Source organism: Papaver somniferum, chromosome 5, assembly GCF_003573695.1.
Source record: "Papaver somniferum cultivar HN1 chromosome 5, ASM357369v1, whole genome shotgun sequence".
In the NCBI taxonomy this organism is placed as follows: Eukaryota; Viridiplantae; Streptophyta; class Magnoliopsida; order Ranunculales; family Papaveraceae; genus Papaver; species Papaver somniferum.
Genome location: NC_039362.1, coordinates 13,758,366 through 13,830,454, shown reverse-complemented (window position 1 = coordinate 13,830,454; position 72,089 = coordinate 13,758,366). Strand labels below are relative to the sequence as shown.

General features: G+C 37.4%; 3 protein-coding genes and 1 long non-coding RNA gene across 5 annotated transcripts; all 4 read right to left on the bottom strand.

Annotated features, from left to right (window-relative positions):
- Positions 1–45,862: 45,862 nt before the first annotated feature.
- LOC113277282 lies at positions 45,863–46,990 on the bottom strand. Its single transcript, XR_003324835.1, has 3 exons — positions 46,893–46,990; positions 46,730–46,794; positions 45,863–45,939 (listed from the first exon to the last, which is right to left on the bottom strand). It is a non-coding gene; the product is annotated as an uncharacterized LOC113277282 (long non-coding RNA).
- Positions 46,991–54,649: 7,659 nt separating this feature from the next.
- LOC113281015 lies at positions 54,650–55,690 on the bottom strand. Its single transcript, XM_026529645.1, has one exon. The coding sequence runs from the start codon at positions 55,641–55,643 to the stop codon at positions 54,825–54,827; it is 819 nt and encodes a 272-aa protein (XP_026385430.1). The 5' UTR covers positions 55,644–55,690; the 3' UTR covers positions 54,650–54,824.
- Positions 55,691–56,660: 970 nt separating this feature from the next.
- LOC113281014 (uncharacterized acetyltransferase At3g50280-like) lies at positions 56,661–60,328 on the bottom strand. 2 transcript variants are annotated; one of them, XM_026529644.1, is made up of 3 exons: positions 60,175–60,328; positions 58,024–58,571; positions 56,661–57,906 (listed from the first exon to the last, which is right to left on the bottom strand). In XM_026529644.1, the coding sequence occupies exons 2-3, from the start codon at positions 58,393–58,395 to the stop codon at positions 57,010–57,012; spliced, it is 1,269 nt and encodes a 422-aa protein (XP_026385429.1). In that variant the 5' UTR covers positions 58,396–58,571; positions 60,175–60,328; the 3' UTR covers positions 56,661–57,009. The 2 variants fall into 2 exon arrangements, with proteins under 2 accessions (XP_026385429.1, XP_026385428.1); XM_026529643.1 differs by having other exon boundaries at positions 56,661–58,571.
- A 6,304-nt stretch (positions 60,329–66,632) lies between these two features.
- LOC113277281 lies at positions 66,633–68,195 on the bottom strand. The gene is made up of 2 exons (XM_026526415.1): positions 67,407–68,195; positions 66,633–67,056 (listed from the first exon to the last, which is right to left on the bottom strand). Exons 1-2 carry the CDS (start codon positions 68,061–68,063, stop codon positions 66,832–66,834), a joined length of 882 nt encoding a protein of 293 aa, XP_026382200.1. The 5' UTR covers positions 68,064–68,195; the 3' UTR covers positions 66,633–66,831.
- Positions 68,196–72,089: the final 3,894 nt, after the last annotated feature.

The window sequence follows — 72,089 nt, the reverse complement described above, 5'->3', positions numbered from 1 at the left end:
ACTGATGAATGCGAAAAAGCTTTTCAATGGATCAAAGAACATCTTATGAATATAACTATTTTACAAAAGGCAGAATCAGGAGAAGAATTATTGATCTATCTTGCGACGACGTAGCTTGCATTAAGTGCTGTGTTATTGCGAATAGACGCAGGAGTGGAGAAACCCATCTATTACATTAGCAAAACTTTTAATACTGTCGAGAAGAATTACTCAAAGATTGAGAAGCTAATCTTAGCATTAGTTTATGCATCATTTAAGCTCCGCACATATTTTCAAGCGCACAAGATAAAGGTATTAACAAAAGTACCAATTGAATCAGTGATGAAGAATTCTAAAAGATCGAAGAGTGGAGAGATGGAATGCACAAGTAGGCCACTTTGATATTAAATATGAAATTTTGTCTTCACCAAAATCACAAGTTGTTGCAGATTTCTTGGCAGAATTTCCTTTAGAAGAAGATGAATCGGTAGAAGAAATGATGGATATAGAAGAAGAACACGGAGATCCAAAAGATTTATTAACAGAACCAAATAGATGGGAGATATTGGTAGATGGATCATCAAATGGAGAAGGAAATGGAGTTGGAATTGTTTTAATTTCTCCAGAAGGAGTGAAGATGGTTTTTTCATTCAGATTGGAATTCGCATCCACTAATAACGAAACGGAATATGAAGCTGTGATACATGCCTTAAAATTCGCAATAGAAATGAAACTAGAAAATGCCAGGATCACTAGTGATTCGCAACTAGTTATTCGCCAAATAAAGGGAGAGTACACTACAAATGAACCATCATTGAAGAAATACAAGAAGCTCGTTGAAGAATTGTCAGCGAAAATCCCAAAAATAAAGTGGAGGCACATTTCAAGGAAGGATAACAGACTCGCAGACGCTTTTGCTTTCATCTCAAGCATGATGACAGATCCAACCGCGAGATGCATAAAAATACAAACACTTCTGTCACCATCAATCAAAGAATAAGAAGAAGAAGAAGAAGTGAACGTGATGATAATAGGCGGTGAAGAAGAAGAACAAACGAACAATATCGCAGATTGGAGAACAGAACTTTATGCATATTTGGCGAAAGGAGAAACACCAAGAAATAGATTGGAAACTCACAAGTTAAAAATTCGCGCAACGAATTATGAGTTAAGAGATGGGCTGCTATACCGAAAATCCTTTAATGGACCATCACTCAGATGTTTGACACGAGAGGAAGGAGAAAAAGTGCTAAAAATGTTACATAGTGGGGATGCTGGCAATCATAGCGGAGGAAGATCTTTGGCACATATAGCAAAAATGCAAGGCTATTACTGGCCATACATGCACGAAGATGCAAAACAAATATCAAGACGTTGCGAAGATTGTCAACGACATGGAAAGAAAATACATGCACCTGGAGCACCATTGTCATCTTCAACCAGTGTGTGGCCTTTTGGAAAGTGGGGCTTAGATATTGTGGGGCCATTTTTACCAGGTTCTGGACAAAGAAGATACTTAATAGTCGCAACAGATTATTTCACAAAATGGACAGAAGTGAAGGCAGTACATCATATTCACGACAAAGATATCGTTACATTTATGTTCGAAAATATCATTTGCTTTAATATTACAATCCCACAATTAAAAATTGGAAGCCCACAATTGGCTTTAATATTACAATCCCAAAAATTGCTTTAATATTACAATCCCAAAAATTGGCTTTAATATTACAATCCCACAATTAAAAATTGGAAGCCCACAATTCGGGTTCTCTTAAATGGGTTACCTTTTAAGCACAGCCCAGCTGCTCTGATATTGTTGCAAAAACCCAGTTGGACTTTGGTTCTTTTCCTTGGTGGCGTCCCAGCAGAGGAAAAACTGGTTCAGAACAGCAGGTCCAACAACAAATGAAGTGAAGCAGATGCAGATGCAAATGCTATGCAGTGAAATGCAAAAATAGCTAATAAAACTACAAGAAAAACACAGCACCAGTCCCCGGAAGCGGCGCCAAAAACTTGGTAGGCCTCAAAGATATTATATTTAAATGCAAAATGGTCCCCGGCAGCGACGCCAAAAACTTGGTGGGCCCGGGAAAGCGTATAAAATTGAAGCGAAATGAAAACGGACCTACAGTAATACCGCAAGTGCACGGTCGTCGGTTGTAGCTCGTGCAAGTACGGGTCGATCCACAGAGACTGGGTGTGTTTTGGAGTTTTCTAGCTATTTTGGGCTCTAGTTGGCTATTGGGCTTTGGTAACTTCTAGGCACAGTGGGCTTGGCTTTGGTTTTGAAGTGCACTGGGCTCTTGATTGAGTTTGTGCTTTGGCCTTATTCTATAAGAATGAACTGGGCTTTGGGCCTTTGGACTACAGATGGACTGAACTGAGCCTTGGGCACCCTAACAGTGATATGGGCTTTTGCTTCACCCTAGCAATGAGCTGGAGAAACAGCAGACAGCAGGAGTGGAAGCAGACAGCTGCAGTAGCAAAGCTGGTTGAGGTAGCAGCAGCAGCAGCATCAGTGGAAGGGAAGCAATGCAGCTGTCAGACCAAGATAAGGCTCTAGGCCATGATACTGGCCAAGGCAGACTAGCACAAAGGCTAAGTCAAGATAGCTAGCTCTAGGACCAAGCTGAGACAGGGCAAAACAGGGTCAAGGTAGTGCAACAATGCAGTGAGTTAACATGGGAGAATAAGGCACCAAGCCAAGACAATGACATAAAGAAACCATGAAGCATAGGGCAAGGCTGCAGTGCTTATGTACAAAGTGAGGTTACAGTGACAGTGGCAATGGTGTTGCATATTTACAATGTGGTAATGGCAATGACAGTAGAGAAGTGACAATGCAGCTGGAGTATTTACAAAGGCCAAAAACAATTATGAAACTAAGGTGGCATTTACAATGAATGGTGACATAGTGCTAATGTGATAGTGCAAGCCAAGTAATAACAAAACAGAGATAGTTGCAAACCAAGGCTACAAGCCAAGGGCAGTGGGAGAACAAGGCACAAAGGCAGCTAGCCTAAGGCAAAGAGTGAAGAAAGAACAAGATACAAAAAAATGAAAGGCAAAGTTGGGAGCCTAGGCATACTACTAGAGTGGGAAGAGAACCAGCTTGCTCACAGTCACTAGTGAGCACTAGTTTCTCCCCACTGCTCAATCAATCCAATGCTTCACAGGCTTTAGCCTAACATTCACACAAAACAGTAAACAACAATGGAGATAAACAGTGAAGCAAAGACAATAAAATGACAGTGTAATAAACCAAGGCCTAAGCCAAGGGCAATGGCAGTGAGCAAATAAGAATAACAGAACAGAGAAACAACACAACTGGGTTATGAATCCACCCTGTGACCTAGCCAGATAGTATAGTTCTAGGTTGAATCCTTAATGGAACTAAGTGACAGTTAAGGCCAACTTAAGATCCTAAGCATACAAAAAGGGAATAGCAAGATAAACAGCTTGCTCAACTGATGTGCTCCTAGTATTGACTGTCTTTTGACAGTACAATCAATCACAAGCACTAGTGAGCACTGAATTCTCCCATTGCTCAATCAAATCAGTGCACTAAGGCTTCTAACCTAACATTCCACTACCTAACAGTCCACTAAAGCTTCATCTGAGCCTCAGCTAATGAGAACATGAGAGAACAGATGGAACAACACATGATTAACAGGAACAACACAAAAACATCACATTAACAACAACAACAACAGGATATTAAAACAGGGAACATTACACAAAAACAGGGAACATCACATTAACAACAGGGAACATTACACAAAACAGAACATGAATATATGCAGAACATCAAAGTTCTGGACACTGGCTATTCCAGCATAAGTTTTACAACATACACACAAGGCTATTTATACCCAAATCCCTAAATTATACAATTAGGGTTTCTACCCAAAAAATCCCCAAATTGAAAACAGTACAATTAGGGTTTGGTTTTACCTAATTCACCTAATTCTACCATACCCATATCCCTACTCTAGCTTCCCTATGCTCTCCCTAACAGAAATTAGGGTTTTCTATAAAAATCCCAAAAATTGAGAAATTAGGGTTTCGTAAAATCTTACTTTGATGGCGCAATTTCTTCAATCAATCGCTGACCCATCCTTCCTCTGACTTCACTGCTCCTTCCCATGCCTTTTCTAGCTTCGATTGATAACATGCAATCATTCTCATCAATTCCACACGTCACTGAAATCGTGTGATGTTGATGAAGTTGATTGAAAGTTACCATGTGCGGTAGGTGGTGTGGTTGTGGCAGAGTTGGTGGTGGAGGACATGGTGGTACGGTGGAGCGGCAGTGGAGTTGGTGGTGGAGCGGTACGGCAACAGGGAGGAGGAAGAAGAACGGAAGAGAAGAAGGGAATGAGAGAAAAAACTCTCGATGGTTTTTAGGGTATAGGAATTTTCACTGTGGAGCATGTACATCGGAGATGATGATCAGAAACGTTGAGCGTTGGATGCAAATATGGTTGGTAGATCTAACGGTAATATAAGAGATGAATCACGTCGACCGTCGGATTGTGAAATACAACGAAGTCAACGGTGTTTGATGAGTGCCAAATATTGTATATATTTATCCCTTTTTGTTGGCATTTAACTCATCTTTTATGCATTAATTCTACATTTTATCCCATATTCTGTATTTTCATTGTTTTCAAGAATAAATATTTTTATTAATTGATTTTGCTTTTTTAGGTAATAAATAAAGTCTGGATGACTTGCGGAGCAGAAAAGAGCAGAAAAGTAGTGAAAAGCCGGGAGAAATCACGCAAGGAAGCCGCGAAGAATGGTGCGCACAACCTCATTTTCTACACACAAAAACGCCTCCGTTCTCAGCCATCAGATCAGTTCTCAGAAGCATCCGACGGTCGCTCCTTCATAGAGCATCAAAATCTGAAGTCTCTGCCAAGCACCACAGCGCTGAAATTCCAAGCCTTCAGATTAGATGGTAGTTGAATCCAACGGTTGCTCCCTTTCTGTTCATCAAAGTTTGATATCCCCGCCTTACACTACAGCACCTAACCTAATCTAGCACCGTTTGTTTCGTTGTATCCCTTCATCCGACGGTCGCTCCTCGCTTGCCTCCGCATCACCGTCCGTATATATTTATCCCTTTTTGTTGGCATTTAACTCATCTTTTATGCATTAATTCTACATTTTATCCCATATTCTGTATTTTCATTGTTTTCAAGAATAAATATTTTTATTAATTAATTTTGCTTTTTTAGGTAATAAATAAAGTCTGGATGACTTGCGGAGCAGAAAAGAGCAGAAAAGTAGTGAAAAGCCGGGAGAAATCACGCAAGGAAGCCGCGAAGAATGGTGCGCACAACCTCATTTTCCACACACAAAAACGCCTCCGTTCTCAGCCATCAGATCAGTTCTCAGAAGCATCCGACGGTCGCTCCTTCATAGAGCATCAAAATCTGAAGTCTCTGCCAAGCACCACAGCGCTGAAATTCCAAGCCTTCAGATTAGATGGTAGTTGAATCCAACGGTTGCTCCCTTGCTGTTCATCAAAGTTTGATATCCCCACCTTACACTACAACACCTAACCTAATCTAGCACCGTTCGTTTCGTTGTATCCCTTCATCCGACGGTCGCTCCTCGCTTGCCTCCGCATCACCGTCCGATCTACCTACCAGCTCCACATCCCACGGCTCATCCTCGCTGTGCATCCAATTTGATGAATCCGCCTAACACCCTAGCAACCGAACCTTACCACCTAACCAAACACCCCCCTTCTTCCCAAAACAGTCGAGCCCCTCTCCTCCATCACCTCCCTGTTTGCAGAGCCTTCCCCTTCCACCGTACACCACCACCTTCTCCACCTCTGTCACCACCTGCTCCGCCACCAACTCTCTGTCACCAAGTCCATCAAAGTAACCAATACCATCAGTTTCCCTTCTCCTTAGCCACCTATTTTCTCAATTTCTGAACGTTCTCTATCAGAAACCCTAGCGTGCAAAAATTGGTAAATTAGGTCGAAAGTGAGGAGCAATTGAAGACATGGAGAGGTAGAGGAGGACAAATAGAGGAATGGGTCGAGTTTAATTTGATGTTGCTACATCAAATTAGGTAAAGAAATCAAACCCTAGTCTACTGTTAATTTGGAAATCTTTTTGGTAGAACCCTAATTGTGTTGTGGACTATAAATAGCCTTGTGGGTGTGATGTAAAGACTATGCTTGGATTAGCCGGCATCCAGGACTTTCATGTCCTGTTAATTTTCAATTTCAGCTCAAACTATTTCTGTTCATGTGTATTAGTTTTAATTTCATTTATTTTCATATCCTGTTTAAGTTCCTGTTAATGTGCTTGGTTTCATATCCTGTTAATTTGTTATGTTCTTGTTGATGTTGTGTAATGTTAATGTTTAGTTCACTGCTGTTAGTTTGATGGAATGCTAAGCTAGTTACCTTTGAAGCATTGAACTGATTGTGCAATGGAAGAAATCAGTGCTCATAGCAAGCTGATCTTGCCATTCCTTTTGTATGCTTAGGTTGCACTGATGATTGATTGAGTAGTGGGGAGAAACTAGTGCTCACTAGTGACAATGAGCAAGCTAGTTCTCTTCCCACTCTAGAAGAATGCCTTAGTTTTGCTCCATTTCAGTTTCACTATCATCCCTGCCCTTGGCTTAGGCCTTGGTTCATCTTGCATTGTTCTTTGCTTTGCCCTGTTGTTGCTCTCTTCACTGATTGCATTGCTGCTGCTTCTTTACTTTGTGTTGCTGCATTGTTTTTCTTCCTTGCTTGTGCTACTGCTGCTGTTGCTGCAGCTGCCTTTTCCTCCCTATTGCTGTTGTTGTGCTGCTCCACTGCTGCTGCTGTTGCTGTTGTCTGCTGCTGCACCACTGCTACATTGCTTTCTTCCCTGCCTTGCAAACTGCTGTGCACTTGCCTAAGCCCTACTGCTGCTACTGCTTCCTCTCCTAGGCCCAGCCACAGTTTAGGTTAAGGCAAGCCCAAAGGCCTAGCTAAACCAAGCCCAGTTTCTAAGACCAAAAGCCCATCAGTCCACTGAACTTAACCAAAGCCCAGTTCATTAAGGCTCCAAGCCCAAGTTCATTATTAAAGCTCACTTCAACACTGAGCCCAAGTTCAGTTTACTGAAACCAAGCCCAGTTCACAAGTGAACTGTTAAGCCCAGTCCACAGTTCTCTCCAAAAGCCTAGTGTACTGATAGGCCAAGGCCTAAAGCACTTCATCATTACAAACAAACCAACTAAGCCCAATAGCAATTTTAGAGCCCAATAGCAATTTAGAGCCCAAATAGCTATAAACACTCCAAAACACACCCGATCTCTGTGGATCGACCCGTACTTGCACGAGCTACAACTGACGACCGTGCACTTGCGGTATTACTGTAGGCCCGTTTTCATTTCGCTTAAATTTCACACCTTCCCGGGCCCACCATGTTTTTGGCGTCGCTGCCGGGGATTGGTGCTGTGTTTTTCTTGTTGTTTTATTAGCTATTTTTGCATTTCACTGCATAGCATTTGCATCTGCATCTGTTTCACTTCATTTGCTGTTGGACCTGCTGTTCTGAACCTGTTTTTCCTCTGCTGGGACGCCACCAAGGAAAAGAACCAAAGCCCAACTGGGTTTTTGCAACAATATCAGAGCAGCTGGGCTGTGCTTAAAAGGTAACCCATTTAAGAGAACCCGAATTGTGGGCTTCCAATTTTTTAATTGTGGGCTGTAATATTAAAGCCAATTTTTGGGCTTCTCTTATTTTCTGTTGGGTTTGTAATAATTTATTTGTGGCTTGTTTTTTTTTTTTTAATTGTGGGCTTGTTTAAATTCTTTCATTGGACTTGTATTTTGGACTCGGGTTTTAAACCCAGCTGAGCTTGTAACCGATTGTGGGCTTGTTTCCACTCAAGAGTGGACCTCGAAACCAAAGTTTTAAAACAAACGTCGGGCCTTAACCAACTGGGCCAAATTAAACTTTCAAAATTAAAACTTAGTGTTTCGTGGGCTGCAGCCTTCCTTCCATTCCATTAGAGGACAACAATGGGCTGCTCCCAATTCAAAAACCAAATTTTATTTTCTTTTTCTAAAAAAAAAAAAAAAAAAAAAAAAAAGATTTCTTCTACTCCCATTCAAAAACCAAATTTATTCTTTGTTAAAAAAAAAAAATTCTCTCATTTCAGTCCAATTTTAGTGTTTTGAAACTTTCTATGTCTTTACACTTCTTCTGGGTGATCCTCAACTCTTTAGATTGTTAGTGATGGTGAATTTTTTGTATATAATCCAGTAGATAAAATCTTTAAAAACCCTTTTGTTCCTTTGTATATTGCTAATCCATTATGATCTCGGCTGAAATATGTTGGATTTTTGCCTTGAATAACGGAGTTTTAATTCTGCTTTCGCCGAAATCGGGTATTTCTCTCTCCTTTTATACTCTACTCAGCATGTCCCTTTCCATATGTTTCATTTTAATTCTTTCCATATTTTGAAACATTGAGGACAATGTTTAGTTTAGGTTTGGGGGTATAGAGTAGATACCACGATAATATGCTATAACTGAAAACGAACTCCTTCTTCTTTTTGAAAAAAATTGAAAAATTCCAAAAAAAATTGAAAAATCAAAATTCTAAAAAAATTAAAAAATTAGAAAAATCATAAAAATGGAGCTCATTTACCTTGAAATGTTGACTCTTGTGCAAATATGTATTTTTATTAGGAGTCTTAGTCTAGATATTTAGGCACCCTGATTCTAGCACAATTCACATAGTGATAAGAAATTTGCACGCGCACGATCTACCAATACATGTATGGCCTCGATCTTCAAGGTGTTTGATAGGAAGTTACGATTGCCAATCACTTTAGAATACTGAACGAAACTTGACTAGCTTGTTCTTTGGTTGGTTGGGATAGAAGGTGGAGGTTACATTAAGAAAGACAACCATCGAATTTAACTGGGTGCATCAAAAAGGGCTACCTCTTGCAAAGTGTCATGTAATTTTTGTTTCCTTTTGTATATGTATCAAAAGTGTTTCCTTGAGTAAAAAAAAAAAAAAAAAAATCAGAAAAATACAAAAATCAATCAAGTATTTATCAATTCCATCCTCTCTTGTTCCAAAAATAAAAGAGAATAGTCAATGTAAATAAGAGTCATGTAAATAGTCATTTTGTTGTTTTATTGTAATAAGCAAGGAGGGTGTATGCCATTGATGTACAACGCGAGTAATTGTGAAATACCTCCAACTCATTCACAATTCTCGTAAAGTCCGGACAGCTAGCTAGATTTCGACCTCAGTTCTTAGCCTGAGAAACTATCTCTTGGTGATTAGTAGTCATAACTTCAGATCTTTCTTTACACATGTGTAGATACACTTTACACTCTTATCACATGTCTTTTTTTGTTATCAGTGCTAGGATTGTGCCTTCGATAGCTAGATTGACATCTCCATTTTGCTGTGAGCTTAAACTGTTTTGCACATGTCACATTTGATGGAATCTGAGCTTATATTTTGACCTAGAACTTTGTAGGTACGTTCTAAGCAAACCTTCACGAGACTTCAACTCGTCCACTAGGGACACTTAGTGGTTTAAAAGGCTTAGTGCATACGCTAAATGCATTCGAGAGACCAGCGACAGTGGTATAGTTAGGATTTCCTTAGTTTTGTTTTACTTGAGGACAAGTAAAATTCAGGTTTGGGGGTATTTGATGAGTGCCAAATATTGTATATATTTATCCCTTTTTGTTGGCATTTAACTCATCTTTTATGCATTAATTCTACATTTTATCCCATATTCTGTATTTTCATTGTTTTCAAGAATAAATATTTTTATTAATTAATTTTGCTTTTTTAGGTAATAAATAAAGTATGGATGACTTGCGGAGCAGAAAAGAGCAGAAAAGTAGTGAAAAGCCGGGAGAAATCACGCAAGGAAGCCCCGAAGAATGGTGCGCACAACCTCATTTTCTACACACAAAAACGCCTCCGTTCTCAGCCATCAGATCAGTTCTCAGAAGCATCCGACGGTCGCTCCTTCATAGAGCATCAAAATCTGAAGTCTCTGCCAAGCACCACAGCGCTGAAATTCCAAGCCTTCAGATTCGATGGTAGTTGAATCCAACGGTTGCTCCCTTGCTGTTCATCAAAGTTTGATATCCCCGCCTTACACTACAGCACCTAACCTAATCTAGCACCGTTCGTTTCGTTGTATCCCTTCATCCGACGGTCGCTCCTCGCTTGCCTCCGCATCACCGTCCGATCTACCTACCAGCTCCACATCCCACGGCTCATCCTCGCTGTGCATCCAATTTGATGAAGCCGCCTAACACCCTAGCAACCGAACCTTACCACCTAACCAAACACCCCCCTTCTTCCCAAAACAGTCGAGCCCCTCTCCTCCACCACCTCCCTGTTTGCAGAGCCTTCCCCTTCCACCGTACACCACCACCTTCTCCACCTCTGTCACCACCTGCTCCGCCACCAACTCTCTGTCACCACGTCCATCAAAGTAACCAATACCATCAGTTTCCCTTCTCCTTAGCCACCTATTTTCTCAATTTCTGCACGTTCTCTATCAGAAACCCTAGCGTGCAAAAATTGGTAAATTAGGTCGAAAGTGAGGAGCAATTGAAGACATGGAGAGGTAGAGGAGGACAAATAGAGGAATGGGTCGAGTTTAATTTGATGTTGCTACATCAAATTAGGTAAAGAAATCAAACCCTAGTCTACTGTTAATTTGGAAATCTTTTTGGTAGAACCCTAATTGTGTTGTGGACTATAAATAGCCTTGTGGGTGTGATGTAAAGACTATGCTTGGATTAGCCGGCATCCAGGACTTTCATGTCCTGTTAATTTTCAATTTCAGCTCAAACTCATTTCTGTTCATGTGTATTAGTTTTAATTTCATTTATTTTCATATCCTGTTTAAGTTCCTGTTAATGTGCTTGGTTTCATATCCTGTTAATTTGTTATGTTCTTGTTGATGTTTGTGTAATGTTAATGTTTAGTTCACTGCTGTTAGTTTGATGGAATGCTAAGCTAGTTACCTTTGAAGCATTGAACTGATTGTGCAATGGAAGAAATCAGTGCTCATAGCAAGCTGATTATCTTGCCATTCCTTTTGTATGCTTAGGTTGCACTGATTTGATTGAGTAGTGGGGAGAAACTAGTGCTCACTAGTGACAATGAGCAAGCTAGTTCTCTTCCCACTCTAGAAGAATGCCTTAGTTTTGCTCCATTTCAGTTTCACTATCATCCCTGCCCTTGGCTTAGGCCTTGGTTCATCTTGCATTGTTCTTTGCTTTTGCCCTGTTGTTGCCTCTCTTGCACTTGCTTTGCACTGCTGCTGCTTTCTTTACTTTGTGTTGCTGCATTGTTTTTCTTCCTTGCTTGTGCTACTGCTGCTGTTGCTGCAGCTGCCTTTTCCTCCCTATTGCTGTTGTTGTGCTGCTCCACTGCTGCTGCTGTTGCTGTTGTCTGCTGCTGCACCACTGCTACATTGCTTTCTTCCCCTGCCTTGCAAACTGCTGTGCACTTGCCTAAGCCCTACTGCTGCTACTGCTTCCTCTCCTAGGCCCAGCCACAGTTTAGGTTAAGGCAAGCCCAAAGGCCTAGCTAAACCAAGCCCAGTTTCTAAGACCAAAATCCCATCAGTCCACTGAACTTAACCAAAGCCCAGTTCATTAAGGCTCCAAGCCCAAGTTCATTATTAAAGCTCACTTCAACACTGAGCCCAAGTTCAGTTTACTGAAACCAATCCCAGTTCACAAGTGAACTGTTAAGCCCAGTCCACAGTTCTCTCCAAAAGCCTAGTGTACTGATAGGCCAAGGCCTAAAGCACTTCATCATTACAAACAAACCAACTAAGCCCAATAGCAATTTTAGAGCCCAATAGCAATTTAGAGCCCAAATAGCTATAAACACTCCAAAACACACCCGATCTCTGTGGATCGACCCGTACTTGCACGAGCTACAACTGACGACCGTGCACTTGCGGTATTACTGTAGGCTCGTTTTCATTTCGCTTAAATTTCACACCTTCCCGGGCCCACCAGTGTTAGATGATGTTAGGTACTGTAGTGTAAAGCGGGAGTATTTAATTTTGATGCACAGGCATAGGATCGACCGTTGGATTCAACTACAATCTAATCTGAACGTTTGGAATTTAGGCACTATGGTGTTTTGCAGAGACTTCAGATTTTGATGCTCTACGAAGGATCGACCATTGGATGATGAGATGGATCCGATCTAACGGTTGAGAATGGAGGCGAGTATGGATATAGAAAATGGGTTTGGGTAAGGGTTTTGGGCCTTGGGTATGCCAAGCCCATATCTTCTTTAAGAACAATTCTTCCTTCTTGAGCCCATTCCTAGCTTTTTGGACGTGCGCTCCATTTTTTGCGGCTTCCTTGCGTAATTTCTTCCGGCTTTTCACTACTCTTCAGCTCTTTTCTGCTCCGCAAGTCATCCAGACTTTATTTATTACCTAAAAATGCAAAATTAAGTAAGAAAAATATTTATTCTTGAAAACAATGAAAATGCAGAATATGGGATAAAATGTAGAATTAATGCACAAAAGATGAGTTAAATGCCAACAAAAAGGGATAAATATATACAATATTTGGCACTCATCACTATACCGAAAATCCTTTAATGGACCATCACTCAGATGTTTGACACGAGAGGAAGGAGAAAAAGTGCTAAAAATGTTACATAGTGGGGATGCTGGCAATCATAGCGGAGGAAGATCTTTGGCACATAGAGCAAAAATGCAAGGCTATTACTGGCCATACATGCACGAAGATGCAAAACAAATATCAAGACGTTGCGAAGATTGTCAGCGACATGGAAAGAAAATACATGCACCTGGAGCACCATTGTCATCTTCAACCAGTGTGTGGCCTTTTGGAAAGTGGGGCTTAGATATTGTGGGGCCATTTTTACCAGGTTCTGGACAAAGAAGATACTTAATAGTCGCAACAGATTATTTCACAAAATGGACAGAAGTGAAGGCAGTACATCATATTCACGACAAAGATATCGTTACATTTATGTTCGAAAATATCATTTGCAGATTCGGAATTCCTGCGCAGTTGGTATCTGATAATGGGAAACAGTTTGAAGGACATAACATAGAAATGTTACTTAATGCATTTAAGATAAAATGTGGAAAGTCTACTCCTTTGTATCCACAAGCTAATGGGCAGGTAGAAGCAACAAACAAAACAATTGCAGATATATTAAAGAAGAAATTGGAAGGACATCACAGAGCATGGTGTGAACAAGTACATAATGCAGTATGGGCTTATAATACAACTAGAAGAGAAGCTACTGGAATGTCACCTTTTTGTTTAACATACGGAGTTGAAGCGGTGTTACCAACAGAAGTTGTTATTCCAACAACAAAGAGAGAATCTTGGGAGAAAAATATTAATGCGGGTTTGATCTTAAACAAACTTGATGAATTAGAAGAAAAAAGAGAAAGATATTTACAACATATGGAGAATTATTAGCGAAGATTAGCCCGAGAATATAATAAACGTGTCAAAGTACGCGAATTCCAACCAGGAGATTTAGTTCTGCGAGAGACACCAATATATCAACGAGAAAATGGTGGAAAATTAGCGAAAAAATGGGATGGACCTTACATCATTAAGGAGATAGTTGGAACATGAGCTTATAAATTAATGGATCCAGAAGGTAGAGATGTTGGTCATAGACTTGACAGACCATGGAACAGGTTTTACTTAAAAAGATATTATCCGTAAGAAGCTTTGAGAAGTTATGGATTCTGAAATAATAATTGCGATATTATTCATATCAAAAGAAGATCATGATGTGCGAAACTTTCGCAGAGATAATCATAGAACAATGACATAAAAGAAAGGGGCGAACCTTTATGGCGTACACCCTAGTTCGCGAATAAAATTTCGCAAGAGGCAAATGTAAGACCTAAAGTACGTCATATAAGAGGGTACCTGTTGCATGTCTCAGGGAAAGGCTACACCGCCACCGGAACCTGAGTCATGGAGATTTGTGGTCAATAAAGCCCATCCGGGAGAGGCACCTTAGATTCTCAGCTTAAGCATATAACTTACGTTGGGCGACTAAGGTAATAAGGACTCTCCCAAGGAGTGCAAAATCTGATCAAGGCGCCGAGGTACATGGTTGAGTCAAGAGTGCCTGGGGCGTTTGAAGCGTACCTTGCCATTCTTGACAAGTCTTGGCTTATACTGCACTCGGCCCGAAGAAAACCTCACTTAGGGTGCAGTCTCGTAACCATAAGACCTATAGGTAAAAGGGATAAGAGGCTGCGAAAACAACTGGTTGTTGTTAAGACTGGATGGGAGGAGCTAACCTTGTATGGTAGAAGTACGCCTCCTTGAAGGGGCAACCAGGGGGGAGATAAGGGCGGCACCCTCCATTAGGGAGCTGATAAGTGTCTTAAGACGCAAATTTCATGAGGCTTTTTACTCGCAAGGGTATTAAGGCTTGTCATATTTGTGCAACAATCCTGAAGAGACAATAATACAAAAGAAAAAAGATAAGACGAGATCAATGGGTTTTCGCATGAAAGTGCGAAGACGTCCTGCGATTTCGTCGCAAGACGGCAATGTCATGGGGCTTTATTTTCGCAAGAATATTTAGGCCTGTCATATTGTCACAACATTCTTGAAGAGGCCATAATACAAAAGAAAAAGTTAAGGAAAGATCAATGGGTTCTTACATGAAAGTGCAAGAACGTCCTGCGATTTTGTCGCAATGACAAGAGGTGGCATAATAAGACCTTTAATTAGGAAGGCAAAATAAGACCACATGACAAAACAAAATATTTATAAGTATTCATAACAGATAAATTTTTGAAAGAAAGATAATGAGAGGAAAGTATGGGAATCAATAAACAAGAGGCATTATCTTTCTCACCAGCAAAATACTAAAAGGGAAAATTGATTCCAAAGTTGGTTGAAGAATATTATTCGCAAAAATTAATAAAGATGAGAAAGTTCAAGAAGATTGAATTATATAAGAAGCTCATGCTTCCGTATTAATTCCAGTAGAAGGAGATAATAGACGTTCTTCGCCAATGTTCTCATTATCGCCAGCCTCTCCTTCATTTCGATTCTGATCTTCGCCTTGATTAGCACCTTGATTATCGCCAGCAATTACTTCTTCAGAAGAGATTTCTTTTTCATTTTCATTAACACCAGCAGTTGCTTCCTTAGAAGGAATCTCTTCTCCATCTTCTAAAAAACTATCCTCTGCACCACTTTCATAATCATAATCACTGTCAGCAGGACGAGGAACTTCATCATCATCTACTTCCAAAGTTTCGATTTATGTAGGAGGAAGAGATTTAGACAATAAAATATCATTTACAAGGACTTCATCCTGGAGATGAACTTGACGAAGAAGTGCTCTCTGATGATTCATATCTTGAATATCCTTAAAGTAAGCAAGATAATCAAGTCTTCTTTCTGCTCGGTCGCGAGAACCAGTAAGGACAGAGACAAGTAATGCATTTTCTTTGCGAATTTTGGCATATTTAGCCTCCAAAACAGAAATGGAGGAATGAAGATTTTTCTCAGACTCTGCGAAAGGTAGAATACAAAATTTCAATAAGATGAAGAACTCAAAAAGATATGACAAAGAAAAGATAGTTAAGGCAGTCAAACTATTATGACTACCTTCCTTTTGCGAATTAAGGTGTTGAATCAAAGTCAGACAACTATTCTCCCAACGGTCCATTGCGTCATCAAATTTATCTCCAACTAAACCTTTAAGTCGAAACTGAAGATTTTTCTCTTTAGAAATAAGAAAAGGCATTTTTCTTCGCAAGAGAAGAATAAGATTCCTCTAATTTGGAATATTGTTCTTTAAGTTGATTCGCCTTTACACTTAAAGCTATTATACCTTGAATGAGTGTATCTCTTTCAGCGATAGATGACTCTGTTACTTCTTTAAGTTCATTTCTCAGAGAGCGAAGAGATTGTTCTTGGTCATCACATACTTTCTGAAGAATGCTAAGTTGTTGAGAAGATATCGCCATCTTGTTTAAACAAGTTCGCTTCTCTTGAGATAAGGTTTTATTCTCATCTGATAAAGTTTCCATCCCTAAATTAGCTTTAGTTAAAGAGTAAGAAAGGCGAGATATTTCATTACTTAATAAGTCTTGCCTCTGAACTAATTGGGTATTTTCATTGGTAAGATTATTTATATGATCAACAGAATATGAATAGAGGTTATCTAATTGGTTATATTGATCCATCAAAATCTCTTTATCAACACGGGCTTCTTAAACAACAGATTCAAATTGATACAGATAAGGAAATCATACCTCTCAATTCATCATTCTTCTTGCGAAGATTGTCACGATCCAGCAAAACATTCTGAAGTTTTTGATTTTCGAGACGAAGAGCATTACACTCTTTTTCCAAAGCTGTTTGCGAAGCAGCTCTGTCAGAACCGAAATACTTACTCAAAATTTCGCAAATACCAGACTTGACAGGATCAATGGGAGACTTCTTGCCATCATCCAGGACTTCAGACAAAACTTTGAAAGAAATATCTATTCCTTCCACAGTTTCTTTCGAAAAGGGAAGAGGCTCAGGTAGAGAACTGACAATGATAGAATGTTGAGAAACATTATCAATAGGGAGAGAAGAAGTTTCATTCACAGAAGGATCAATAATGGGGTTTTCAATCATTGAAAGGTCAGTTGAAGAAATGAAGTCTGGGGCATCTTTTTCACGAATTGGAGATACTGGTTTAACTTGCGAAGATGTCGCAGGAGATTTAGAAGAGATAAGTAAGTGGAATGGAACATAGGTTTCAACAGTTTTAGGGTGGCGAGATTTCTTGAGAGGTCTATTGACATCCTTATCACCCTGCGAATTACAATCCAGATAAGAAACAGAGGCAACAATATTGTTATTAGAAAATAATAATGTTTCTTATTACCTTCTGATTCGCAGACTTTCTTTTGTGTACAATAATCTTATGCTGCGGTTTGGGAATATTAGGGTTCTGAACCGTAAATTTAGTGTTGGATGCGCTTTTGCTGAAATAACAAGAGTATTGGAATCACATAAACAACATCAAATAAGGCAGTAAACAAGATTAATTTCAGCAAAACCCATAAGGAAGAAAAAAGAAAACTAACCTTGATGAATCCATGGAAAACACTAGCAGGAAGATTATTTCGAAGACAATTACAAATGATGAAGATCTACAGAGGGAACAGTATGGAGATGAAGAAGAACTTAAAAAAAAAAAGATTGAAAGAAGAAGAAAGAAGAAAGAAGAAAAGTTGCAATAATGGAATTTGCAGAAGGATGATGAAGTTGCAGAGAAAATAAAAAGAGAGAAAAAGAGAGTGAGAAAGAGTATATATAGAGGAAATTTTTTCTAAGGAAGATAAATACGATTAATGCGGAAAGATGTAAGCGGTTAAAAAGCAGCAGTTACAAAAGACGTGTCTAGAAACAGATGGGGAAAAGGATACGTGTGATAAATGCAAAATATGAAATGATGGATAACTGCGGTAATTCTCACATCATCATGTACTTCGCAGAGAATATATGAGAAGAGGCAAGATGTAGGATCATAATCTCGCAGCAATAATGTCTCAGCGAAATTATCAAACAACACAACACAACAGCGTCGCAAAACAATTTCAGAAATGATATAATAAACGACGTCAGCTAAAATCATGAGAAAGATGTGATAGTCCTGCGAAAATTAGAGAGTTTGCGAGATTAACATCTGTAAGGTTGCGAGAATGTCGGAAGCCATATCCGAATATAAAGGACAGATTAGCTGTCATCCACTATGTATTTCCCTATAAATAGTCGTTCAGTTGTAAAGGAAGGGAGAGATCATTTTTTTGAGTAAGAAACAAGTAAATAGGAGAGAGAAAATATAGAGCAGTGGTTATTCTCAATTCCTTTATCTTTTCTTGTAAGATTGTTCAAAGATTCATCAATAAAATTAAGATTGTTAATCTAAAATGAGTTGAATGTTAATGAAATCAGATGAGGGGTGTAGTGTAGGATTTCCTGCAACTACAAAAAAGAAAACAACTTTTAGGTTTATCTGTGGGAGACAGATTTATCTATCCTTGTAGACTTTTCTGTGTGATACAGATTTGTTTATTAAAGTCTTCGACTTTGGGTCTTAGGAACTCTTGGTTGTGGGTGAGATCAGCTAAGGGAATCAAGTGCGTAGTATCCTGCTGGGATTAGAGACTAAGGAGCGCAACTATACCTTGAATCAGTGTGAGATTGATTAGGGTTCAACTACAGTCCAGACCGAAGTTAGTTTGTAGTAGGCTAGTGTCTGTAGCGGCTCACTACAATATGGTGTTCAATCTGGACTAGGTCCCGGGGTTTGTCTGCATTTGCGGTTTCCTCGTTAACAAAATTTCTGGTGTCTGTGTTATTTCTATTCCACATTATATTTTATTATATAATTGAAATATCACAGGTTGTGCGTTTATATCGATTAATTGTGAAATCCAACCTTTGGTTGTTGATTGGAAATTGATTGATCCTTGGATATTGGTCTTTGGTATCATCCAAGTTTATTATCCTTGTATTTGATAAAGACTCGCAGATTTCTATTTGCTTGAGTAAAATCGAATCAAGAGAGATATATTAACTCCTAGATATACTTTTCTCTAGATTGAGTATGACTGTCTAGTTGATTCTATAGAAAGTATTGGAGTTAGTCCATACAGATTGCTAATCGAAATATTGGGCGTGGTTGTTAGACCCCCACATTTTCAGTTGTATTGTCTCGATCTCGTATCCATAAACAATCACACGAAGTGTGAACCAATCAGGTTCATTATCTCGACTCCGTCCATAGACAATCACTTTCGGAGAAAGGACTTATAGGTAGGAAAAGTTTTAGCTTGAGGTATATTTGGGTACCCTCGCCTTTTCACATTGTTTGCAATAAGGACATGTTCGGTTGAGAAGGGGTTCAGGAACACTTTTGATTTCAGCTGAGAGATATACTTAGGATATTCCTTAAACATCAATAACGGGTTTTTCATGAGAAAGAGAAAAATATATTATACCCTCAAAATATATGGACGAGGGATCTTCAAACATCTTGTCAAGATTGATGTAATTATCACTACTATCATTAGGATTAGATGTTATTAGCAGTGTTATGCTTGAACAATCTTCTTTTTCTGAATCATAATGGTCAGTAGTTTTATCAAGAATTACATCAAGACCATGGTTACCAGTGTATTTCCTTCTATTTGGATACTCATTAGAAAAGTGACCAAAACCTCTACACTTGAAGCATTGTGGAATATCCTCATCATCACTTCGACATCCACCTTTTTAGAGGGAACACAATCATTTTGTTTGGTTGATGATGACGGATGTTCTCTTGAGAATCGTTTATTTCTCTTCTTGAGAAGATTTCTAAACTATCTTGTAATAAAATAAACCGAATTTTCAAGATCTTCATCTGATAATTCGTGAACGAGATCTTTCTTAAAATTGCCAACACTATCACTTTTCTCAAGTACATCAGTGTTTTTAAGTGCTTTGAATGCGATAATTTTATCATCTTTAGCTTGCTTTTCATGGTCAAAGAACTTTTAACTTTTCAACAAGGATGCTTTTGGAAAAATTTTGTTAAAGGGAGAGCCATAAGTGATCCGAGGTGTGCGAAAATCGCAGTCAACTCGGCATTCATGACCCATCCAACATATTTTTCTAAACCGGACAAAAACATCATACTAACTACACCCGCTAATTGCACAATATTTACCCCATCTCTTGAACAACCATCAAAAACAAAAGACTACCGGCGACGTCAAGCCAAATCCTGCACCACCATCTACTAATAACCACAAAGCATCAAAAAAAGGTACCAAACCCTAATACTCAAAAAGATATTAGCAAATATTTTCACAATTCAAAAAAAACCCATTTCTTACTTGCTGAGATTCAATTGCAGTTAGAGTTTTATCTGAATAAAAATCATTTTATTGCTTCTCCAATAGCTTAACATACTCTGAGAGTTCCTCATCAACATCTATATCAATATCTGAATCACCTTCATCAGAAAGTTCATCCAACTGTTCTTCTAGGCGTGTTTCCCAGACTTCAACATGTTCTACATTAAAAGAATGTTTGGATACTAACCTAGATGTGACAGTTCTCTCAGGCGAATCCAATCTTTGAAAAGCATTTGGTAATTTACAAACAGGTACGTTACTAGAGATAGACTCGTCCATAAAAATCAGATTGCTTCAAACACAGACTTATGAGGTATTAGCGTGTTTTCCTGCTCTGATACCAATTGAAAAGGCGGGGGTCTAACAACTACACCCAATAATTCGCTTAGAAATATGTATGGACTAACTCCAATATACTTTCAATAGAATCAACTAGACAGTCAGACTCAATCTTAAGAAAAGTATACCAAAGAATTGTATCTCAATTTCTCAATTCAATCTGCAATTAAAAAAATAGGAATTTGCGAGACCGATTGAATATAAGAAATAACTTGGACGGTATCAAAAACCAATATGCAAGTGTCAATCAATTTAATCAACAACCAAAGGTTGGATTCAAAATTGATTGAACTTACGCACAACCTGTGATATTTCAATTATATAAACAAATATAATGCTGAAAATAAATAACACAAACACCAGAAATTTTGTTAACGAGGAAACCGCAAATGCAGAAAAACCCCGGGACCTAGTTCGGATTTGAACACCACACTGTATTAAGCCGCTACAGGCACTAGCCTACTCCAAGTTAACTTCATACTGGAATGTAGTTGAACCCTAACCAATCTCACACTGATCAAGGTACAGTTGCGCTCCTTACGTCTTGGAATCCCAACATGACTCTACGCATTTGATTCCCTTAGCTGATCTCACCCACAACTAAGACTTGCTACGACCCAAAGTCGAAGACTTGATAAACCAATCAGTCTCACACAGAAAATTCTATTGAATAGATAAATATGTCTCTCACAGATATACCTATGAGTTTTGTTCCGTCTTTCGATAAATCAAGGTGAACATGAACCAATTGATACACCAGACTTATATTCCCGAAGAACAGCCTAGTAATATCAATCACCTCACAATAATCTTAATCGTATGGTAGCGAAACAAGATATTGTGGAATCACAAACGATGAGACGAAGATATTTGTGACTACTTTTTATCATGCCTATCGTAGATTAAATCTTGAGCAAATCTTAGAAAAGGTAGTATTCAAACACGATAGAAAACAACAAGATTAGAACACGCAACTACAGAGAAAATAGTTGGGTCTGGCTTCACAATCCCAATGAAGTCTTCAAGTCGTTAACCTACAAGGTTTTGGAAAACCTAAGGTTAAAGGAGAATCGACTCTAGTCGCAACTAGTATCACACAGGAGGTGTGGGGATTAGGTTTCCCAGTTGCTAGAGTTCTCCCTTATATAGTCTTAAAATCTGGGTTTGCAATCAATGTTACCTTGGTAACAAAGCATTCAATATTCACCGTTAGATGAAAACCTGATTAGACTCAAGATAATATATTTCAACTGTTAGATCGAACTTAACTTGTTACACACAAATCTAAAGTGACTTCATTTAGATATGAGTAACCGTACCTAAACGTGTACACCTTTGTTGGCTCAAAAATAGTTAACCGAAGTTAGCCATATGAACACTTTCATATCAACCTCATTCATCTTAACCATAAGTAGTTCAAATGACTCAAATGAAAGTAGTTCTAGAGTTTTTCAATTGTTTATATTCTCATAGACACAATTGAAGCAAAATCGATTTTGATTCACGCGAATCAAGTCATGAACATTATAGCCACGATTTGCAAAAGATAGCATTCCCTTATTATATAAATGTATTAGTTCATGAACAAACCGATTTTAGAACATTATCCGCTCAAGTATGCAAACGGCTACGCATACCTTAGTGGCCGGACCAAGTTTGGGTTCGCCAGTATGCGAACGGTTACGCATACCACCAAACTCAGTAAAGTCCCGAAACTTGAACCCCACGCCAGTATGCATACCGGTATGCGTACTTAGTTCCCGGACCTCTACTAAACCAATCAGTACGCATACGGGTATGCATACCATGGTTCCCGGACTTGGATCATTGATGTAGTTTTTCAAGTGGTAAATAAAGTTCGTTCAACTCGGACTTGTGTAGACTTGATTCTAGACTTAAATACTAATTCTAATAAATATATACAAAAATATGGTAGCAGTATCGGGAGAAACTGGGACTTAGGATTCCACCAAACTCACAACATAAGGTTCAAATATTAATTCTTTTAACAATTATAGATCAATAAAGACATGGACTCTTATTTTTTCCAAGGTAGATTCTCAAAACTTTAGTTGTAAATCCTAAGCATGGGACATCAAAACATCTAAGCAAGCATGACCCATCAAACGAGATGACAACTAATTAATCAAAATCATAATTCAATTTTAATTAGTGCAAAAGTCATATAAGAATTAAATATAATTACCCAAGTATGATATTAGGCTTCGTCCGTCATCCCAGTGTTGGGGTTTAGCTCTTCATGGTGAAAACACGCTCAAAATAATATCTCATGGCTCAAAAGGTGTTTTTATTGAAGGTATGTGAGAAAAGAATGAAAATAGCTTAATCGTAACAGTTATAATTGTTACATATCGAGTGTTACAAGGAATTGTTTCAAACTGAAATAATTGTTACTAATGGACTGTTACAGGATTTGAAATTTAAGACCCTAAGAAACGACTGTACTTTACAACCTTATGTTCTTCGTGTTCTTCAGCAGCAGCAGCAGAACTCGACTTCCTGCAACTTCAATTTCTTGACTCTGTGGTGTTCTAAACTTCCCCAAACTGTTCCAATAATTTCGTTGCCTTCCCTGGAACTCGAACACACCTTTTATACTGCTCAGAAACCTAAAAATAGCGATTAATTCTCTCTTTTTCTTTTCGTGCAAGCCACGACAATAATCTTCTCTGCCAACTTCCTTACGCGTTTCTAAGACTTCCAAATCATCTGAAACTCTTCCTTAGATAGAATCTCACCTTAGGAAACAATATCACGCCTTTAGTCTCCCTGAAATTCCTAAAATAATTTCACACAGTTTCCGTATACAACTCAACCTCTGTTTCCTTTTTCCGGATTATCCATCCCAATTTGATTGATTCCAGCGCACATACCAAGCTTGTTATGCTCAATCACGTTCAACCCAACAAGTTCCAGCGATTGAATCTCTCTAAAACACCCTAGAAATCCAACCCAAAGTCTGGTATGCAACCTGGTTCTTTTTCCCGCCTTTTTGATTTTTTTGAAATGTTGAAGATGACCTCCCCCTATCCTGTGCTGGTCTCCCTTTACAAGCTGTCTGGAAATGGATGCCCCTTAGTAATTGGTTACCCCTTATCCATTTGAGGGGTCCGAATAGCAAGTGTCCTCCGGGGGTGCCCCACGCAACTTTTCGAGCAGATTTTTCCAAAAATGTTTATTGGCCAAAAATACCTACACACACATAAAACACCATAATAAGTACAAAAATGAGCACTATCAATATATAGAATCGAGATAAATTAGACACAAAAATGTATCTATCAAATACCCCCAAACCTATTATTTGCTAGTCCTCGAGCAAAATAAAATAAAATAAAATCCTAACTCACTGACGCAGGCATCGTCGATTGCATTTAGCGTATGTAATAAGCCTTTAAACCCCTAGGTGTCCCTAGTGGCCGAGTTATAGTCTCGGGAGGGATTACCAGAGATATACCCACAAAACCTTTACTCCAGACCCTAACTATCTATGCAGAACCTTGGAAGGCACTAAAGAATCTCCTTGGTTGGCATACTTATTGACTATAAGAGGAAGTACCCTGATGCGAAATTCCAATTGTTGTACACGAGTTTGCACTCAAGTATATTAAAATTCATATAAAGTGACAGAGCTCTATTCAGATATTCGCACTATGGACATCAATATCCGGAGTCAAAACTAATCACATGGATAGATCAAGAAGATGGATATAGAGAAAAACATAGATGGTTTTGATGTTTACTAAGTGAACGGCGTTTCCCATATCTTTCTGAAGGCCTCCGCCAAAATGAACCTATCCTAATGGATTGAGTTACTAGTCTGACTAATATCAACACACTGGCATATACAAGGGAACCAGTGGTCGATAACCTAACTCTAGGTCAACACAACTGGCATATACAAGGGTACCAGTGGTCGACTTTATTGAATTTATTCCTCTTGGTCAGATGGTCTGGTCTCAATTTCTTCCCCCCCCCCTTTTTTTCATGGCATCTCAATCACTCTAATTCACCTAGAATTGGTAACAACTTGAATCGTGAGCCCCACCCAATCACTTAGAGAAACATAGTTTAAAAACAAAACAACATCAAAAAGAAGTGAAAAGGACTCAACGAGATATGGTGAAACTATCATGTTATTCCTAACAACTGAGCTATGTGCTTTTATGAATAGACTCTTTAGATGTTGCCATCTAATCAGATTAGTTCATCAACTCCTACAATCAAAATGCTTCCATCCACTTACATTGGTTAGTGCAATCCTTAATAAGCATAAATTTCTAGGCTCTGGAGTTTATTTATTGCAACAAAAAAGTTCTCCCATACCCCCAAACTTAAATCTAACATTGTCCTCAATGTTCTAAAGATAAAATTAAAAGCATGAACAAGGAGAAACTGTTACTATTTGAAGCAAAAGAGATAAGGAAAGATATTACCGTGTTGCATGAGATTGGGTTACCTCCCAAGAAGTGCTAAGTTTAACGTCTTCAGCCAGACATAAGAAAGGATTAATCACCTCATATCATAAAGTAATAGCCGAAATATATGTGGGTCATCAAAACCAAATAGAGCTATCACAAGTAAAAGGAATCTGCAACATGCCAAGAAAATTAACAAATAAAGCGCACCCTTGTCTAGTTTCCTTTTTAAGACAACTACATCTAGCTGTGGTTCAGGTTCAGGCTCTATGAAAGGGTCTAGATAAAATATTTTCATGCGCTGGAATTCCTCAAAGCTAAGGTCTGGTTCAGGTATTAGAGTCTGGAAAAACTCAAGTAAAAACTTAGAATCACATAATAGTAACCTGAATAACTGCGGATCCTCAAAGTAAATCAGTTTTGACTCGCACAATTGACCATGATGAAAGTGGTGGTCTTCCTTAAACAAATGTGTCGACCCTAATCTCCTAAAGTAATTAGGTTTAGTCTCAAAACTTAATAATTGACACATATGAAACTTATACGTTCCCACAATTGGTCGAAAAATATTTGGTGGGAAAACAAAGTCAATCTGGATATCATAGCCTGGGTAAACCACATCAACCAGAGGATGGGTTTCTAACAACTGAACTTCCTTATGGACATCACTAGGTTCAGGAAAACGTGTATGAAGATAATCTTGTAAAATGGTTGAGGCACATATGTCAAGTACCAAGTGAGGGACCTTTCTAATAGTTAAAGCACATGGAGAATGATAATCACCCCCAAACTTAGAGTTTTCAGTGTCTCTAGAAAGACTAGTCACAACTTCCCTAATTTCAAGGTCATATGATTCCTGAAAATGGTCAATTGAGTCTTCTAAGTCAGGTTAATCCTCACTCATCTCTACGAGTTCACTTTCTTTGTCTAAGACTAATGTTTCTAAATCGCTAGACTCTAAAACAATATTCTCAGAAAAAACTCGTTCATCTAAACCATTATTAGCTTCGTAATCAAAAGGAAATACTACATAGTCTAAAACGGGAGTATCTCTAGTCAAATCCTCGTCCTTTTGAATAGGTGAATAATTATTAAAATTATTTGGATTTGAACTAGAAACATTATCATTATTAAGCTCAATTGGAGTAACAAATTCCTGATCACTATGCCTACTTATTTCAAATTCTTCATCAACACTATCCTCATCATAATCATCATTATAATAACATGAAAATGGTTGAACCTCATCTAAACAAGTAGTGTTACCAATTTTATCCTCGTCATCTTGATTATGTGAATAACTATCTTCATTTTCAAAGGTACTATTGGAAACACTATATTGGAAATTAAGAGCAGTTATGTTCTGGGCCTCTAACAAAATATTTTGAGTCGACTCACATGACTTCCTGATTGGATCTAGGAAAGAAAGTTCACTCGTTGCATTGCTTTCGTCCATAACTAAGTTATTCATTTCTGCTAACTTACGTGTCGACTCAGCTAACTTACGTGTTGACTCTACTAGAGAGGAATTTTGCTCGTATGACCGGTTGGCGTGTGGATAGTAATTGGGCTCACCATGGTATGGACCATAACCTTCAAAAGGCTGATGTTCCCAACCATTATTCACACTATGGTCAAAGTAGTAACGTCCATTTTGAAACTCAGTCTGATATTCGTTGTATTGGCTATTGTAATACCAGTTCGACATTCTATTGCAGGGGTGTGAGTTGTCACACAAAATAAAACCCACTGACAGGGGATTCGTGGGTGGATAGAATCTTACCTCCCGTACCAGACGGGCGATGAACCGTTGAAGTCGACTCAGGCCACCGACTCCGATGTCAGTGTACGAACCCGAGGGGCCGAGACAGTATCGTAATTGTCGTCCTTCCCTGCAAACAGATGATATTTAATTTTGACCCTTCCTTAGGGTTTAAAAATAATGTCCAAGAATGTCCAGAAAGTCCAAAAATAAAAATGTCCAAAAAGGAAAAGAAGAATTACAAAAATAACACCCTATTTACAGTTTCTAAAAATAAAACAAAATAACTATATACAAAATCTTTTTCTTCACTCCTTTCGGATTCCTATTTTCTTTCCTTCTTTGGCGATGCTTTCCTTTTATAACACTTTTTCTTCCCTTGTAGCTTCGCTCCAAATCTGAAAAGAATCGAAAAATACCAAAACGGGTAAAAAAGAACAAAAAATAATAAAAATAAAAAGAAACCTAAAACAAATCTAAATACAAGTCCGCGTCGGCGGCGCCAAAAATTGATGTAGGTTTTCAAGTGGTAAATAAAGTTCGTTCAACTCGGACTTGTGTAGACTTGATTCTAGACTTAAATACTAATTCTAATAAATATATACAAAAATATGGTAGCAGTATCGGGAGAAACTGGGACTTAGGATTCCACCAAACTCACAACATAAGGTTCAAATATTAATTCTTTTAACAATTATAGATCAATAAAGACATGAACTCTTATTTTTTTCCAAGGTAGATTCTCAAAAATTTAGTTGTAAATCCTAAGCATGGGACATCAAAACATCTAAGCAAGCATGACCCATCAAACGAGATGACAACTAATTAATCAAAATCATAATTCAATTTTAATTAGTGCAAAAGTCATATAAGAATTAAATATAATTACCCAAGTATGATATTAGGCTTCCTCGGTCATCCCAGTGTTGGGTTTTAGCTCTTCATGGTGAAAACACACTCAAAATAATATCTCATGGCTCAAAAGGTGTTTTTATTGAAGGTATGTGACAAAAGAATGAAAATAGCTTAATCGTAACAGTTATAATTGTTACAGATCGAGTGTTACAAGGAATTGTTGCAAACTGAAATAATTGTTACTAATGGACTGTTACAGGATTTGAAATTTAAGACCCTAAGAAACGACTGTCCTTTACAACCTTATGTTCTTCGTGTTCTTCAGCAGCAGCAGCAGCAGAACTCGACTTCCTGCAACTTCGATTTCTTGACTCTGTTGTGTTCTAAACTTCCCCAAACTGTTCCAATAACTTCGTTGCCTTCCTTGGAACTCGAACATACCTTTTATACTGCTCAGAAACCTAAAAATAGCGATTAATTCTCTCTTTTTCTTTTCGTGCAAGCCGCGACAATAATCTTCTCTGCCAACTTCCTTACGCGTTTCTAAGACTTCCAAATCATCCGAAACTCTTCCTTAGATAGAATCTCACCTTAGGAAACAATATCACGCCTTTAGTCTCCCTGAAATTCCTAAAATAATTTCACACAGTTTCCGTATACAACTCAACCTCTGTTTCTTTTTTCCGGATTATCCAGCCCAATTTGATTGATTCCAGCGCACATACCAAGCCTGTTATGCTCAATCACGTTCAGCCCAACGAATTCCAGCGATTGAATCTCTCTAAAACACCCTAGAAATCCAACCCAAAGTCTGGTATGCAACCTGGTTCTTTTTCCCTCCTTTTTGATTTTTTGAAATGTTTAAGATGACCTCTCCCTATCCTGTGCTGGTCTCCCTTTAGCAGCCGCCTGGAAATGGATGTCCTTTAGTAATTGGTTACCCCTTATCCATTTGAGGGGTCCGAATAGCAAGTGTCCTCCGGGGGTGCCCCACGCAACTTTTCGAGCAGATTTTTCCAAAAAAATTTATTGGCCAAAAATACCTACACACACATAAAACACCATAATAAGTACAAAAATGAGCACTATCAATGTATAGAATCGAGATAAATTAGACACAAAAATGTGTCTATCAATCATACATATGCAAGTATGCATACTGTGCTTATATCCAATTTTTCTAAACTCTCATTTCAACCATTGAAACATTCTCGAAAGACGACAGTAGCTGTCTCACACAAACTATTATCTTCAAAGCAATTTTCAAGTGATTGAATGATTAATACGAAACATTCTGAGCCTACATTAAATGACTGTCTCACACAAATCATGTAAGATGTTACCAGGCGATTTTCACATAATCATCTTTTGACTTTCGTCAAGAATATAAGATGAACTTGGTTAAAGCGAAAGCTTACCAACACATATTTCGAGAAATATGTAAGCGAGTTAAACTCATCTCGAAATATCAAATGTGTATAATTGAAGTCTATATAGCTATACGACTTTTGTCTCAAATAGGAGATAAACTAGATAGACTTTTGAGTGATATATGAGTTCAAGTCTCCACATACCTTTTGTTGATGAAGTTCCACAAGCTCCCCTTAGTAGTTCTTCGTCTTCAATCGATGAACGCCTTGAAGTATAAAGCTCAACTACACTTTTTATCCTAATCCGAGACTTAGCTATAAGTAGACTAGAAATCAAAACTTATAGTTTTGGAAACTAAACTTGACAAACAAGCTTGAGATAGCAACGCTTGCGGGTACGACCGAGTAGTACTCTAACATCCTAGATTTGATAGATTAAGACATCTCCATATTATTTCTAGGTGATATTGTGAGGTAGAATAAATTAGGTTAGGAAATGTGTAAACCTTTATTTCTAGGGATCATCTTCTAAAGATAATTGAGGTTCAGCTAGAAGATTCGTATAAATATCCTCTAAAGATAATTAAGGTTCTGCTTGAAGATTTACAAGAGCAATTCCTAAATAGAATCGTTATTCTGCTAGGAATTCATAGGCGCACGATTACAACTAAAGAAGGTATTACATTTAGTATGAAATCTGGTAAAATACAATTGTGTAACAGCTTAAATCATTGTGTATTCAATCTAGACTAGGTCTTGGGGTCTTATTACAAGATTGTATTTTCCTCATTATATTTTTATATCTTTATAATTGAAATATCACAGGTTTTACGTTGTTAAACCTATATAGTATTTTACTCAACAGTGAAGAACTACAAGACTCATTTCTATTGAATTCGTATCTTAAAATATATATTAAAAGACTTATTTATTTTTGGAATTATGTTCATGAACAGTTCGGGTACATACTAGGTTTACCAATCTTATATACAGTTTCGTAACCGAACATATAGAGTATACAATGATTTTCCATATAAGATCCTAAAAAAAGTGGGATACTAGTTACCTTTCTTTTTCACATCGTTTTTGCGCTAGATAAGTTTATATCATATCTCCTTGGGTATAAGGTCATAGTCTATTTTGATCATACTGAACTCAAGTATCTTCTTTCTAAGAAATACTCGAAGTTTCTGCTGATCAACAATAAAGATCCGATACTTGAAATGGGACAAGTTTAACTTGGACGACCAAAGAAATCAATACCCAAGTAATAATCTAGTATTTACCCGAACTAATATGAACCGAATTCCAAAAATACAAGCCTTGTAATCTTTCTTTCAAGATGCAAATTTCTCAAGGATAAATCTTGTAGGTTTCATACATTTTTTTAGGCTTTAAAAACCGCCTAGGTTATTTAACGTTCTACTTGTGATATTTCAATTATAAAGATAAAGAATGTAATGCGAAAAAGAAATAACACAAGACACCATAAATTTTATTAACGAGGGAAACTGCAAAGCAGAAAATCCTCGGGATCCAGTTCAAAAATTAAGCACCACACTGTATATTAATTCTTTAAAGATATTATCCTATTACCAGACTTCAGAATGGAATGTGGTTAAGACCGAATCGACCCTAGATACGAGTAATCCAGCTTCAGTTGCGCTCCTTTACGTCTCTTGGATCTTACAAGACTACGCAATACGATTCCCCTAGCTAATATCCTTTACAACCCTAAGAGTTGCTTCAATCTAAGTGAATAATCTTTTGACTATTATGCCTCTAACAAAAAGCCTATTTGATTTTCTTCGGAAATATATTCAATCAAGGTATAGAAACTTATATGCTCTGATCAGGGATCTTCAAGAAAAGATCATATCAAGCAAACTCAAAGATTAAGTTGAATTTACTCTCTGTTAGAGCATAGCTCGGTTGAACCCACCAAGCGTTGGTATGTCAAGTTTGGTTGTCATATTTTAGTGAATCAAAACTCATTTAAAGAGTCGCTTGATTATGTACTAGAGTCAACTTCGTATAGGTTATCTTGAAAGTATTAAGATATGAGACATTACAAGTATTACGAAGACTTGAAGAAGTGAAGAAGTAAGAAGCTGCAACGACAACATCATCCTTCCACTTGAGGTTAGTGATATTTGACTTGAACTGTTTCATTCCCTAACGTATCTTTCAAGTCGTGCATATTAAAAACAAAACTGCGAAGCATGAACACTCTAGTTAGACATAGTATTAAGGAATACAATACGAGGTTTATTGCTTAACCATTAAACTTTATAGATAAGACATCGACATAATCGTTTAAATTCTATTGTGATTATGTATGGGTATGAGGTGAGGATTTCATCCTAGGAAACAATATTTTACATGTGCTTTAAGGAAGTAAATTCATGAACTTGTTTTGTGAATCGAAAAGGAAATCGCCAGGCATTATTGGTATTGTTATTCATTGCATATCTTGTGAACAACCAACATGTGTGATTAGTATAACTGCTCATGACTTGTTTGTGTTCTTGGTAAAACTATTCACAAAGGCCTGACTTTTGTATTGGTATGACTTATATTAGTGAAACCGATCTTAAGTAATCACCTGAGATGGTATGATTGATTTTGTGTTATTGGTAATACCGGCTCCGGGTAAAGGGGAACTGATCCTAGTAATAGGTGCAACCTATCACAAAGGGGAATCAATCCTTGTATTAGGTGCAACATGTTTTAGCAGAAAGGGGAACCGATCCTATGGACATGTGCAACACGGTTTTTAGGCAAAGGGAAACCGATCCTATGGACATGTGAAACACATTCAAGTTAGATACCATATATATATGTGGGGAAACGATCCTAGTACCTAGTCAACCGAATTTTGGAAAGCTAGTGTAAATATGCACAATACTCACATGGACGTAGAACCGAAACTTGTTTTGGTAGAACCGTGAAACCCATGATTTGTGATTGAGTGCTCTTGATCAATCACATAATTTTTGAATGTCATATGAACCAATTCTAAACTTGTTTGGAAGTGTGGAAAATCGGTTTCAAGGTTGTAAGTATGAAAGAGTACTTACAAAGTAAGGATGTCGACATACTTTGAACATGTGCAGTAACGCTAATCTTTAATTTTCAAAGTTATTCCTTAATAGCTAAAGGAAGAAAATCCCAGGATCGAAATATAAATAAGTTAAGAATCTTTTATTTAAGGTTTTTAATTTTATTTTAGGAAAATGAGAATTAGTAATGTGCATTTACGAGTTGAAGATTTTCCAAAGAGATTTTCGGTCAATATTTTGGACAGAGCATTTCCAAGAATTATGGAAACCGCATTTGGAATATATTGCATATCCTAAGAATATTTTTGGATTTGAAAATTCCTTGGTGTCCAAACTTCCTTGTCTATAAATACTTGAAGTTTGCATTTCTAGCAAACTAATCCTTCGTGACAACAAACTTCCTCGGTTGTGTTGTTACTAGTGAATCCGCCTGTTCGGAGAGGAGAGTAACCTAATTAGGCGAAATCTCTTACGGCCGCTCAGTTTAAAGTATTCTTTGGGATTGAGAAGCTCTATTAGTACCGCTGGAAGGGAAACTAGATAATTGCGGTTTATCATGTGTTTCCGATTGATTTGATTGACTAACGGTAGTTGAACTTTGATTGCACCTAGTTTGTTTATGCTTGAGAATCTTCTCTTCTGATATAAGATTCACTCAAACTAGATCGAAGTTTCGACAGGGATCTTTAGACTGTTTGTAGATCTAAGACATCTTGTGATAATCCATTGTTAACAGGCTCCATTCTGTGCGTGATTAATCACAAGAGATTCAAGTTGTTGTGTACAAGTGTTTATTGAAGATCTAAGAAGATTTGAATACAAAGAAGATATTGAAGATTTATGATTTGGGGTTCATAATCTTTGGTGTGCACAATACTTGTTTCGGTATAGAGGATCCAACTATAATCGGTTTATCCTTGTGGTAGATTAGATTGATTAGTTGTGTAGATCAGCATCAATACAATTCTTTGTGATTAAAAGTATTGATTGCAAAATCTTAACAATTACCTTTGGTAGTTGATCATAAGATAGATCTAAGAACCTGACGAAGTAGTTTATTGAGATAAACAGAAGAGCCTTTGTCGAACTCACATCACTTGGTTGAAAAGAGTTGCTACCAAGCATATTTGTTGTTCCTTTACTGTTTAAAATACGAACCAAAGGAATTGTTCCAAGTGTGTGACTTACTCATAAGTTGGAGGCGTGGGAATACAGACGGAACTAGGTTAACTATAGGTATAGTTGCTTGGTCTCAACTATACGAAGTTGGTTTGATATTGTATAACGGCTTAATCCTGAGAGAATTCAATTCTGGACAAGGTCCCGGGGTTTTTCTGCATTTGTGGTTTCCTCGTTAACAAAATCTTGTTGTGTCTTTTACTTTTCTATTTCCGCAATTATAGTTCTTTTTATTATAATTAGAAGTAAAATACACAAACGTTAATTCATATTTACTTGATAAGTAATCCTATTGTGTTTAGTTAAGTCCGAACCTTTTTATGAAGTAAACATACTTCGTTGTTGTATTGTCTCGATCTCGTATCCATAGACGATCACACAAAGTGTGAACCGATTAGTTGTATTGTCTCGACTCAGTCCATAGACAATCATTTTCGGATAAAGGAGTTATAGGTAGGAAAAGTTTTAGATTGAGGTATATTTGGGTACCCTCGTCTTTTCACTCTCTTCAAATGTTATAGAGATATATAATCAATTATACCTCACATGAAAAATATAAACAAATCAAATCAGAAGTTATTTATATGTCTATCTTGTGGAATCACAAACTTTGAGACGAAGAATACTTTGCGGTTTATATCAATCAAGTTCCCGATCAAAAGTATCGAAAACTTAGAGATCAATACGAACAAGATCCGGATTAAAAAAAACTATTAAGTAAAAGATAGTTTGATCGGGCTTCACGAATTTCTTAGTGAATTCTTTCGAAGGCTTAACCTAATTATGCTTCTTAGAGGAAACCTAGGTTTTTAGAGGACGACTCTAGTCTTCAACTAGGACACAAAAGTGATGAGGTTTAGTTTTTATTATGCAAGGAGTCCTTTATTTATACTTATGAAGAACCTTGGTAGCTTAAGAACAAATCTAATCTCGTGAACTATTTCCTTGTATGGAACTTCCAAGTAAGCGAAACTTGTATGGACGACTCTAGTATGCAAATATAGATTGTGCATGAAAGCGTGTACGAGTGATACAATTGAGGTTTAAGATAATACTCAAGGTCAGATGTTGAAGACTCTAGTCACAGGACTCCAATTGAAACAATGCATGAAGATAAACGCGGAAGACCTAAGCACAACCTCAGAAGTTGGGAAGAACCTCGAAGTTGTCATTTGAGTCAAAACATGGAAAACTAGATAGTCATTACGAAGAGCCGTATCATATCTAAATAAGTGTATGGCAGGAAAAATAATCAGGTCCCAAATGTCACGTTATCAGTTGAGACGTAAGTCATTTACATGTAATCCACATGTTCATACAATATACTACCTCCGTTTTTAAAAAGGTGATAGGCCAAACTAAAAATGTGAAAGTATCTCTTATTTAAAAACGGAAGGAGTACAAGTATCCAAAAAGGCTCATAATGTAAACAAGATTTTTTATTAATAGAAATTATACTTCTTATATTTCTCTCTTTTCTGATTCTCTTCCTGTCCTAGTTGTAAAATTCTCTAACCGACTTGAAAAATAATCAGAATTCCTAACTTGACAGACAAGATCACCAAATATCCTATCAGAGATATGAAACTAGAGTTACTGACTAAGATTGTGATTCCAAATTAAGGGCAACAATCAAAATATTATGAGTGTATGTTTCTCATACGAGTTGATGCATCTGTTGCGCCAAAGCCTGCGGAAGCGTTAGGTTTGCACTACTACGAGGTATCTCAATATCGCCAAGAACACAATCACACACACAAGAAGAACAAGTATTTAATGAGGTTGAATCCTCAGGAAGGAATAAGCAATTTTATATATCACTGTATAGGTTGGAATATACAAAGCCTAAGCAGAGAAGAAGAGAACTTTTTACTTAGTTCTGGTGTGTTTTCTCTTGTTCTCTCTATGGATATTTATACATATCAATAGGGCTAGACACATTCCTTAATAAGGATTATTTTCCTACAAGTATAGGGTTTCCTAACTTAACTCTAAGAGACAAACCTCTTAAGTTGCTATACTTAGGACACTAGTAATTGGTTTCCCAAACCAACTAGATTTCCTAATCTAGTCCTTGACCATCCTACCAACAATTCTCCACCTCGGATCATGCATTCATGCATGAGACGATCAATAGATAAAATCACCTTCATCTTCCAACGTCGGTTGAACCATCACTGGCTGCCTACGTATCCTCAATAGGAATCAAACCCGACCGTAGTTCTCTCAAATGGCCTTGCTAGAAGACCTCCACCAGGTTCCTAAGAACCTCTACCCCAAAAAGGCCTTTCACCAAACCGGAAGGATGTGGATCAATTTCGAACAATGTCAAAACTTGATCCCAGATACTACTTTAGTCAACATATCAGCTGGATTGTCTTTGGTATCTATCTTCACAAGTAGAATATCTTCTTTTTCAAGAATCTCTCTCACAAAGTGAAATCGTACGTCTATATGTTTGGTCCTAGCATGATGCACTTGATTCTTAGCCAAATAAATTGCACTTAGACTATCACAATGCACAGGCAGTTGGTCTTGCACAACTCCTAAGTCATCTAGAAAACCTTGTAACCATATAGCCTTCTTAAATGCCTCCGTCACTGCCATATACTCCGCCTCCGTAGTTGAAAGCACCACAGTAGATTTCAAGATTGATCTCCAACTTACTGGTGCCCATGCTACAGTAAATACATACCCTGTAGTTGAACGTCTCTTGTCCAAATCACCAGCATAGTCAGAATCCACATATCCAACACACAACTGATTGTTACTTCTATCCTTCACAAACTCCAAGCCAACATCAACCATACCGTAAAGATACCTCAAAATCCATTTCACAGCTTGCCAATGTTCCTTACCAGGACAATGCATATAACGGCTGACCATACTAACATCATATGAAATGTACGGCCTTGTACATACCATCGTATACATCAAGCTACCAACAACCTCATCATATGGGACTTGGGCCATATACTTTCGCTCTTCTTCAGTAATGGGAGACATACGTGCATTCAACTTAAAATGAGCAGCAAGGGGAGTACTTACATATTTAGTTCCTTCGTAGATACCAAACTTCTGTAACAATTTCTTCAAATATGCCTTTTGAGACAAACAAACCTTACCCTTCTCTCTATTACGTTGAATCTCCATACCAAGAATCTTCTTAGCTTCTCCCAGACCTTTCATCACAAACTCAGATGACAACTTGTGCTTCAGATTATCAATATCTTTCTTATTATTTTATGCTATCAGTATATCATCGACATACAAGAGAAAATATATGAAAGACCCATCATGTAGCTTCTTAAAGTATACACAATGGTCATAGTGACTTCTTGTGTATGTTTGGCCTATCATAAATTGGTCAAATGGCTCGTACTATTGTCTTGGAGACTGCTTCAGCCCGTACAACAATCTCTTCAGTTTACATACACAATCTTCTTTTATAGCAACCTTAAACCCACTCGGCTGAGTCATATATATCTCCTCTTCTAGATCACCATGTAAGAATGATGTCTTAACATCTAGCTGAACTAGGTATAAATCATGTTGTGCTACCAAGGCCAACAAAATACGGATTGATGAGTGTTTTACCACCGGAGATAACACCTCATTGTAGTCAATCCCTTCTCTTTGGGCATAACCTTTTGAAACTAACCTTGCTTTGTAGTGTACTTGATTCACCGAAGATCCTTATTTCTTAGCATATACCCACTTGCACCCTATGACCTTTTTACCGTTCAGAAGCTTCATAAGAATCCATGTGCCAATCTTGTAAAGAGACTCCATCTCGTCCTGCATTGCACCTTCCCATTCTTTACACTCTGCACTACGTACAACTTCCAAATAGGAAGTAGGAGTATCATCTTCAACAACTGTTAATGCATAAGCAATGTAATCATTCATCCAACCAGGCTTCCTGGTTGATCTTCTCGGTTTGCTGGTTGCTATGATCTCCGTGATCGTAGCTTCTGTATCTTCTACTGACTCTTGTTCCTCTTCCTCAATAGTGTCACTATCATTTGGAACTTCAGTAGTTACCTCTCTCGCAGACCCAATCTATTCAGAAGTATTCTGAACAGAGACATACTTAACTGGAATTGGTAGAGTTGCATCAATCTCCACCTGCTGCAAAGGCTCATTAGTACTGGTGCTTTTGTTCTCCACATGTCGAGAACCCCAAGACTTTACCATAGACATATCATCAAATGTAACATCTCTACTCATGACTATCTTCTTCTCAACTGAATTCCAAATCTTGAACCCTTTTACTCCACTCTTCATACCCACAAAAATTCCTTTTACAACACGACTATCAAGCTTGTTTTCACTAACATGATACCACGCAGGACAACCAAAGATATGAATTGAGTCATAATCATAAGCTGGTTTACCAAACCACTTCTCCATAGGAGTTTTACCTTCTAATGCAGCTAATGGCAGCCTATTAATGAGGAAGCACGCATACGTAACTGCCTCAGCCCAAAACGCGTTACCTAATCCAGCATTAAATAACATACATCGTACCTTCTCCAGCAAAGTACGATTCATGCGTTCAGCTACCCCATTCTGTTGCGCTGTCTTCTTAACTGTGAAGTGCCTCTTTATCCCCTCATCCTGACATACTTGCAAGAACGGATCATTCTTGTACTCTCCACCATTGTCCGAACGTAGTACTTTGATCTTTCTGCCAGTTTGAGTCTCAGTTGCCTTTTTCCACCTCATAAAGATTTTTAGGAATTCATCCTTATGCCTCATGGTGTACACCCATACGCTCCTAGAATAATCATTAATGAACGACACAAACCAATGTTTCCCTCCCAATGATGCATTCTTGGAAGGACCCAAAACATCTGAGTGAACATAGTCAAGAACTCCACTAGTATGTGGATAGTTGTGCCAAAGCTTGTTCTTGTTTTCTTTCCCTTAACACAATGTTCACAAAATGCTAACTTGCAGGCAATAGCACCTTTTAACAAGTCTTGTTGAATCAACCTATGCAACGACTTCTCACCTGGATGTGCAAGTATCATGCGCCATAGTATCATCTTCTCAGTAGTTGCACTCTTGATGTGTTCAGAAATTGACACGTCCCCTGTTGTTGTACTCCCAATCAAGTAATACAAGTTATGATGATGTGTGCCCTTCATGATTACCAACGATCCAGAGATTACCTTTAGAACACCATTTCAGCGACTATCTTATAGCCCTTAGCTTCTAAAGTTCTAAGTGAAATCAAATCATGGCAGGTACAAATCTTACCTCCTTCAGCTCTCTAACCATACCATCACGCATCTTGATACGAACACTACCAATTCTAATCACTCTGCAGGTATGATTGATTCCCATACATACTTCTCCATCAAGCTCTTCAAAACTTGATAACCAGTCCCGATATGGATATATATGATATGTTTCCCCAGTATCTAATACCCATGTACTATATGTAATAGTACAAGCTGATGGTGTCACGGTCAGCGAGAAATCAGAAGCATCATCTGATTCTTCATTACCTTTAGCAATGTTTACCTCGGTATTACTATTATCTCATTCTCTTTCCATACGCTTGGTACAATCCTTAGCCCAATGACCTAAATCATGGCACCAAGCACACTCATATTTACGCAGACGTGTTCTACTCTTAGAACGCCCTCTACCTTTACCATAACCACCATTCTTCTTTCTCCTGTCTGTTGAACGACCTCTTACAAGAAGCAAGTCATTATTAGCTTCACTTGCAAGGTCTTCACGATCCATATTCCTAAACTCCTAACTACGCAATGCTGTAGTGACCTCAGCGTATGTCATCTTATCCTTGCCGTGCATTAATGCTTTAATCACGGGTTCATACTTTTCAGGAAAAGAATTTATCAGACACAAAGCTTGTTCCTCGTCGTTGATCTTCTCATCGTAGTTAACCAACTCAACAAGAAGTTTATTACATGAATCTAGGTGCTCAGTTAAGGTTGCACCTTTCTTCATGTTATAGCGATACAAATTCCTTTTAAGATGTATCATATTGGCCACGTTCTTCACAAGGTATTATTTCTCTAGTTTTTCCCAGAGATCCTTAGCTGAAGTCTCGTGCTGATAATTAACTCTTACTGCAGTTGCTAAACACCCTCGTATCGAAGAAAGACATAATATATTCATCTTGTTCCACTGCTTATCAGACATCTCAACTGGTTGATCTTCTAGAGCTTCTTCTAGGTTAAGATGAACAAGAGCATCCATTACGTTCGTTCTCCATAAACCAAAGTTATTGGTTCCTGTAAACTTTTCTACCTTGAGTTGTGATCTATGTGAATGAAGTATTTCTTCTTTTGATCATTTATCTTTACTTGTGGACTCCGAATGTTCTTCTAAAGGATCTTTCGGATCAACTGGTTTATCCCCGTCAACCATTTTTCTTAAACAACCAAAATAGATAAAAACAGAACCTTTGATATTAGTATTACCTCAAGAAATCTTCAGAACAATACCTTCACTTCAACTTCAATCTGAGTACCCGTATCCAAGAGCGTCTCCTTGCTCTGATACCAATTGTTGCGCCAAAGCCTGCGGAAGCGTTAGGTTTGCACTACTTCGCGATATCTCAATATCGCCAAGAACACAATCACACACACAAGAAGAACAAGTATTTAACGAGGTTGAATCCTCGGGAAGGAATAAGCAATTTTATATATCACCGTATAGGTTGGAATATACCAAGCCTAAGCAGAGAAGAAGAGCACTTTTTACTTAATTCTGGTGTTTTCTCTAGTTCTCTCTATGGTTATTTATACATAGAAATAGGGCTGGACACATTCCTTAATATGGATTACTTTCCTACAAGTATAGGATTTCCTAACTTAACTCTAAGAGACAAACCTCTTAAGTTGCTATACTTAGGACACTAGTAATTGGTTTCCCAAACCAACTAGATTTCCTAATCTAGTCCTTGACCATCCTTCCAACAACATCTTCAGTAGCAATCGATAAGAGGATTACTAACATCATGAGAGATTATTTGTGAGTGCATCCACTGAGAAGAAGAATATTTATTGGGTAGCTTGGGAGAAACTTAGTAAGTCAAAGGAGCTCGGTGGAATTGGTACGAAGAATCTTTGAGCGACAGACAAAGATTTACTAACTAAATAGGGATGAAGATACTCAATAGAGAAGAATGCACTATGGAGGAAAGTTGTGCAGTTAAAAACAAAATCAGGCGTGGAAGATCTGTGCGCAAAATAATATAATAAACAACATGGAAAATGGTAATGAAAGTCCATTCAGAAAGAACATATGTTGCTGCAGATGAACTTCTCAATCAAGATTACAAATGACGAGGTTGTAAACTTTTGGAAGGATAAATGGTGGGACTCGGCTACATTATCCTTTAGATCGGCAGCTGAAAAGATGTTAAGGCAACAAATTTAATACAAGATGGGAACTAGCAAATTCAATTAAAGGAGCAACTAAGCAGTGAGGAAGTGATAAAATTCATAAATTTTCTAAACTATCCAGGAGATCCAACTCTCCATGAGATCCACAAGTGAAGATATTCCTGCATATCAATGGTTCTATATGGACCGCCAAAAATAAAACCGTGTAAAAGCCGCCCTGTCCAAAAAAATCGTGTAAAAACCGCCCTCTCAATGAGGACGGGTCCCACCTGTAAAAAAAGGATGGTTCTTGGAGGTTTTTTTGGGCGGTCTAATAGTTTTTAGCTGCATATCCAACACAAAGTATACCAAAAAGGATGGCAATGAATGGAGGATGAAGACAAGTGCAAAAGCAAGTACAACATATTACAATTATGTTCGACGGAAATGCGTTCCTACCAAAACATTAGTTTTTTCTTGTGTGGTATGCAAAATTTATCCCCACAATAAACATATCTTTAAAGAGAGGATGCATGCAATATCACAGAAACTCAATGTTGTTTGTGTTTAAATGCTTTGGAGGAGGTAAACCATCTACTGCTACATTATCATTTTCTCAGTCAATGTGGACCTATGTAGTCGATTTCGGTCATTTCGGCCGAAATTTCGGATTTCGGTCCAAGAAGACACGATTTTGTTAATTTTGGTCGGACGAAATCTTTGCGAACATTTCGGCCGGAAACGCGTTTTTCGGTTGGAATTGATTTGTCTTGACCGGATTTTTTTTTTCTTTTTAAATTGAGTGGACTAATCTCACGTACAAAAATTAAAAAGATTAATTCACTCACTAGTATTATTGCTTGTTGTTGTGTTTGAATTTCTTGAGCTAAAATTATTATTTGGTGTTGATGATGAGGAAGGTGAACAACCAGATTTACTAATACTATGTTTCTTTTAAGTGATTATCGATACGAGGATATAAAATATGAAACCGAAATTTAACCGAGATTTTAAAACGGAATTTCCCCGAGACAAAGTTGTACCAGTATCTCGGTGTCGACCGAGACAATCCGAAATCCGAAATTGACTACCTTGATGTGGACCTATTTTGTATCCAAAATGGACAGTACATCAAGGAACAGTTAATGCAATTGCCTCTGGGTACTGGAAAGAAAATGGTTGGACTGAGTATGGCCTCCGTTTCCTTTTGCTATAATATGAAATAGTACGGATTAAAAAACGCTAATATCAAAGAGTAATGACGAACATATTACACGGGGAGAGGATATTATAAAATGAAAGTCAAAATGATGATATACCATTAGGATAAAATCTTCCTAAAACAATCAAAAGGACCTACTTCTAATAACAATAACATGCCAGCTGTAATATACAAAAATAAGCTTAACTGGTGTTAATCCAACGGTTGTTTAGATGATCTAACGCTTAATAAGCAGTCCCGCGCAGCTGCGCGGGACAGCACTGCTCTACCATGAAAACTGGTTTCCAGGTTAGAAATTTAGAGACTTACACCTTGTTTGTTTGCAGCTGACTCATCTGAGTCATCTGGATCTGAGTCGTCTGGATCTGAGTGAAATTACCTGACTCATCTGGATCTGACTCACTAAGGTCTGAGTCAGAAAATATGTTTGTTTTGTGAGTCAGACCTGACTCAGCTGACTGGATTTTTTTGGACAGAAAATGCCCTTGTGCACATTTCAAACCATAACATTTATCACTACTGAAACATCACAAATTGTTTCATTCCAGTCTAAACAACTTCCCTTTTTTGATGGAATTAAACATATTAAACATCATAAAACAATAAAATCTAAAGATTAAAGTCCTACAAACATAAAAGAAGAAACAAAATCGAAAGGAGACTAGCTATCTCATCACGTAAGTTGTTCATATATATCTGTTCTTGTCGTCCAAATAGACGAGGTGCATTTTCTTCCGTTTCCGCTTCCACTTCGACTTCCACCTGTGTCTCATTCATATCAAATGTCTCATTCTCATATTCTTTAAATAGCCAATCATCCAATGCATTACGACGTAGAAAGTTATGTATTGACATGCAAGCAATAACGATATCTCTTTGAGTCTCAAATGAGTAAGAAGGCATTTTACTTAAGACGGGAAATCTTACTTTCAATACCCCGAATGCTCTCTCAATCACATTCCTCAATCGAGCATGGGCTTGATTAAACTTCTCCTCTTTTGCCGTTGGAGGAACTCTTCGGTAATCACCTATCCAATACCTTATGTTGCGATACGGACACATAAACCCTTGTGTATGAGAGTACGCAGCATCACATAGATAGTATTTGTCTGCAAATTTTCAACAAAAACATTATGAAGTCATGCTGATGAAACTGCAGCAAGATGTAACATATATGCTAGTCCAAACTCTAATCACATCCTCATCTGACAAAGAAACCGGGCGCCTCTCTGCTATTAAGGAGGGTAGGCACAGAGCTAATCACTACTATGACTACTGTCTCACGCTTTAATATGTTACCTTAATAAAATAATTAGGTGTAAACTAAGAACCTACTGATGACCATAAGTTACTACAGTGATTAACACGAGGGACCGTCAAAAACTTTAAAAAAAAGAAAAGAGAAAAATAGAAGAAGATGAAGAAGCAAATGCTGGATTCATACGGGAGATCTCACATACAGTATATATAGCTTTTGGCGCAAGTGGGGCTAACTGAGGACAAGTCATAAGGCATGAGACGCGAGGACGCCAGCATGACAGAAAGTTTAGGCGAGCAAAAACAGAGTAGAGCATATATATCCTAATTCCTAAGTAGAGTTCGGTATATAAGAACGCAGTGCACAAGAATCTAAATAAAATTGAGTAAAGAAAACAAACCCAATGCAGAAAAATGGGACTTAAAATAGAGATATTACCTGGTGGAGGTAAAGGAAACTTGAAATATGGATCACGCACTGCCTCGGTCAACACTCTCGAGTCATGAGCAGTGCCTTCCCATCCAACCACTACATACAAAAAGTACATATCCCAATCACATATCGCAAGCACGTTTTGGGTACATTCTCCTCTTCCCCTTCCTCTATACGGTATTTGCTTCTCGACTGGAATGCTCGCACTAATTAGAGTGCCATCCAATGCACCAACAGCACCTTTAAAAGCACCTTCTCTGAGACGTTTATGCCTTTTAGTTATAGCTGGCTTGTCAAATACATTAGACGGAGGAACTAAAATTTCAGCAGACCAAATCTTCATAGCAGCCAACACTTCATGAAAATACTTACTAACCGTTTCACCCGAATGTTGAAAGTGATACAAAATTACACGATTCCTACAGTTGTGCCCAATTGTATATAAGAACATTGCCATCTTCTCCTCTACTTCTATATATTTACTATCCTCTAAAAGTCCTTTGGCTCGGAACTCATTGCATAATAGGGTAAAAGGAACCTTACTCATTCTCAATAGGTTGTACATATTCCTCGGATTTCCATCTAACAGGTCTTGGGTGAAAGCCTTTCCCGTTAAAATTGACTTCTTGTACTTTGGGCGTACACGCCGTTTAGCCTTCTTAAGTTTCTTCACTAACAAGCATAAAACTACTAGTTGAGATAATAGCGTTTTCATTTTCCTGAAAAGACCAAGTAGATGAAAGAAAATCAATTTCAATACAATATTTAGTAGGGATTTAGATGGAAAGAGTTCTGTTAATTAGACTTGGAATTTAGAGGTAAGAAAGTCATAATCTCATATGCTAATGCAAAGTCATAATCTCATATGCTAATGCAAAATCATCCACATCTAAACATTTTGGGGTCAGGTTTAGCTCTCAGGATGAGGTCATAACCCACACGTCTTATCACGCTGAACAATGATGTGAATGTGATCATGAAACAAATTCAAACCAGCTCAAGCAACCAACTCCCAGTTTACAGGGGGCTGTTTTTCATGTAACAATACTTTGATGGTTTAGGTATCCGATATTTCAACTCAAAAATAATTATTTATTCATTCACAAACCTATATAAGAAAATGAGTACTTGCCTGTATTTAAGTTCTCCCCTTCTCTAAACCCTCTTCCTTGTAGCCTTTCAATCTGCAATGAAATGAAAGAAAAAGGTTAAAAGCATAAATAAGAAAATAACCAGCAAGCAATTCAATGTAACCAATAAGAAAATACGTATTCATTCATTCAACATTCACTCATTAAGCACAAATAATACTGTATCATCCATTAACTTCAATAAATACTCATTCAACATTCAACATAAAATAAAAATCGAGTACGTAAGTAACAAACACGAATGTTTTGAAACCCTAACATCTCTAACTATTTCCTAATTTCTCAACATCTCAGTGGATGAGTATTCAAGATTTCTCAACGTTCTTTTAAAAGTTTGTGTACAAAAGCAACACGACGCTCATCGCTTTTCAAACTGACAAACAATTTCTGCCAACCAGGCATCTCTGAAGCTTTTAGAGTTATGCTCAAATACTCATCCATTGTGATGCAATCAGTCTCAAGTAAATTATCCAAAGCTTTCATGAATTCGGCTGCGCTATCCTTTTCTAGAGCAAGTTTCTTATGTTGAAGATGAGTCTCCATCGATGTTACAATAGAACAAACTTTCTCAGTTAATAGATCACTTGATTCTTCCTCCATTTCCTTCTTCCTTTTTCTGCCACTCCCCTTTGCATTGAGACTAGAATCAACCTCGTTGTCATCCTCATGATTTTTTTCTTTTCCATGACTTGTACGAGATTCAGATCCATTATTTGAAACCCCTGCAGTTATAGAAGTTCCAGCTGAACAAGGCGGTTCCACTCTTCCAGGCGTATCTCTATTAGCTCAAGTGGAGAATTTCCCATCAAATAAATTCTGCAACTTCTCTGCATCTTCCAGCCCCTTGTTCTTGAATTTACTAGCGTTTTTGATTGTCTGCATCAATTAGAAAGTAAAAATTAATAAATATGTTCAGCTGTTTATACAATCAAAGTTATAATTAGATGCACCAAACAGAACATTACGGTTCATTAAGGTTATGGAAACATTTAACAAGGACTTTTGGTTTTGTATTGAGGTTAGATTATGATTATGATCTTGTGAACAATCCTGCATTCCAGCTTAAAGGGCTCAACATTCTTTCTCTTTCTTGAAGTTTAGGATCTTGTGTGTACATCTATCCAGCTACTACACTACCGTATAGACATATGGTGAACATAATATATAGAAACTTGTTTCATAAAATGGTGAACATATAATAGAAAATCTAAAGAAACTAAGAGCAAATAGTGAAGAAAGACATTGTTGACCCAAGTCCTAAAATACCTCTCAAGCGGGTATAATTGCTTTCCACGACCAAACTGTAGCAAAATCATAAATTAACAGATCACGTAGGTTGACCAAAAGTTGTCTTAACTGGCTTAACCTGGACAGCTAGATGTCATTACATTCACATGCTTATATATCTGATATAAATCCATACGCAGACTGAAGTTCCAGAAAATCCATACTCAGTAGCTTGTGCCAAACACTGTTCAAAAAATAGCCCTCTAAATTCTGGGACGCTCCTAAAAGTTATCTTATTTGCTTTCTCATCTTCCTTTTTCTCCATAGAGAACTAGAATAAAGTAAAACAAATACAAGACGTGGGTAATTTGAAACAAAAAGAGTGTGCTAACTTTTGACAATATTGACATGCAGTTTACAGAAAATATTGACATGACGTGGATTTGCTCTGTATTTTCAGTCTGCGTATTCGCTGCTCCTCTCATGATTATGGTATAAACTATAATTACAGAAAATATTGACATGCAGTTTACAGCCCTGTCAGATTAAAAATTTTCACAAGCTCAAATGGTTTTTGCTGATTAGTTTTGTTTGGGTTTTAACTGAAGATGGTTCTTACTAATTGTAATCAAATATATTTCCTATAAGGCTAGGAGCCTAGGACTAAAGTAAGTCACAAAATGCACAATAAACATAGCAATGAAAGATTCAGAAAGATTTAGAAAGTACTTATAATTTCAATAAGGGTTGTTATCATTACAGTTACCTAGAGATTTCTTAACTGTAAAAAGGAAAAACAAAATGAAATCCCTAGTTGTATGGTCTAGTATCCTAGCTATAAACAGGAAAGACCCATGTTCTATCATAATCAATTGTATAACTGCCCTCATTGTTGTTGTCCATGAAATCACAAGTGCTACTGAAGGCCCAATTATGGATATGATAAAACTCTGAAGCGTCACCTAGAACAAACCCAATTCATCGCTGTTTTGAAACCCCAGAAAGAAAACCCAAATGTAGAAATCGAACAAAAATAATTTGATACCCTAAATCTCACAAACCCTAAATCGAAAAATTTGGACCCAAATCATAAAATCAGAACAAAAAGATGACCTTATTACCTGATTATCAGATCGATGCTTCTGAATCTCACAGATGACCTAAAAACCCAGATTGATGCTTTCAGCTGCAATATAAATTCAAAATGAAATCCATAGCAAACATATTCTAAAACAAAGATATACACAGAACAAAGAACAATTGATTATAATCTAAACCTATTACCTGGTTGGATTTCTTCAGAACAGAAACTCTTCTTCAGAGCAGATCGAGAAGACATGAAAGAGAGAGAGAGTAAAAAACATAAAACCTTCTAAAAGAAGATTTTAAATGATTTGAAAGAGATGGAAAGATGAGACGAGAGTGATGATTGAGATAGAAATTACTCGATTTGTTGAGAGAGGTGAAGAAGATATCAGTTGAGAATAGATCTAGGGTTTGCCTCCTCATCACCCATCTCTGCTTCCGACGGAATGAACGAAGAAAATGAGAAAGGAAATGAGTTTTTTTGATCTAAAACGTGAGGGCATTTTCGTCGATTTCAGTGAGTCAGGGGTTTGAACCACCTACTCAGCAGCATTTCAATGCCTGACTCCCTAGGGCCCGAGTCAGGGGTTAGGTTCGACTCAGATGTCGAGTCAGGGGTTGCTAAATTTACAAAACAAACAGTCTGACTGCTGACTCGGCGCGAGTCAGGGGTTGACTCAGACCCAGACACCGAGTCAGCTGCAAACAAACAAGCTCTTAGCTGTTAATTGGAAGACGGTAGTGGGCTTTAATTAGTTTTCAGGTTTGTATTGTGGGCTTGGTCCTTGGTCTCAAGTTGTTCCTTTTTCATTTTTTTTCCTCTACTTGATAGATTCAAGTCCATCTGCAACTCATGGCATTTACTTTTTTGGATATTGTTATAGGAAAATTTCTTGTTTGGTCCTAGCCCCATATAATTATTTATAGTAGGGTCCAACCGGATCTTTTTTTTATCCGGAGGTCCAAAATTAATTAAAACATGGAAATGTCCATAATACCCATTACTACCAAACGTGTGTGTCTACACTGCTTACAAATTTGAGTACATATCCGGTACACTGCTTACAAATCTGAGTACATATCTGCTACACTAAGTACAAATCTAAGTATGTATCTGCCTCACTGCTTACATATAGAGTATGTATCCGTTGGACATATTGAACCTGTAAATGTGACCAGAATATAACAATATTAAAACACAACAATAAAACTAGCATCTATTTCAGTATTTCGCATACGTACTCATGGATCAAACCAAGGCAAAACTATGAATAAAACAGAATTAAAAGAAGTTTTTATCAGTACAACATATACGTACCGCGGATTCATAAACTAAAAACTCAATTACATGTCAAGAAGTGATGAATCCATGAATATAACCGAATCAAAGCACATACTTCAGTATTTCACATACGAACTCATGGATCAAACCAAAGAAAGTGGCAAAACTCTGAATAAAACAGAATCAGAAGAAGTTTCAACCATTACAACATATATGTACTCCTGGATCAAACCAAAAAAATAAGAGAAAACCTATAGATTCATAGTAAACAAAAAAATAAAACAGTACGTATATGTTACCCGAGGACTATGGCATCACTCAATCTGCTGGCCCCACTAAACTACATTTTGCACAAACGAAAAAAGGATATTAAGATCACATCTTCTTAGGTAAGGAAAGATGGTCCAGATGTAATTTAATGATTGATCACATTGGTGGGTGTAACTGATCTCGAACAAGTCTTTTCCCAGAAATAGACGAGATTACAAATATTCAAAACTGTAAATGCATGATTCTGTTACAAATTACAAATTTAAATTAAGACAGACAAACTAGATTTACCTTTTGCGGAGTATTATTCTTTCCAAAAGCCATATCCTGTAGTATGCGGGCAGTCACCTGAATTATCAACAAGGCCACTATCAGCTATAACAACTAAAATTTTTAGGTAAATACTAAATACCATTCAGATGAGAATACATTGGTGACAACTTGGAGTCCGAGATACATCAACTGGAAAACGATGATCGAGCAAATTGCAAGTTAATTTCTAAACACGGATTTTATCAAAAGGCTGTATGAACAGAGACAAATTGACTCTTAACAAGTTCCATAAGTGAAGAACTGCAAATGCACAAAGGTGTCCTGTATTTCTTAAATAGTTTATCCAGAATAGCAAGGATTACCTTGCCACCATCAACCCCTCCTTCATAGCAGGGTTTCAAACTAATTGCACGCTGAAGGTAAGGTGCCCAACGTCTTGTGAGCAAATCCCTCCTAATCATTTCAACGCCGTTTTGGCAATACTATTTTGAAAAAGAAAAAAGAAAAAAAAGATCAGGTCAACCACACAAACTCACATATCCCAAATATTATAGTGATAAATGGGTAAAGAGCTAAAGTATCAGCTAATGACTTGTATACCTCAAGCATATTTCTAACGAACGATTCTTCATTAAAGAAGTCTCTCCGTACAAATACGAAAGGAAACTTGTATGACAGAGCCTCACTTACTGTTCCATACCCAATCTTTCCTGAAACAGAATATAACTAAGTATCTGATTTTGTTATCAGACTAACAGAAACGAAAAACTTAAATTTTCAACGAAACTTAATCCAATACCGATCATATAGTCACATGCTGCCATCACATCTGGTGTGTATACATCTCTTTTGAGCTTTATAAAATTTGGAGGAAGTTCTTGATTGTCAGATGCACAACATACCTGATTTAGAATAGATTATTATTCTGCTATAATTCAAGTACGGAAAAATATTTGCCTGCCTAAAACAGATCAAGGGGATAGTTCTGCAAACAAAAGTACCAGACAGAGCCATCCAGGCGGTAAATACTCCTCCTTTAGCGTCCAAAAAACAGAATCAGAAGAAGTTTCAACCAGTACAACATATATGTACTCCTGGATCAAACCAAAAAAATAAGAGAAAACCTATAGATTCATAGTAAACAAAAAAAGAAAACAGTACGTCAGATATGTATTGATGGTTAATACACAAAAGAAAACTGAAAATCAAACCAAAAACCATAAAAATATCAGATCTACTAATGAAATAAACATAAAACATGATTTTTTTATTTAGATCTGAACTTGTTTCATTAAAATCCACTAATATATCATATACATACCGATGATTAATACACAAAAGCAACTCAAAAGCATATAAAAAAAACCAAAATGGAACTAAAATCAGCTGCATGTGAAAACCAAGTAATGAATCTATAAAAAACTAAATCGAAACACTTTTTTTTTCCAGTATTCCATATATATACTTCTAGATCGAAGAAGAAGAATAACCAAAACTACAAAAATAACAAAATTAAAGCAAAATTTTTTAGTATGCCATATATGTACTGCTGATTCATAATCTAAAATTTAGCTGCATGTGAAAAACAAGTAGCGAATCTATGAAAAAATAGAATCGAAACACTTTAATTTGAGTATTCCGTATATGTACTTCTGGATCAAACAAGAAAAATCTCCAAAACTATAAAAAAAAAAAAAAAAAAAATTAGAGCAGTATATTTTAGTACAACAAATATGTACTGTTGATTCATAGTCTAAAAATCAACAGCACGTGAAAAACTAGAGAACATCATGAAATCGAACTACCAAAATTGGAAAAAGAAAGTGAAAACATCATGAAATCAATCAGATCTTCATGATTCAGTTGAGAATTAATCAAAAACAAAGAAGAACTGGAGAAAAGATTACATAACATACCTGTAAAACCACGAAACATCTTCACAAACCATAAGTCTAAACTTCATAAGCGGCTGCAGCAGAGAAGAGGAGAGCGAGCGAGAGAAAACGGATCTGAGAAGAAAATTGAGAAAATGTGGCTTTTATTTCTGTTATATTTATAGTGAAGGCCATTTTGGGAATTATTAAAATGCACGTAATAGGTTACACACGTATGTAGGACCTGGGCTTAAAAAATTTGGTCCATTTTTATGTTTTCTTTTAATTATGGACCTCCAATTACTAGACTTTAATGGGTGCACCTGCCACTAAGTAAGAACACTATAATAGTACCTATTGGTAATTCCTACATTATTATATCGGAAGAAGTGAAATCTTGTGGACATTACTTCATAATGGTCTAGGAGTAAATTCGGACATTGTCTAACGAATTTTTCGTGAATTAATTTGTATACAATACATCGGAATCTGAATCTAAGTTGATTACATTGTTGGCTTGAGGATGCTAACAATGACATAAATCCGATTGTGAGTGCATGAGTTTTGTGGTTGTTCTCAGCCATCAATGCATATACAAGTTAGAAAATGTCAAATAGAACTAGGGATGTGCAAAAAAATCGGAACCGAGGATTTTATCCGTATCCATCCGTAGAATTGCGGGTGAACAATCCGCAAGAGTTATGAGCCGGACACGGATGAAATTCTCAAATCCCCACATTTACACGGTTTGGTTGCGGTTGGATTTCGCAATCCGCGGATTTATCGGCAACGCAGGCCACCCAAGATTTTGAAAATCTAATGCCGCTGTAGGAGTTTAAGATCCTATATTTTCTAACTTAAATGTACGTGGCATCCTCAAAAAAATTTCTAAGTGAAATATATGTGTGTCAAATGAACGACATAACACGTTTAATACTCCTTAATTAACTCTCTTAGATCTAGCATTTATGGGTGTTTAGTTGTTAGGTTTCTCATTTCGCCGATTCCTTAATCCTGAAAATTATTTTACATCCTAAAATACTATGCCTAACCTAAACGGCAAAACCTAAGAAGAATTATACCTTTACGGCTTTACCACCATATCTTACAACAACAGAATTGTTTAATGTATATACATGTACAACATCAGCACCAAAAAAGCTGTGACGAGAATTAGATTTTCTCCGGTGAAATCCAAAGGAAAGAACAGACAATTGTGCCTACACTTCTGGTTTGGACTACAACAACGAAAGGATCATTCTCTGCAATGTATGTGGGCAAAATTCAGATTTACAAGAAAATGAATGATGTTTTGTATATGATACAAATTTCAGATAATTTTTGTTTGTGTTACTTTTTTTTTTCCTGATAAAATCCGCGGTTAATCAGCATCCGGTTCGTATCACCAGTTGATCCGCGGATGTGAAATCTGCGGATGATTGGGCCGCACGGATTGGACGCGGATGACCCCTAATCCGCAACCGTCGGTCTGTTGCACACACCTAAATAGACCATTCAGAGACTTTAGTTCGCCATTAGGAGGCAGTAGTGGGCTGTAATTAGTTTTCAGATTTGTATTTAGGCTTCGGCCTTGGTCTCACAAGTTGTTATTTTTCGGTTCACATAAAAAAAAAAAAAACATCATTTGGGGCATATACAAAAAGTTTGGGCATATATTTGGATGACCCTAAATAGTGTGGGGGTGATAACGGGTGTCTAATGAGTGATTAAGTTACTTAGATACTTTGATTAATTAATTAATTTTAATATTAATTTTTTTTTATTATTAACTTTTTTTCTTTTTTTTTGAAATTTTCTTTGTTTTTCCTTTCTTTCTTTTCTTATTGCAAGGAAAATTTTTTTACGACAATTACAGAGTAAAGTTCGGCTAACAATAAAATCAAATTATCAACCGAACTTCTCATTTTTCTTCATCCTGAAAGTGTCGATGAACAGTTCGGTTGATAATTAAACACGAAGATATTAGCCGAACTTCACTTTATGCAGAATAATACTAAGTTCGGATGTTCTATTTTTTTTATCGAATTTGCTGAACCTAAGCTCTGCAGTTGAAGAGTTAAGTTCGGCTGATAAACTTGTTAGCCGAACCTAGGTATGTTTTCACAAAACACAAGTTCGGCTGACAGATTATCATCCGAACCTACGTATATTTTGAAAAAACTTGGGTTCGACATATCACTTGTCAGCCGAACTTAGGTTCGTAAATAAAAAAAATTAACGAAAAAAAATATTAAAAGTTAAAAATTAAATTAAAAAAAATTAAAATATTTTTTTAAAGAAAATATTCTTTTTTAATTTAAAAAATAATTAAAAAATATAAATGATCAGGTCATTTTTTTCATTATGAAAAATGGCTAGATAAGTGGCACTACAGAAACACTATTTAACATCCCGGTTTTGTCATATTCTATATGCTCCAAACTTTTTGAGTATGCCAAATGATGGTTCCAAAAAAAACTGCTTGTTGCCAAGGGGATACACAGAGTTGTATATGCTCCAAGCTTATACACAGAGTTGTATATGCTCCAAATGAGGGTCAAATTGTACAATTTAACCAATTAAAGTGGATATCAGAAGGAAGATGGAAACAACTACTTCCCTTGTACTCAAATGATACCGAAGGAAAGACAAATTCCAGAATATTATACTCATATGGATTAAGAGTGTCTGGGTTGAAGGCTTTTTTGAACCGTTATGCTGCCAAGAGGATACACATAGTTGAAGATTATCCCGAGCTTGAACGTATTTTTGTGTTATGGTTGTTAGGCCAAGTTTTTTCCCCTAATGCTAGCTCAATGACATTAATTGGTTTTCTCGACTCTTTAGAAGATTTAACTAAAACGCCAAATTATGATTGGGTTCTGCAATTTTATCTGAGCCTATACATAAGTCTTGGTGATGCTCGAGTAAGGATAAAGATAGCTTGAATGGATTTTGGGTCGTATTGGAGGTAAGAACCACAATCCCTTTCTATTATTTGATCAATTATCGAGTTAATTGTTAAACTGGTGGTGAATGTACTAACACAACAATGTTTGTCGATGTTATTTTTTCAGTATTGGTGGTATACTTACTTTAAGGTCTGTGAACCTTTGAATGTAATTGCACTTTTGTTTGATAAATAATAATCTTCTATTAAAGTTATCTATTTAAGTTCAAATAAAGAACTTAAAACATACACATTAAATTAAATTTGGGCAACACTTTTAAGATTTCATAACAACTTCCATATCGGAACTCCTCTCTGTTGTCACTGAGCCACTTTACACGACACCTTTGATCAGTTTCCAGCAGGGTTTCACCACTTCTCATGTTTCGAGCCGCTTCCCTTATCATACCAATATACTTGTTAACATTTTTAGAAATTATGGAGAACCGAGCACTCAACACCATCGGATCACGATTGTTGAGGTTCGTTGTTTCTTCTTCAAATTTCAGTAAAACGCGTCCCCAAAACGGAATGGTCTGTAATGCACCATCAACGATTGGATGATTGGTAAAGAAAACATGATTCCTGCAAATGCATTCATATGCTAACGTGCTAAAATTGCGCTGATGTGTAAATCTTCCACTTATTGCTTTTCTTATTTCATTTTGCACATTAGCTCGTAGTTCAACTCTTTGATTTTCGGCCGTATGTTGCTCTTGTATGAACTGAGCCATAAACATATTTTGAGCCATTGAAAAATCTAAGAAAATAGGAAGGTGTGAGTTAAAATGAAATTAGAATTGTGTATTTATAGACAGATGAATTTATGTCTGTTGGATTGGATCTAACGAACAATGTAATCTTGACCGAGCAGCCTATTCTAAACCGCTACCGGTCTAAAAAACACCGAACGATGTACTCTTGACCGAGCGGTCGCCAGTTTGCCAGCTCCATAGTGGGTGCAAAAATAACAAACTTTATAGTTTGCCATGCCCATAGGAACCGGCCTTAAGCAGGATATTATCCCATCTTTACGAATCATCAATTCTCGGCAGGTTACACTTAATATGAGGGGTCTTCAACTCTACATGACTGCAATGAACACAATGGCAATTTATTGCTACAAGAACATCAACAACTACCAGAACTCATTGGCAATTGCCTCAACATCAGTACTGTATACTCTATATAAAAGTTAATGTTGATGCAGCTTACTCCCCCCCTTTTCTAGTGTTGTACCTGCAGAATGGTGTGGCACATAAACTAAACCATAAAATTAATCCACCAGATTAAGAAGGCATTAACCAAACCTTAAAACATTCATCCATTCCCATTAAAAATCTCTTAGTAAAGCACCACAAAAGTAGTACTTAGAAAAAAGATTAAACAAAAGTTGCAGTATTTTGTGTTGTGGTAGTGTGTTTTTCCAATCTAAACTTGTTTTATGACCCCAATAAGCATCAGTACTGTTGTTGTTAATTCTAAACATTGGGACTCCAAATTAGGTTCCATAAACGAGAATTAAATAAACCTAATACATCTGGTAATACTTTCCTAACCAGCCCTTTGTATTCCTGTTCTTCACTGTTCTTCTTCTTCATCACCACAAGCACCATTTCCCCTGTTTCATCCCCACCACCACCACCACCACTACTAATCAAATCCTCCACCAATAACCCCTTTTCCTCTTCCACCACCACCTCTTCTTCTACAGCCTCGTTTCCAAAATCATCAGTATGAAACAAGCTCTTCACAGGCAATGGTGATTGTGTGTATGAAATACTCTGTTTTTCATCATCAATACTTGAAATTTTCCCCTTAACTCTCGAACCCATTTTGTCTGCTCTCTTCTTCTTCCCACTAGTACTACTATTCTTCACTATTTCAAGATTTGTCAAGTGTTCTTCAAAAGCTTCGATGGCTTGATGAATAAGCTGCCGATTTGGTGACAAATCCCATCTATACCAGTAACTTGTATAACATTCAAAACACCCACATTCAAAGTCTGGAGATTTATGTTTCTTTTTCTTCTTGTTGTTGTTTTTGGAAGAATCTGCTTCTGGGTTTGTTGTTTCTGTTGTAATAATGGACCTGGTAATGAGATAAGCTAGTACCTCTCTATCTTCAAGAGTAAGAAGAGATGCTAATGTTAAGATTGTAACTGGTAATACCTTGAACACTGATAATGCATCTCTGTGTGGACCAAAATCATATCTTGAAATAGAAGAACAAGGTGATGATGATGAATGTGGAGATGGAGATGGGTATATTTTACCTTTGTTGTTATTTTTCTTCTTCATTTTCAGAAGAAATGACTACTACTGCTGCTGCACTCTATCTCTCTCTGGGTTGTTTTTTAAGAGTGGGGTGTTGGAAACAGGGAGCAGAGAGGTAAAAAAGGACTGAAGGCCTGAGAGAGTGAGAGAGATAGGGACGGAAGAAAAGCAAGGCGATGGTCTGTCACTGTTGTGGTGTGGTGTCTCAGGTTAGTACAGTAGAGTACACAACACAGACCAACCGGTTATTGCAGGTTTCTAGCGCTTAGTGGTGTGCCTTTTGGTTACAAGTTAAAAATCCGTACCTCTGTGTGGTTTGCAGGTTTCTATGTAAACTCTCGGAACCAAATTTTGTTTGGTGCTTGTTTGGATGGTGTGTGATGGGGATGGTATTATTTTAAGAAAAAAAATTGAGATTACCCAAATTAGGGACTGAAAAGCAGAAGATAGGGGAAAGGGTATAAAAGGATTTACTAGCGATATAGATATTACTTTATACAAAGACCAAAAAGTCCAAAGAAGATGAAGAAAATATTAGAGATAAGCCATCCCTGCCTCGGCCTATGGCTGATGAAGTAGGTGACTGAGCTAAATAGTAGCCCGGTTGTGTTCAAAATAGCTTGTCATTTTCACGAGGGGTGTTAGACTAGATTCCACGTTATTATTGGACATAAATTTGGACCTCTGAAGTTTGAGCAGTGCTTCTTTATTGTTTGTGAGGCCTTGCGTCACTGTATTGTCCATTTATTGAAAAAAGATTGGGATTGGGAAGGAATCAAAGTGCAAGAATATTTTGTAAATGTTGTTGACCCAATTGTGTACTACCTTTGTGTGTTTTTCCCTCCCAATTTTATGACTTTTACCTAGCAACTCATGTACACAAGTAATTACTATCATAAATTTCTTGCTGTGCAAGTGGTGTGGCACCACAAATCATCAAATTCTGTTACTGGGAGTTGGATAGATTGATTATTGATGATAGGGAAATATGTATGTGGGAAGTTGGGGGAACAGGCCAAATTGATATGCAACATGGTGGAGTCAGGGGAGAACCATAATCATTTTACTACACATTTTACATTAGCCAACACTTGCAAACTTTCAAAATCATGGCAATGGTGATAGTATCCTTTGAGCAGCTACATTTTGCATGCATAGCTCTATTAGTGTGTTTGCAACAAAGCTCATTAGTCTCCACACCATATTTAACTACCAACAAGGAACTGACTATAGGCAAGAAAATGTAGTAGAAAATAGCACACAGATGTGTAGATGTAGTACAGCAAAAAGAGAGGTGAAAGCCCGGTAGAATCAGAGGAAGAAATTTTACCACAGAGAGGAAGGGAGAGAGACGAACTCACAAATTTAGGCGTAATGCAACAGCAGACTTTCAAAGTGAGCTTGTGAATTCTTCATCAGACTCAAGTGCAGACATAGTTTCCTGCGGAAGACATAGCTCTAAGTCCACACTCCCTCCACCTTCACGACCTGGGTACAACCATACATTTCCACTGTAATTCACAGATGACCCACTACGGACAGCTATTACCTTTCCCCAACCAAATTCGCACCCGTACATATCAAACCTCGGCGAACTACCAATGGACACCATCGCCTGACCAGGGACACGTCTAACTGGGAGAAATGAGGGATTCTTTGGCCAAACATTTAGCCACTGACGCACTTTATCATCAGTTCGACTAGCTACAGCCTCATGCAACAACCAAGCTGCCCATCCAAGCTCGTGGCCAAGTAGCTCTCTTGACGTGGTTATACCTGTCACTGACCCTGCACAACAACCAAAGTAGTTGATGGACAAAGGTGGGTTTAATCTTAACCTATCATTAACGAGCAACCTGCAGGCTGTTTCTTGCTCTTCATGCACACCCAGGACCCGTGTCACTGACCTCCAGACTAGCGCACTCAAGGCTTGTAATGAAGAGATCTTATTGGTGCAGGCCTCGCTATTCGCTTTACTTTTGAGCTGAGTGATTGATTGAGCTGAGAAATGAAAAATCCTCTTGCTGAGTGGTGGTGATGCAATGGTTCGCTCAATAAACTCATCATGGTGAGAAAATGGAAGGTTGAAGCCGGTGTAATCTTCTTGTTGTTCCTCCTCGGAAAACCAGCGTTTAGTAATAGGAGGGAGGGGTGAAATGGACTCCACGTTTCCTTTTTTTCTACAAATTTCTGCCCATGTACTAAAAAAATGCCAGAAAGAGGTGCCATCACCCACAACATGGTTAAAAGAACAACCAACGAAATACCCATCAACAAGCTCTGTTACCTGTACAGCAAGCAAAGGCTCGGTGTGACCATCATGGTTTATGGATCCATTTAAAGCAAAGAAAGATCTCACTATTGGTGGTACATTGAGTGGGTTTAGAATATCTGCAACTGTGACCTTTTCCGCAATAGCGTAGATGAACTCAGCTCCTTGTGAGTCACTGCAGTCTAAGAGAACTGTATATGAAGGTGGATCATCTTGTTTTCTAGTCGATAAGCGACCACAGAGTGGATAGAAGTGACTGAGTGTAAGAGATAGTGAGTTCTTGAGTTGTTCAATGATTTTGATCATGGAGTATAATGGATATTCGTGATCAGAGAAAGATGGGGTTTTAGCAAAGAGAAGACCCTTCTGTATTGGTTGTGCAGAGAGAAAAGAAAGATCCCAGGGTGTTAAATTGAATTCCTTTTGTGTCTCTTCTATGATGCATTGTGGCTTTATCGTGAATGTTGAGAGAATGCGAACAACTTCTGACCCTACACTACTCATTATAACAGGATATATCGACTCTTGGTTGGTCTTCCAGTTGATGGTCCCAAGGGTACACACAGATCAGCAGGTGCAACAGTTGCTACAGTGTCACGCATACGCTGCCTTATCTGTCCTCTTAAAATAAAATTGCTTGCAGGTCCAAATTAGTTCATGTGCCTTAGAATCCTAGTTAGCTGACAAAGAAGAGACATGGGATGTGATCAAGTTAATAAGACGTGTTAGAACATGCAGAAACAGTTAAAAATACAGAGTGCCTAACAATCTTATAATCTACAAATTACTTAACCAAGTAGTAGTATCGAGGGATTAACAAGTCTAAAGAGCTTTATCTGCCAGCATCACAAGAACCTGCCAAATTGACATTCTCTTTGGACCTGCAACTTCCTACGCCACTCCTAGAACCATCTATGTGATTCCACTTGCGACATGACTGCATGACTAGATCCCTACAGTTACTCAACGCAACATAGTTCACTTACACTACCACTCCCTCAACGCAGTTTACTTACCCAGTTACATTTACCAGTACACAATTGATAAGAGTTCCATACCGAATACTCGGACAACTTAACAAATCACAATTCTTAGAAGTTGTATTCTTTTATTCTGTGTGAATGTTCCAGAGATGTTCTACATTCCTTTATCACTCATCAGTGAAACTCTATCATTTGCTTTGGAAACCAATAGATTGGTGGTAAATTTCTGGCACTGACTGAACTTAATAACAAAAACTTATGAAAATCTAATGTAAACGGTTGGTCAAATCAAATCGCATTCTCTGACCCACCTACCTACGGAATCAAATTCATCACCATTGCAAACTAAACCCAAGCACTTGATCAGTTGCATTTTACAAAATGTTAATATCCCTTGGGACACATAAAAGTATTGGAAGAAAAATATTTTCAAATGTAAAAAGTAAACAATTTTGAAACGTAAACTTCATCAAGTTCATATTGCTGTACAGTCAGTGATATCCGATTTACTGATAACATAAAGAAATTAAGAAAATGAAGGACATCTAAAATCTTCAATTCAGAACATATGGAGAAAAGGCAGATAAGTTTGTAGTCAAACCATTTCACCAAAGGCTAGGATATTCTTATCAACTAACCTTGTATGCCTGGTAGCTATGGAACTATTAAACACCACATTACCATAAAGCTACTTAACAGGACCGGACTCACTAAGTTTTCCCTGAAAAATATGTCTTGCTTGTTACGAAATGTGGGTTTATTTGCAATGTTATTATTGGTACTTTACTTGTTTATGAAAAATGTAGGATGATGGATTGCATTTCTAACTGACATGCTTAATAGCCAAAATACTTGAACAAAGCAACAACAACATTCGAAGTGAAGTTCAGTGGCCCAACATCAGCCTTGGTTGAATAAAAGAACAACCCACTTCAAGCTACATCTTGAGTCTTGACAGTCACACTACAACAAACTAGCAATGTGAGTTTTGAATTTCATCAAACACTTTATGTGGGTGTATAACTCAAATTCCTAAAAGCATTACTCAACTGTCCGGATGCAATTATAACTAGAACAGCATTTCAGTGGGAGAAAAATCAGAAATATATGGATGATCAAAAAGCAAATAGGAAAAAAAAAAAAAACTTAATCAGAGGTTTCAATCACATACAGACTGAAGAAATTCATTAAACTAAATTAACAAGCAAACATAAAAGAAACAACTTAAAGATACCCAACCCAAGGAATAAAATGAAAACAATAGCCTGAAGGAATTATGGGATCAAGGGTTGAGAATTACCAAAATCTCGTGTGATCACGGCCGAAATGGCAAGAACATGGAATGATTTTCCAAGCACCAAAATTTTGGGGAGGGGACTCTGGTTTTAGACAGCCTTCTTCCTCAGGAGGAGGAGTTTCTGATGGAGAGTCAACACAATTTCGTCATCAAAAAAATTATTAGTCAACTGAAAGTGTCATGTTAATGGCCCCGGACCCCGGTCTTGTGATCTTGTCCCGTAACCGATAGGACCTGCAGTCAAAACATAAATGGGGCCGGGAATGTCTCAAGACAAAAATAAAATAAACAAAACTAGTCATAAAAACCTAAGCTGACCAAATTTGTGTACAAAAACCCCACTTAAATGTTGGGATTCATTAAAACTCCATCTTAAACTAAATTGATACAAAAACTCCAAATTTTAAAAAATTGATACAAAATTCCCAAATTTCAAAATTAGTTTCATTAAATTTTATGATGAAACCAAAAATTGGTTTCGTCAAATTTTATGAGGTTTCATCAAATTTTATGATGAAACCTAAATTTTTGGGGTATTTGTGTTACTTTTGTTTTGACTGGTTTTTTGTGGATGGATAGTGACACCTTTGGGGTTATAACTCGCGGACCGCAAAATAAATGATCTCAAAGTACATAAAGAACGCGCGATTGGGGATATCAAAACTAACTGGGGATATAGCTACATGAAAAAAACTGGATCCAAATATCAAATCTGGGTCGTCCCTTATCTAATTATTTTTTTAATTCCTAATCTAGCCCTCACTAATCAGGTTTAGTGGCTAATAATAATTAGTAAAATCTTAATTATTTGGGGATAGATTAGTGTGTTTTTGTATTTGAATTTGTGTGAGTGAGGTGAGAGTAGAAGAAGGGAAAAATATTTTTGAGTTGAATTATTTTTTGTGAAAATGGAAGATGATTGTGAGGAGAGAATTGCTGCTGCTGAATCTTTAGCTCAACTACAACAAGAAGCATGTCTTCAATCTTCGGTTAATGATAACAACTCACAATTGGACTTGTATGATGAACCAACACCCTTGGAATATGATTTTCGTGAGCATGAAGTGTTTTTTGAAGAACCAACCCAAGAAAGTAAACAAGTTCAACATACAAGCATCCCCAACACATAGGTAATGCCGCCAAGAGGTCGAAAATTTGATTATTTTTTTTGAAACCGTCATTTTTCTCTGAAAATGCTTGGTGCCGTCATACTCGTAGTATGAATACCACGCCGATACCAACAGAACCGGCATGGTATTCATCCTATTTTGCATGCCGGCGACAATTATCCCCCATTCTGAATCGACCGCCGGCGTGGTCTTCAACCCAACAATTCCATGCAGGCACGCAGTTAACTTTTTACCTACCATCGAATATTCCATGGAATATCCAAACTGGCATGGTTCACTCCTAACTTAACTACGCCGATACCACAAGAAAAACATCCATGAGTTAAAGATTTTTGAACTTAAATATCGGCGTAGTAATTAAATTATCGAGCACGCCGGCACCAAGTACCGGCGTTGTTTGTAAACTAGGGACAAAGCCGGCACAAAGTATCCGCTTAGAACCTTACGTATCGAACATGCCGGCATTGCAAATCCCGGCATAAATTTTCAAGAAAATACAATATCGGTACTGTTAAAACTTAGCTCCTCTTTTTCAAGTGCAATTCCGGAATGCCGGAACATTAATTGAGAATGCCGTCACATGTTTCCGGCTTTGAGTACTATCGTCGAGCATGCCGGGTACTAGTAATTAAATTTTAGTCGGAACTAATTCAATTTTATTTTCATTCATTGCTTAGATTGTGACATACATTGATCCAGCAAATTCCAAGCTTGGTCCGGATACGTCTGAATACTATAAAATGCCTCCGGTATGTTACCAAACACCTAGTTTTTAGAACTTTATGTGGGTATTGCTTGTAATTAACCTTATAATCTCTCATTATTGTCCTTATGTAGGAAAAAAAATCTCCAGAGGAAGCAATTGCTTAGGCAAAAGAGACGGCTCTTAAGAACATGTGTGTGTTGGTGAGGAATACCCAACCTTCAGATAATCGTTTTGAGATGGTTTGTGAGAGAAGTTGGAAATACAAGAAGAAGGATAGCCATAATAAAAAGGATTATGTATATCCAAAAAAGACTGATAGGGTGTACAAGACTCGTACGAGGAAGTGCATGGTATCTATTTCACCATGATACCTTTCGACGAAGCAATTGACTGTCACAATATATGGCTTCACATAATTTTCAACCAAAAGATATAGACCAGAATCCATTACTAATGTTTGGACTTCTTCACATTCCTTAAACAAATTTCAATGAGACGCGGCTTGGTTTCGGCAACAACGCACAGCCTTGTTATGATCCTACAATTAGGAGATAATACGATTAAGAGGTTTTATATAAATACAAAACAATACATATGCACGAGATAAAAATTCTTACATAGGTTTGATAGATAGTACGAGCGCAAGAGTCCTTGTAGCCAAATAGATGCCCCGGATCATAAGAAGCTGCACTCCAAATTTTACCACCATCAAGGTCAGGTATCATGTCATCAGTATGAGGAAGGTGTGAACCTTTAACTTTTACTCTGCCTGTTCCCTTGCCTTGTGTTGGTTGTTGACTTGGCCAAACTTGTTTCACTACTACTTGGCTTTGGGTTGCTACTTGACTTTGATCAATCTCATTATCTTCCTCCTCACTTTCCTCTTCATCTTGCTCATATTGCTCCTCTTCCTCATCTTCCTCCTCAATAGCTCCGACAGATTCACGGATTACGATTTTACTACGATCACGACCAGTCTCCAAAATATCCCCTCTTGTCTCAGCGCCCAAACATTTTTTGTTAATCTCTCAAGGAGGCAGAGACTGAGGAGTATCAAGACCATCCTTCCTTTTTTCTTAGTGACAACAGCTTTAGCTTTTCCTCTGTGTTAGCCTCCTTTGCTTTGGCTTCCTTTGCTTTAGATCTGTTTCAAAAGAAGCACGAAATAAATATAAGTAAACTAACCTTCATTTCTAATACCGGCATAAATACAACATATTCCGTCTTAGAATCATCACTATCGACATACAGTAAAACGGTACCGGACATGACGGGACACGGTACCAGCATTGAAAAATAGTTATCGAGGATGCTGGTACACTTTGGTAAATTCCTGGAATACAAAATACAAGTACCGGCATAAACGTAAAACAAGAACCCACACCGGTACCTAGTACCGACATTGGAAAAAAAAATATCAAAGATACCAGTACTATTTTTGAATCTCCTGGATAAAAAATCTGGTACCGGCATGGAATATAACCAAAAATGTATGCCCGTACAAATAACAAAATCATAGGGTTTTCTGTTTACTAGAAGGTCACTACCGGCATACTCGTAGAACTTCAAATTAATGTCGGTACTGAACTACGAAGTGGTATTCATCCTAAAACCGTGTTCCGGCGTGGTCTTCATCCTAGATCGAATGCTGGTACTCGTTCCCGGTGTGGTATTCATACTAAATTGAATGACGGGAAGCACTACCGGTGTGGTCTTCATCCTAGATCGAATGCCGGTACCTAATCCGGTTTGGTATTCATACTAATTTGAATGCCGGGAGTTCTGAAACTCAACTGTTTCAGTTAGGGTTTCGCGATTTTGACCTAAACCCATAGCTACAAATCGATTGAAAGTTTGAAACACTAATTAAACAGTTTAAAATGACTAACCTTCTCACAGAAGCCATCTTTGCGAGCAGTTGATCGTCCGATAACGCTGCTTCTTCCTCTTCCTCGTCTTCCTCCTCTTGAACAATCAAATCGAGTTTTTCTTTTAATTTATGTTGAGCAGTCGATCTTGGGTTCGATTGGGAAGTTGTTTTCTTTCGTGGAGGCATGGTTATGATTCGGGTAGGTTAGTCGAAGAATTTTTTTTTATTCAACGATTAATCGTCGATGAAGAATGATGGTGTGAACGATGAAGAAGATGAAGAAAAAAAATCGAAACCTAACCCTAACTAAGAATGACGGAACTGATGGTGTAAATGGGGGATATTTGATTTGGTTTTTGATTTTATGTTTTAGTAGGAAGGGTATAACAATCTTTTCATAATGTTTTAAAATTAATCTAAGGGTGTTTTAGTATTTTAGCCCCAAAAAACACCCCTTACCAGGCACCTTTTGGTTGGGGGAATTAATTCATATCCCCCAATCGCGCGTTCTTCATAGAGCTTCCTTTTATAATGAGAGACTTTACGAATAAAACTTCATTTTGTGCTGCTACCGTTTTTGAAGTTGAATCGGCTGGTGAAACTGAAGCTAGAACAATATGGACAGCGTTAAAGAAAGTTGTGGAGCCTCGTATCATTACAGAAAGTTATAGAAAGTGATGTGCACTATTTTATCAAACATTTTTCTTCTGGGCAGTTTGATGGTAATACTAGGACGGATGCCATCTTTATAGACATTCCCTGTATGTTTGGTTGGCCGAATTCTTGAAATCACGTTTTTTACGGGCTTCAGTTTTCCAGCAAATTCTCCATATAGAGTCCTACCCCTCCCCTCCTAAGATTTGCTAAGAAACTTATCAAAGAATTTATGAACCCACCTTTTTTAATCTCCAAATCCCATATATATGCAATTTTAAGATTTGAGGTTAATGTCAATGGTACAAAGACTTTAACACAAGAAAACTCTATAAATTCCAGGAATTTTAATTGAATTACCAAACACAAATTCCAGGAATTTTAATTGAATTACCAAACACACAAGGACTTTATATGAATCTCAGAAATTTATAATTCCATGTGATTATACATTCCTGGAGACGGTGAATTCCAAACAAACGCACCATCAGGTTTTTTTTTCCAGTTTAGAAGATTGCCTCAAGAAGCTTGTATTTTTACTTTTTAACTTAGATTAGTTTAAAAGATTGCCTCAAGAAGCTTGTATTTTTACTTTTCAATTTAGATTATATAATTATGTATTTTTACTTTTCAACTTAGATTATGTAATTCTGTTGCTCAGTTTTTCTTTCAAGTTTAGAAGCTTGTATTTTTACTTTTCAACATAATTATATAGTTCTGTTGCCCAATTTTCTCTTTTCAGTTGAGAAGCTTGTATTTTTATTTTTTTTATTTTTCAACCTAGATTATGTAATTTTTTCTTTCCAGTTGAGAAGCTTGTATTTTTATTTTTCAACCTAGATTATGTAATTCCGTTGTTCATGAACTTGTCTTATGTCCCAGTCTGTGCCTTATGTACTAGTCTGTGCCTGGTAGCCTTGTTGAAGACCTTCGTCCAAAATAAAAGAAGAAAGGAAAAATTAGTAAAAAGTAACACCTTTTAAAATATTCCAGGACCGTCGTTGACCAGATGATAGTAGGCTAGTAGCCCTGATGAACGTAAAATAGGATCAGAGAAAATTATTTTTGAAGTTAGTAAATATAAATATGATCAGAGAAGATTATTTTTGAAGTTAGTAAATATAAATATGATCAGAGAAGATTATTTTTGAAGATAGTAGTATGTCCGTTCTTAGTTGTTAAAGGCGACAGCGAACTCAAGCACCATACTCACCAGTCATGGCCATTGACCACATGACCATTTTTAAAACATCGATTTTTTCTTGGGAGCATGAAGAAATTAGTAGGGATGGCCATTTGCCCCACCCAAACTCATTTCCGTGGGTATCCGCCCCGTTCGGGTAGAGTTTTACCCACACAAATGGAGATGGGATCAGGTATGGATAATACCCGAAAATTAAGCTACGGGGATGGGGTGGGGATGGGATTCAAGGTCCCCGCCCCATACCCGCCCGTCTCTTTCACAAGTTAGGGATTTAGACTTTTTCACAAGTTAGGAATTTATACTTTTATGCAACAATGTGTATAATTTTTATACTTCCACCACTTAGTCAAGCTTTCTTTTATGTATCATATTCTCGATTTAGTCAAGCTTTCTTTCATGTATTATATTCTCGATTGTTCTCGTACATTCATCATTTTCGTGCTTTCTTTCATGTATTATATTCTCGATTGTTCTTGTACATTCATCACTTTCGTTCTTTATTTTTTTGTGATCAAACACATTCTCTAAAAGTTAAAATAGAGAAAATGAAGCAGATAATGAAATGATTAACGTGGACGAAGATAGCACGGGACAGGAAAAACAGAAAAACTAAAAAGTCATTAATAAATTCTTTTGTTCACTTTAAGATAAATTAAAAAATTTAAGATTCCGGGATGCGCCGTTATTATTTTTATTTGAATCATATTTAAGTTTTGATTATAATAAAATTTATATATTAACTCAGTGTTACGGGTAATCCATGGAAAACCCGCCCATATGGTTATCCCCATACCTGCCCGTCCCAATTCATATGGCTTTTTGCGAACGGGGCAGTGACTGGGATTGACACTACCCGCCCAATGACCATCCCTAGAAATGACATGAACCAGAAACAAATGATAAAATGACTAGTTTCCACATAAACACGAAAAAGAAGACGTTGAGGAATTCGTACATCACCACATATTTATATAGCAAAAAGCCAACAACCATGCGTAGTCACAGCCAAAAATTGTTGCTTATTCAATGCAACTTCGGTGCTACAAACCTACAATACAAGACCCCAATCATGACGTCTTCATACCCCAATATACTACTAATCACCTTTCTTAGTTTGATTATTCGCTGATGATGATGTTTTTGCTGCAACTGTCCTTGCCTTGTCTTCAGATAATTTTGAGTGGATCTCATCCCGTTGTCTAAAATACATCTCAAATGATCTTGGTAGAAATCGAGGAAGCAGAAACCCAAACAGATTGATTGAGAAATACACCAAATTTGCTACTGCCAAGCACTTTCCAAACCAATACCACGCCACATCCTGCAGTCAGAAACCACACAAAGTCAGAGCCATGCGCCTCAAATCCCACTTGCATCAGGGGTGGGAAATTTCATGTTTTGGCAATTTTTTTTGCCATTACTAGGGCAAATGGGTTGGCTGTCACCCAAGAACACCAGATTACGTTGTGTCAGGCACTAGGCCTAAGCGCCCAGAAAAGAAAACAAAAAAGTTGTTCACATTTTTGCGCCTAGGGCTCTAGGCGCTCGCCTTCCACAACATAGCACCAAACTATGTATGAGCACAAGCTTAACAAATATAATGAAAGAACAAAAGCAATATATATGACAGATCTAAAGCATTAATGCGAGGGAAATAGAGAGCATGCATACCGTCATTTGAGCGTTAACAGGTAGAGTCTTATTAACCCAAACATCTTGAATCCAATCAGTGATAACAAAAATCCTTCTAACAGTATACAACAACGGAACCAAAGCTCTAATAGGCGGAGAAAACAAAGAAAACCCACTTATAATATTCTCAGTCAGTATCTGAAAAGACAATAAAAACAATGCAGGAGTAGCACAACGCAGTGCATGGTCATCACCTCTAGCAAAACCACCTAAAACATAAGCCAACGGCAAGAACATACCAATAGTTGTACCAACCATAACATACAACCTAAACATCATCAGCTTACTGCCTTCAAAGATTTCTCTTGATGATGATCCTGAAAATGCCCCTGTATTGTTATTTCCATGAGAAGGAAATGCTAGACGTGATAAGAGCAACAGATATGCTGATGCGAAAGCAGGGAAAATAAGATCTATCAGTGGGACTAATCCACTTGCTGAGAAGACCAGTATGAATGCTACCAATTGTAATTCTATTACTCTTAACGATCCCATTACTCCACCTACAACTGCTTGTTGTTGGTTTTGTGGTGGTGCCATTGATGCTTTATATTTAGTTGAAGATGGTGGTGCTGCTAAAACTTCATCTTTTGTTGGATCTGTTCTTGGACCTACCGCTAATGATAATCCAGACATGATTAGTTTTGTTAATCTCTTCTTTCAACTCTCAAGAACTTCAAGGTGTTAGAAAGTTGATTTGTTTATAAATGAACTTTGATTATCTGGTTTTGTTCGACATTATTGAGCTCAGGGTTGTTTTTGTGACATATACTGCATGGTAAAGAGATTTATTTGCAGTGTGACAATGAGACACATGTATGAGTTATTGGTGGGTGTTTGACACGTGGTCGGTTTATCAAACACGTGTCTCTGTAGAGGTGAATAATTATTCACTGCATGCGACAGTTGAATGGTAACACGTAAATGTCGCCATGTTAGGTGATTGACCCTTTCCTAGAATTTGGACAAAAATTTCAGTCCAAAGAAGTCTTTTTAACCCTATATATGAAATGGCTTTAGCTGATGCCCCGTCCAAACCGGAAAACATTTAAACCTGGTCGATTATCGTTTTGAGTCCGGACGACAGATCGTAAAATGGTGCGCCTGTTAAACCACCTTTCGGCAAACCTAAAGACTATTTACCTAAACTTTTGAAATCTTGCGGCGGGATGCAATGATGATTCTAGTCTTTGTAGAGTTGGATTTTCTGCAGGGATTTGACTTTTGTAATGAAATCACCTGGCAGGATGAAACTTGACTTTTGTAATGAAATCACCTGGCAGGATGAAACTGGATACATCCTGTGTAAATTGGAAATAAGAAAAAGAAAATTGAAAATGGGCACGATGAAACTGGTTACATCTGCCTATTTTTACATTTTTGTCCATTTAAACAGTATCAAAATCTAACTGCCATTTCACCCAGGAATTGTTGATTTTGGTCTTTTTAACCAATTTTGTGTAAACTTTAACTATACTTGAACACAAAGGGAAAATTTTAAGTGATGCCACAGGGATACCTCTTAAAATTTTAAGAACTTAAACAACAACAATTTACGGGCTCATAGTTTACATAGAGACATGAAGACGCGACAGTGGTTATCGTGTTCTTGTTAACACAACATCCAGTACATGTACATTGTGACCCAACATTGTACACGGTAGTTTCTCTATTAAGAATTTGTTATCTTTGGTATTCCGTCTGTATTAGGTATTTGTCTTCAGTTAAGAAACACGGTAGCTTGAACTTCAAGATACTCATGTATATTTATTTGTCGAGTCTATATGTATCAAAACACAACTAAAATCAATAATAAAGTTCTGTTTAAATTTGTCATCTCTTCTCTCTTATTTCCACTATTTCTTATACAATCTCTGTTGTTATTTTATCTACTGCCCCTTCTTCACAATCATCAGCCATGGCATCTGTTCAATTCTCTCAACCTCATCACATAATCACTGTTAAACTAGATGAAATCAATTATTCCCTATGGCGTGCTCAGTTTCTACCATATCTCCAAGGTTATGAATTAGATGGTCATGTCACTGGTGCAACTCCTGTCCTGCACCTACCTTTGCTGATGAAACCCATAACCTGCTTTCGTGTCATGGAAAAAACAAGACACAATTCTGGTTAGTTGGCTCTTCTCTTCACTCACTCCGGTCGTCCTTCATCATGTACATCGTCTCACTACGTCTCAAGAAATCTAGACCTCTCTCGAATCTCAATATGCGTCAAAATCCAATGCTCAAATACATCACCTTCACCGTGAGTTCTGTGCTTTAAAGAAGGGTTCTCAATCTATGCGAGCATACATAGATCGTTCTCGTGATCTGGTCAATTGTCTTGCTGCTTCCAATACATTTGGTACTGATAAGGAATTTCGACACTGCCTTCTCGATGGTTTGGACAGTTCCTATGATGCCACCGTTACGTCCTTAACCACCACAATGAGCTCGCTGACTGTGGAAGATATTCTCACGTTTTTCCTGACTTTTGAGCTGCATGTTGAGTAACATGCTAAGACGCTAAATTCTCAACCAGTTGCTAATGTTATTGCACCATCTCGTACCCCTGCACCAAGCACGTCTCGCTTCTTTGCAATGAATAGCTCCTATTCAACACAGTATGCTGCTGAACCTGGTTCATCTCGCTTTCCTGTATTCAACCGATCTCAACCCCAACGCAGTGCTGGTCGTTCAGAAATCCCATGTCAACTATTTGGTCATAAGAACCATGAGGCCCCAGACTGCTGGAATCGTTTTGATAGAAGTTTTCGTCCACCTCCGCATCAACCACCGTCATCTGACCCTCGCGCATATGCTGCTCAAACAGGATTACTGCCGTCTCCTCCATGGACTCCTGATAGTGGTGCTACAGATCACATAGCCAATGATCTTTCTCGTCTTCAATTTTCAACTGAGTACACTGGCCCTGATCAAATTCAGATGGGTAATGGTTCTTCTATTCCAATTTCTAATGTCGGATCCTCTATTTTGGGAACTCCAAACCGTAAATTGAATCTTCGTAATGTTCTTTTTGCACCACAAATATCTCACAATCTCTTGTATGTTTCCCACCTCACCACTGATAATAATGTTTTGTTTGAATTTCATCCAAATTTTTGTCTGGTGAAGGATCGATGTACCAGGAAGGTTCTTCTCCGCGGAAGTAGGAGGCTGGTCTCTATCAACTTGATGATTCGTCTAAATTTCCTAAAGTTTGCATAGAAGAACGTGCTAGTTTAGAAGACTGGCTCTCTAGATTGGGACATCCAATGATGTGTACAGTTCGTAAAGTCGTGTCTCAGTTTTCTATTTCGGTTTCAAGTCAGACTATTAGTTTTTGTTCATCTTGTCATGAACATAGGAGTCATCAGTTACCTTTTAATCCTAGTAAAACTACTTATTCCAATCCATTATATTTAATTGGCTCAGATGTATGGGGACCTTTTCATATTTTATTTAATGAAGGATACAGATATTATATCATTTTTATTGATGCGTTTAGTCGTTTTACTTGGATGTTTCCTATGTCTTAGAAATCTGATGTCTTTTCCATATTCCTTTTATTTCAAAAGCATGTTGAAAATATTTTTAATCGAAAGATCAATATTTCAATCTGATAATGCTCCTGAGTATCGCAAACTTAATTACTCCGCACCTTCAACAACCTGGTATTTTCCATCTATTTTCATGCCCACATACTACTGAACAAAATGGTTTGGTAAAACGTCATCATCGTCATATTCGTGAAACTGGTCTTACGATTCTAAACATTGCTTCTGTACCGTCCTCATATTGGTATGATTCTTTTTACACTGCTTGTTATTTAATGAATCGAGTTCATTCAACTTCCATTAATAATTCCTCTCCATATGAAGCTCTTTTGGGTCTTCCAACGGATTACACCTCTCTTCGTGTATTTGGTTGTCTATGTTATCCTCACCTACGTCCGTATAGATCTCACAAAATGGAGCCTCTTTCTTCTCCTTGTGTCTTTATTGGCTATAGTCCATCTCAAAAAGGTTGCAAATGCTTTCATATTCGGATGGGTCATATATATGTAAGTCGTCATATTGTTTTTGATGATACTACCTTTCCCTTTGCCTCTGCATCATCACCTTCACCTGCATCGACCACTTCTCAAGTAACTCCTACTTCACCCTTGTTTAAATCGTTACCACCAGTCTCGGTTACTCGTTCCACTATTGCTTTGTTGCTGCCACTTTGCACGGTTCCAGTTGGTTCTCGTAATGCTACACAGCTTGCAACTACACAGTCGTTACCATAAGATTTGGATTCTTTATGTAATGCTACAAGGTCTGCAACTATACAGCTGATGAGTGTTAAAAAGTGCATATTTCTATATATTTTTCTTGGCATTTAACTCATCTTTTGTGCATTAATTCTCCATTTTAACCCGTATTCTGTATTTTCATTGTTTTCAAGAATAAATATTTTTATTAATTAATTTTGCATTTTTAGGTTGTAAATAAAGTTTGGATGAATTGCGGAGCAAAAAGAGCAGAAAAGTGGTGAAAAGCCGGGAGGAATTACACAAGGAAGCCGCGAAGAATGTTGTGCACAAGACCAAAAGGCTAGAAGTGGGCTTGAAGAGGAAGAATTGTTCTTAAAGAAGATATGGTCTTGTCATACCCAA

Coding starts and splice junctions, on each gene's coding strand:
- LOC113281015 (XM_026529645.1), bottom strand. CDS start 55,643: ATGAAGAAGAAAAATAACAACAAAGGTAAAATATACCCATCTCCATCT.
- LOC113281014 (XM_026529643.1), bottom strand. CDS start 58,395: ATGAGTAGTGTAGGGTCAGAAGTTGTTCGCATTCTCTCAACATTCACG.
- LOC113277281 (XM_026526415.1), bottom strand. CDS start 68,063: ATGTCTGGATTATCATTAGCGGTAGGTCCAAGAACAGATCCAACAAAA. Junction 67,057..67,406: donor CTGTTAACGCTCAAATGACG/GTATGCATGCTC, acceptor TTCTGACTGCAG/GATGTGGCGTGGTATTGGTT.